The sequence below is a fragment of the Vicia villosa genome, unplaced genomic scaffold (genome assembly GCF_029867415.1).
Source record: "Vicia villosa cultivar HV-30 ecotype Madison, WI unplaced genomic scaffold, Vvil1.0 ctg.001862F_1_1, whole genome shotgun sequence".
Classification (NCBI taxonomy): Eukaryota; Viridiplantae; Streptophyta; class Magnoliopsida; order Fabales; family Fabaceae; genus Vicia; species Vicia villosa.
Genome location: NW_026705754.1, coordinates 213,430 through 285,518, shown reverse-complemented (window position 1 = coordinate 285,518; position 72,089 = coordinate 213,430). Strand labels below are relative to the sequence as shown.

General features: G+C 37.6%; 1 protein-coding gene across 1 annotated transcript; it reads left to right on the top strand.

Annotated features, from left to right (window-relative positions):
* Positions 1–51,677: 51,677 nt before the first annotated feature.
* On the top strand, positions 51,678–58,634 carry LOC131636925 (uncharacterized). Its single transcript, XM_058907506.1, has 15 exons — positions 51,678–52,079; positions 52,187–52,447; positions 52,784–52,908; positions 53,002–53,218; positions 53,500–53,625; positions 53,747–54,003; positions 54,293–54,400; positions 54,746–54,887; positions 54,980–55,145; positions 56,670–56,827; positions 57,099–57,422; positions 57,513–57,587; positions 57,674–57,743; positions 57,873–58,030; positions 58,225–58,634. The coding sequence occupies exons 1-15, from the start codon at positions 51,795–51,797 to the stop codon at positions 58,372–58,374; spliced, it is 2,622 nt and encodes an 873-aa protein (XP_058763489.1). The 5' UTR covers positions 51,678–51,794; the 3' UTR covers positions 58,375–58,634.
* The last annotated feature ends 13,455 nt before the right edge of the window (positions 58,635–72,089 follow it).

Sequence of the window (72,089 nt, the reverse complement as noted above, 5' to 3'; positions counted from 1 at the left end):
ATCCGACATAATACTCAATGGTATACCATGTAGTTTCACAATCACTTTGATATAAATCTCAGCTAACTTCGCAACTGGAAAAGTGATGTTAATAGGAATAAAGTGAGCAGACTTTGTCAACCTATCAACAATCACCCAAACTGCATCAAAACCTCTCACAGTATTCGGTAAACTCGTCACAAAGTCCAAGAAATACTATCCCATTTCCACTCTGGAATATCCAACGGTTGCAACAACCCTGCAGGACGCTGATGTTCCACCTTCGACTTCTGACATACCAAACACGCATACACAAACTGAGCCACATCTCTTTTCAAACCAGACCACCAAAAGATCTTCTTCAAATCCTGATACATCTTATTGGCTCCCGGATGAATACTCAAACTGCTTCTATGACCTTCCTCTAAAATCATCCTCTTCAGCTCGGAATCATCAGGTACACAAATCCGACCACGGAATCCCAAAACACCCTGACCATCCACTCTGAAGTCGCCATCATCACTTTGATTTGCCATCACAAACAAATCAACAAGTTTCACATCCATCTTCTGTCTCTTGATAACGGTCGACAGAAAATCATTCGTCACTTTCAACATACCCAACTTCACACTATCTGGTGTCAATTCACATACCAAACTAAGATCACGAAACTGCTCCAAAAGTTTCCACTCCTCCGCCATCATCGCGGACATATGCAAAGATTTCCGACTCAAAGCATCGGCAACCACATTAGCTTTACCAGGATGGTAATTCAAGCTAAAGTCATAGTCCTTTAGGAATTCCAACCACCTACGTTGTCTCATGTTCAATTCTTTCTGATCAAATAAGTATTTCAAACTCTTATGATCACTAAAGACCTCGAACCTTGCACCGTAGAGATAATGCCTCCAAATCTTTAATACAAAAACAACCGCAGCTAACTCTAAATCATGAGTGGGATAATTCTTCTCATGAATCCTTAACTGTCTCGAAGCGTAAGCCACCACCTTACCTTCCTGCATTAAAACACCACCTAACCCCATATGCGATGCATCACAATACACCACAAACGGTTCCTTAGGATCAGGTAAAACCAAAACCGGAGCTGAAGTCAACCTTCTCTTCAATTCTTCAAAATTCCTTTCACAAACTATGTCCCAAATAAACGCCTTACCCTTGCAAGTAAGCTGAGTTAACGGAAGTGCCAACTTCGAAAAGCCTTCTATGAATCTTCGATAACAACCCGCCAAACCTAAGAAGCTTCTGATCTCAGTAACTGATCTCGGAACCTCCCATTGTAGCACTGCATCTACCTTGGATGGATCCACTGCAATCCCGTTACCTGAAATCACATGACCAAGAAAACTCACCTCTGATAACCATAACTCGCACTTGGATAACTTAGCATACAACTGCTTCTCCTTCAAAACCCGTAGCACAACACGCAAATGCTCCTCATGCTCCTCCGGAGACTTGGAATAAATCAAGATGTCATCTATGAAGACCACAACAAACTTATCCAACTGATCATGGAATATGCGATTCATATACTCCATAAACACACCAGGTGCATTAGAAACCCCGAACGGCATCACCAAAAATTCATAATGCCCGTACCGAGTCCTAAACGCAGTCTTCTGAATATCCTCCTCCTTCACCCGAATCTGATGGTAACCAGATCTTAAATCAATCTTGCTAAACACACTGGCTCCCACCAACTGATCCATCAAGTCGTCAATCCTAGGAAGCGGCTACTTATTCTTAATTGTCACCTTGTTCAACTGGCGATAATCAATACACAACCTCATGCTTCCATCCTTCTTCTTTACCAACAAAACTGGAGCTCCCCATGGTGAAACACTAGGCCTCACAAAATGTTTTGCTAGCAACTCTTCCAATTGTTTCTTCAATTCCACTAACTCTGATGCCGAAATTCTATATGGAGCCATAGACACAGGCCTCGTACCAGGAACTAGATCTATGGAAAACTCCACTTCTCTCTTCGGCGGCACATCAGAAAAGTCTTCAGGAAACACTTCGGGAAATTCTCGCACTACTGGGAAATCCCCAACTGCAGCTCGACCCTCCACAGTCAACGATGCAAACACACCAAACAATTGTGCCCCATCTGCCAATAGTCGATTCAACTCCTTGGTAGATAAGACACCAAATTCTGCATCCTTCTCAAGAAATGGAAATGTCACCAACTTATGATAACAATCAATGTGGACACGATTATTCATCAACCAATCCATTCCCAGAACCACGTCTAACTCGTTCATCGGCAAACAAATCAAATCAACAGTAAAGTCCTTACCGAAGATTTATACCGGACAATTCTCACAAACTAAAGAAGTAGTCACCGACCCTATTGCTGGTAAATCGATAACCATCTCACCACCCAAGTCGGACAGAACAAGACCTAATCTTTTAACACAATCGGTGGCTATAAAACAATGCGAAGCACCTGTATCAATAATAGCAATTAAAGAAATGCCATTAATAAAACAAGTACCTCTGATCAGTCGATCACCCTTATCCGTCTGAGTTCCAGCCAACGCAAACACCTTCCCACCAGCTTGAACTTTCTTCTTCGGACATTGACCGCTCATGTGTCCCTCTTCACCACAATTAAAACACACTATTCCCTTGAACGCACAGTCGGATGACATATGTCTTGCCCTCCCACACTTGTAACATTTCCTCGCGTCACCATTGCAGACATTACTTTTGTGGCCAGGTTTACCACACTTAAAACATACAATCATAGCAGGAGCATCTCCCCCACTAAACCTTGGTCCATAATTCATCTTTTGCTTACCCTTCCCTCCATCATACGGCTTCCCACGATTCTGCGGACCTTTGTTCCTCTTTTCATTAATCACCTTATAATGAGCATTATTATCCTCATCATAAATCCTACAGCTGTCCACCAAATCTGGAAACACCCGAATCTTCTGATACCCTACCGCCTTCTTGATATTTGAACGCAACCCATTATGGAACTTAATGCACATAGAAAATTCTGCTCCCTCACCAACAAAGTGCGGGTAGAATTTCACAAGTTCATTAAACTTTGCCGCATATTCAGACACAGACATGCTGCCTTGAACCAACGTCAGAAACTCAGTCTCTTTCTTTCCACAGACATCCTCCGGGTAATACTTCCTCAAAAACTCCCTCTTGAACACCGTCCAGGAAATCTCTTCACCGGTTGCTTCTAACCTTGCCAAAGTCTCCAGCCACCAATCATCAGCCTCCACAGCTAACTGATGAGTGCCATACCTGACTTTCTGCTCTTGCGTGCAATCCATCACACGAAAGATCCTCTCCATCTCCTTCATCCAAGTCAAGGCTCCCTCGGGGTCATGTGTTCCCTTAAACACAGGAGGATTCTCCCTCTGGAAAGTCGCTAAACTCCGAGACCTTGCATTCTCATCCGTATGCATAGCTTCAGCCATAGCTTGCAATGCAGCAGCAATAGCAGCGTCATTACGTCCAGCCATCTCTAAATTTCACAATAACACCAACAGAAGTAAGCCCAAAGAATAACACAAGAATGGTTAGACCAAACGACACGACACTTGGTCGGACAAGACCGACCCGCTCTGATACCACTAATATAACACCCCAATTCTACCCAGGCATATAGGTACAAATATCAGAGTATAAAATTAAATTCATAAAAACAATTAGGGTATTACACTTAAGTAACCACATTACTAAACATAACATACTCGTAAAAGATGTGTAACACAAATAATCAAAGAGGAAGGATTCTCATAAACACTTGATTGTATCACACACACACATATATATATATATATATATATATATCGGTAAACAGAATATCCACAAATATTCCTCCAAAATACAATGTATGAGAAGGTATCCAAAATATATAATATGAATACATCCAAAGGATCAAATATACATCAAAAGGATCCTATAAGCATCATCTACAAAATAAGTGTTCGATCCCCCCTAGGTGTTACGTATCACGAGCGGACGACACCAAAACGGACGACTACTAAAAGAGCACCTACACTTGCGGATCACCTGCACATTACCCACGAGTAGGTAACATTAAGGCAGAAGGGTGAGAATATAATTCATAATGAAAGGCATGATAAATATAGTAATGCCAACAAATATCATCAAGAATCATACAACAAAGTGATCCACTAAGTCAATCACAATCAATATATAAGTAATGCGACACATGAATGATAAAATAAATTATAAAGACAGACGATGATGAATGAGACTCGACTATGCATATGCATGTGGTACCAAATCCGGAGTAAACTCCTCCTTGTCATTATGACAAATACACCTTGCCGAGCATTATGCTGGGACTTTATTCCACTCAGGAAGCCCGCAGGCTATTGTCATCGAGCATTTAGCTCCCACTGATGACCTCTTGCCACTCAGGCTAATATACTGTTACCGAGCATTAAGCTCCTACTGGTAACCAATGCCCGCAGGCCATCTGTTAACAGCATTCCGCCATTAACGTATTGAAATGTTATGTTATGCATACAAACGACTCGATTACATAACAACAACAACAATATAACTCGGTCACATATCCACATCACACCGGTTATATTAATCCACACGGATACATCGCCAAAATTGCCACTCAGGCGTTCAAATTCACACAGCACACATATACCGTCAAAACATACTCGATTAGCAAATATCATTTCACAAAATACATTTATGAAAAATCATTCAACCACCAACACACTCCTCTTTATCATAAAGCATGCTCAATAAGCTTCATAACGCTTCGAACAGCACGTAGAAACGACCTCTGGTTCAAAAGATAGAGCAAAACGAAGTTTGGAAAAACAAGTTTCAGCACTGGCCGCTTAGCGGGTCGCAACGGGTCGCTTAGCGAACATTCCAGTAGCAAAATGAAAAAAAAAATGCAAGAAGCTCCGCTTAGAGGCGCACTAGCGGTTTCTGCGAAATTTCCATAAATATCTTCTTCTGTTTAGCGGACCCAGGGCCGCTTAGCGAACCTGCGAAAACTCAGAAAAACCAGTTCTGCAACAGACCTGCTAAACCCAAATCAACCATCTCAAAACCTCATGTAAACTTCCCTAAACCTCCTACACAATCCATACATGCCATATATTCATGCTAACAACCAATGATTCATGGTTCATTCACTAAATGTAAATAACCTAATAATTCCTTCATCAATAATAAAACATGGAGAAATGTAAAGCAACCATGATCAATGAAGATATCTATCATCATACAACACATACACACCACAAAATCATATTCACAACTTCAAAACTCACAAAACTCATAACCTAACATTTTTGGCCAAAGCATAGAAAATGTACAAGAACAAGAACAAACTATAAGGATCATACAATCAAGATAAACTAGATTCACCCCCTTACCTTGGTAAATCTTGATTCTAGCTTGGTTGTTCTTCTCACAAAAATCTCTTCTTCTCTTTCTCTTCTCACTTTTCTCTCTATTTCTTTCTTTTTCTCCAAAATATCTCTTTTTCTCTTCTATTCTAAGACAACATAATCTTCTACCTCTCTATAACTCTTTCTATTTCTCTACTTCTCATTTTCACCCACATAACTCTCATTAATTCCAATTTGTGCCCAACTGTTATTAAACATTAATTCTAACCAATTAACACCCAAACCTAATAATTACACACATGGAAAGTAATAAATAAAATATTAACATAATTAATATTTACCGACTGACACGACTCAAAAACGGTAAAATTTAGGAAATGTAGCAAACATCACAATTAATCAGAAAAACACATTTACGGGCGTTACAAAAGAAACTATGGGAATTCGCGGGCAAATGAAAGCTTGAAAGATTATCTATGGAGGTGTCACGAGAAAACTGTTGGACGGATGCTAATGTGTCCAAGGTGCTCTATTATGTTGAATCGAAGGGTCCAAGCTAACTATGAAAGGGCCCAACGAAACAAGATGCAGGGACACTGGAGGCAAGGAAACCAGTTGCTGAAGGTATACCCAAGGCCAGAAGAGAGCTTGGTGAGTTTCTTGGTTCGATGTCACAAGGCCAGGATAGAGATTGTTATGTGTCCCAGATGTGGGGCAGTTTATGATAATCTGATGGCGGAGTAATTCGAAAGAATACTATTCTCTACTGGTTGGGAGATTCAGGGACTCAGCCCCAGCATGTATATGTTCGATAATCGAACACCATCAAGAAGGCCTGATATAGCCCTTATCCCAAAGCTCGCAGAGTAACATTCAAAATCCCTGTAGAAGTACCCATGGATAGATGGACACAAGCTGGCGCAGGGAATAACAAGTGCAGAAGTTGGGACCAAGGTGGACGAACGGCAATGGCTTATAGAAAGCAGTTACGGGCATCAAATCAAGAGACGTACAGGCTGGAGAATTACAAAGGAAGGAACCCAATGTCCAGATCTCAATGGAGAAGACACCAAAGAATGAAGAAAGCCCGGAAAGAATACAAGGCGAAGGAGGTTGGAGAATCCAGCAGCACCAAAGTCCCAATGCAGGGGGCAAGGTCAAGCAAACCTCCGGTAGAACGCAAGTTGTTCAGTTCTGAAAATGAGAAAGAAGAAGAAAAGATGCAGTCTAGTCCTTGGAAAGAAGATGATAGGATGACTAATGATTTCGATTCAGACGGAGTGTCATCCATAAACTTCAACTGCAATGTGGTGTCTGTTCTTCCTCACGAATTTTACCAAGAGACGGAGGTTGAAGACTGCGAGGAAGCTGACGCAGAAGAAATGGCGAAACACAGACTTGTGTGTTACTATGTGTTGAATAATGGGGCTGTTGAAGAGCAGGTATGAGGAATCATTTGAAACCCCTTTACATAAGAGCCAAAATTGAAAACATGGGCATTAACAAGGTCCTAGTTGATGGAGGGGCAGCAGTGAATCTAATGCCCTAATACATGCTGAAAAGGATTGGTATGTTCGACACTGATATAAGGCCTCATAATATGGTTTTGTCCAACTATGAAGGAAAAGTAGGACATACCTTGGGAGTGATCCAAGTGAACTTAACTGTGGGTTCAGTCACAAGGCCAACTATGTTCATGGTTATACCAACAAAGGCAAATTATAACCTTTTGTTGGGAAGAGAATGGATCCATGGGGTTGCTGCAGTACCTTCGACAATGCATCAAAGGTTAACTATCTGGAGAGAAGATGGTATAGTTGAAAATATAGAAGGAGATCAAAGTTACTATATGGCTGAAATCAATCAAGTCAACAAAACTAGTTTCGACAAAAACTTAGCCAATATAGGGCCATGTAATGCAGCAGAAGACATATACGCTCCAAATAAAAATGCAATATATTATCTATCCTTACACCCAAATGGATTCCAGTGGAACAGAGAGATAATGGATGGTCCAGAAGAGGCAGAACCTGTCGAAGCATTACCAAGAATACGGCCAACTGGCTGGGACGAAGACGTTGATTGTGCCTGAGTCATCTTTCTTCGAAAAGATTTCGACTTACATAGCCGAAAATAAAAGAAAAGCGGCTCTTGAAGCCGAACTATCAAACATGGTTGTCGAAGCCACACACAAAGAATCAAAAGTACCAGGCCCTGGGATACACTTTATCCCACAACCGCCTGACGATGAAATTCATGACGAACAGGTTTCAGGCAAAAAAGCAAGCCAAAGATTAGACGCAATCTATGATGAAAAACCTTTAGGGTTTGAAAAAGATCCAATGGCACCAAATATAAAGATGTTAGCTCAAGACCCACTCGAAGAAGTAAATCTTGGAGACGAGAGTCGAAAAAGGGAGACATACATTAGTGGAAAGTTAGAGCCAGCCCTAAAGTCAAAAGTCATTGCGTTACTAAAGGAAAATAAAGATTGTTTTTCCTGGGATTATGATTAGATGCCTGGTTTAGGGAGAGATTTGGTCGAACTGAATTTGCCCATAAAAGAAGGGAAGAATCCCATCAAGCAAACTCCTAGAAGGTTCGCACCAGAAATCCTCTCGAAGATTAAAGCAGAGGTCGAAAGACTTCTTCGTTGCAAATTCATTAGGACTACGAGGTATGTCGAATGGATTGCTAATATTGTACCTGTTATTAAAAAGAATGGTTCTTTAAGGGTATGTATAGATTTTCATGATCTAAATGCAGTGACCCCTAAAGATGAATATCCTATGCCTGTGGCAGAAATGTTAGTAGACTCGGCCGCAGGCTTCAAATATCTAAGTATGCTAGATGGATATTCAAGATACAATCAAATTTTCATTGCAGAAGAAGATGTGTCCAAAACAGCTTTTCGTTATCCTGGGGCAATAGGTACCTATGAATGGGTTGTTATGCCTTTTGGCTTGAAGAATGCTGGGGCAACTTATCAAAGAACAATGAATTCTATATTTCATGATTTTATAGAAACATTCATGCAGGTGTACATAGATGATATTGTTATAAAATCTATTTCAGATGACATGGCTTAAAGATGAATCCCCTTAAGTGTGCTTTCTTTGTGCAGACTGGAGATTTCCTGGGCTTCGTAGTCCACAAAAAGGGAATAGAAATTAATCAGAGTAAAACGAAGGCTATCATGGAAACAAAGCCTACATCCACGAAGAAAGAATTACAGTCACTATTAGGAAAGATAAACTTCTTAAGAAGATTTATCTCTAATTTGAGTAGGCGTACGCAAGCTTTCTCCCTCTTACTTCGCCTCAGGCAAGGAAGGTTTGAATGGCACGTTGAACATCAAGAAGCTTTTGAAAAGATCAAGCAATATTTTATGCACCCACCCATCTTGTGCCCCCCAAATGGAAAGAAGCACATGCGCCTGTATATCTCAGCTTCAGATAATACAATAGGTAGCATGTTAGCACAAGAAGATGAAAATGGCATCGAAAGAGCCATTTATTATTTAAGTAGAGTACTCAATGATGCAGAGACTAGGTATAGTGCCATAGAAAAACTCTGCCTTTGTCTATATTTCTCTTGTATAAAAATCAAGTATTATATAAAGCCAGTTGATGTTTACGTTTCATCTCATTTTGATGTTATTAAACACATGCTATCCAAACCAATATTGCATAGTCGAATTGGCAAATGGGCTTTGGCCCTTACTGAGTACTCTCTAATATTTCAACCTCTTAAGGCAATGAAGGGGCAAATTGTGTCAGATTTCATTGTGGATCATGCAGTGGTTGAAAATCCTCAACAATATGTAGATTTGAAGCCTTGGAAGTTGTACTTCGATGGTTCAACATATAAAGAGGGAAGTGGAGTTTGTATTCTTATAATTTCTCCTAATGGAATTCCAACAAAACTCAAGTATAAAATTGAAGGCCCTCTATGCTCCAATAACAAAGCTGTGTACGAAGCATTAATTGCTGGACTTGAGGCCTTGTTGGAATTGGGGGCAACCAGAGTCGAAATTAAAGGAGACTAAGAATTAGTGATAAAGCAACTGACAAAAGAATACAAATGTATCAAAGGGAATTTGATCATGTATTTTGTCATAGCAAATAGGTTGCTCAAAAAATTCGAATATGTGGATTTAAAACACGTCTCAAGGGTAAACAATCAAGAAGCAAATGATTTGGCACAGTTAGCCTAGGATACAAAGTATCAAAGGAAAAATTAGAAGAATTGATCGAGGTAAGAGGCAAAGCAATGGCCACAAAATTGTCTCCAAGTTATCTGGAGAATTCACAATTAGGCTTCGCCAACGAAGAGGAATTCGAAGTATTAAATATAGATTCCTTAGCAGATACGGATTGGAGGAGTCCAATTGTAAACTACTTGAGGGATCCTTCGACAGATACGGATAGAAAGGTAAAATATAGAGCCTTATCATACTTCTTGATGGGAAATGAATTGTTTAAGAAAACCCCTGAGGGAGTCTTACTAAAATGCCTGGGCGAAGCTGAAGCGTACTTGGCACTCTCGAATGTGCAAAATGGGGCATGTGGTGCTCATCAAGCGGGGCATAAAATGAAATGGCTTTTATTTCGTTATGGAATGTATTGGCCCATTATGTTAAAAGATTGCATAGAGTTCGCCAAGGGTTGTCAGGAATGTCAAGAACACGCAAGTATTTAACATGCACCTGCAAACGAATTGAGTTCAATCATAAAACCATGGCCTTTCAGAGGTTGGGCATTAGAATTAATTGGAGAAATCCATCCCACATCATCCAAAGGCCAGAGATATATATTAGTAGGAATAGACTATTTCATAAAGTGGGTTGAAGCAATACCACTAGCCAATGTAGACCAAGAGGCTGTGATTGAGTTTATTCAAAAACATATATTGTATAGATTTGGAATCCCAGAAAGCATAACCACAGACCAGGGATCCGTGTTTACTGGTCGAAAGATGCAAGAGTTTGTGAAAGAGATGGGATTTAAGTTGTTTACTTCTACACCTTATTATGCTCAAGCAAACAGACAAGTCGAAGCAGCCAATAAAGTAATAATTGGTATGATAAAGAAACATGTAGGGAAGAAACCTAAGAATTGGCTCAAGACTTTGGACCAGGCACTTTGGACTTGTCGAACATCACCAAAAGAAGCTACCAATACTACACCTTTCCAATTGACGTTCGGACACGATGCAGTACTTCCAGTCGAAATAAACTTGCAATCAGTCAGGATTCAGAGACAAGAAGAAATTCTTCCAAATATATATTGGGAAATGATGATGAATGAGTTAGTTGATCTGGACGAAGACAGACTTTGAGCATTGGAAATGATAAAAAGGCAAAAAGAAAGGGTGTCAAGAGCATATAACAAAAAGGTGAAAGGTAAAACATTTATTAACAATGATTTAGTTTGGAAAGTTATTTTGCCTATAGATCGAAAGAACCAAGCTTTAGGCAAATGGTCTCCACACTGGGAAGGCCCTTTTCGAATCTTAAAAGTATTCTCAAATAATGCCTATGAGATAGAAGAACTGGCAGAAGATCGTAGAATCTTAAGAGTAAATGGAAAGTATCTGAAAAGATACAAGCCAGTCATGCACGAAGTAAAGATTGCAAAAACGTAAACATTAAACGTAGATGTCGTGGGCCAAAATGGTAAAACATTCGCCAAAATGGCTTTATCCTTATGCAAGATAAGTAATATAAAGTAAGAATAAAAACGATGTCAAAATATATACCATTACTTCAAAGGATTAGGGATACATCCGGTCAAGATGGTTGCATTATATGCAAACCAAAATTACAAAAAATTACTACTAAATAAAAGAAGTATTAAATATTAAGGATAGCAAGATAAAAGTAAAGACCCATGATGCCTTCAACACCCTTCATTTGACCCTTTGCTGCAAACCCTCTAAGCTTAGCAAGGGTAAGCTTTTCGCCTCGAACGGGTCAAGGGATCCTTCCCTGCGCAGCTTTTTTACCATCCCTTGTTTGACAAACATATGAGATAGCAATCTTTCGTAAGGAAGACAAGAGGGTTTGCCTTGGCGAGATACAGCAACGGCAACGGCTTTGGTGAGATATTTGAAAATCATCAGTGGTATGTTGATCTTCTTTTTCTGGAGAGCACAAAGTCAGTGGTATGTTGATCTTCTTTTTCAAGCTCATACCAAAGTTCAAGGCTCAAAGACACATCCTCCTAAACAATGGCTCAATGAACTAGGGTTTTGATTTCTCTGAAGAAAATCAATGAATCAAAGTCTCCAATGGATTTCATATGGCCTATGATGCTTCAAACTATCTCTATGGCAAAGTACAAACTTCAATTCTGAGGATTTCAAAGTCAAATGATCAGAAAGTCAACATCGACTAGTTTGACTTAAAAGTCAACTATGGTCAAAGTACAGTCAAAACTACTGATTTTTTGTCTACATCCTTATTTTGAAGTATCATTCATCATTTAATCAAGGATTGATCATGATTCATCAAGGAAAGCCCAGAAATCAACAAAACCTAAAGTTTCTAAATTAGGGTTTTTTGACTAAAAGTCAACTGAACTTTGACCAGCCATAATTTTCACATGGAACATCAGAAATTTCCCATCCAAAGCTCATTTTGAATTAAATTGAATTATCTACAACTTTGTCTCTCACAAGCCAAGTCTAAAAATGCTTCATTTGAGAGATATGGATCAAAACATTATAGGTCCTTTTTGAAAGTCAACCAAAAGCAGTTTTTTGTCAAAGCCTATATCATCAAGATAAAATCCTCAAATGAAAAAAATCTTCCAAAGTGGCTTGTAGAGGACAACTTGAGGTTTCCAAAAAGTCCTAGAACTCCCCATATCTTAAAAATTGAGGGAGATATGCCTTGTCAAAGTTGGGTCATTCTAAAGGAAAAAATGTGAAATAAAAGGCTTCCTAATGATTTTTTTTTGCAAATAGGCCCATGACTTTAAGATCCAATCTTGCTATACAAGTCATCCAGAAGTCCCAATCTGAAATTTTATTTGAAATTTTATTCATTAAAATCATGGATTTAAGTCAAATATTTTGGAAAAAATTGAAAGGATTTGATTTGTTTCTAATACCAATCATAATCAATCATGTAAATATCCAATGTTCACTATCAAATTCGTGCAAGAGTTAATTGTTTAGAAAAGATTGGATTTGGCTCAAAAATAGAACCTTTAAAAATCATATTTCCAATCAACTTTCAATTCAAGATTCAAAGGGATTTGATTGAGTTTTGTTAACCCTAATCCATTCTATGATAAATAGGGAGCAATTGCAGACCCCTAAAAAGAGTTTTTTGGCAGTCTTGAAGAGCTAATTCGAGCTCACAATAAAAGTCAAAATTAAAATATTTAAAGTCAGTTCACCGTATTACAGAACCGGCGACATTTCTGGTTCTCTCAGATTCAGTGAGTCTCTCAACATGCTTGTAAGCTTGGTGCGAACTAATGTGGATGAAACTCTTCTCAATACTATGATTCAGTTCTATGATCCTCTGCTACATTTCTTCACTTATAGAGATTTTCAGTTGGTACCATCCTTGGAGGAGTTCTCATACTTGCTGGGACTTCCTGTACTTGATCGGATTCCTTATACTGGTAAAGAAGAAGACCCTAAATGGGAAGACATTGTTGCTGCCCTACACCTACCAAAAGCTGGGATTGAGAAGGTTTGGATTAGTAAGAAAGAATATTCTGGATTACCTCTTGACTTCCTCTACGAAAAGGCGGAGGTTTTTGCTAAGGCTTCAAGCATGGATGCTTTAGAGGGTGTTTTATCTTTGCTAATTTATGGGCAAGTATTATTCCACAATTATGATAAAATTGTTGATATGGCTGCTATCAAGATATTCCTCAGTGAGAATCCCGTTCCTACCCTACTTGGTGACTTATTACACTCTATTCATTTTCGAGCATCAAAAAGGAAAGGTTGTGTTCTTGGATGTGCTCCTCTATTGCATAAGTGGTTTATTTCGCACTTACCCCGCTCCGTAAGAAGGAATGAAGAAGGTTTAACTTGGGCTCAGAGAATTATGAAGCTTTATTTTGACGACGTCATCTGGTACCAAAAGGAGTTTGAGAGAACCTTGTTGTTTGATTGTTATGGAGAATTCCCCAACATACCTCTTCTTGGTGTTCGCGAAGGAATAACATATAATCCCATTTTAGCTCGACATCAGTTTGGTTTTGCTTTGAAAGACAAGCCATGTTCCTTATATATTAGTGCAGAATATTTCAGCTATGTTCCTCCAGCTGTTCTGGTTGCGTTTGTACCATATGTCCCTGCTCCAAACGAAGATCTTATTGCAACTGTTAACCAATTGAAGAGAGAAAGGGATGACTTTGAGAGACGTTTGCGAGAAGCTGAAGCTGAAAAAGAAGTATTGATAGCAAATGCTAAAGAGTGGGAGACTTTACTTGACTACTTTTCTCGCAAATGGAAGATTGAAGATTTTGTTTCTCCATATCAGATCAACTCATGGGAAGAGGAGAACTCCAGGCTTGTCCAAGAAAGGGAAGAAATGATCAAGGCACACAAGGAAGAAGTCAGGACTCTGAAAAGGAAGCGTCGTCAGGAAGAGAAAAGTCCCGGAACTTAGACTTTTATGTTTTTATTTATTTCTCTTTTTTCGCATCTTCACTTTGATGTAACCAATGGATTATGACCTTATGAATTCATAATTTAATTAATACTGACGTTTTTCTTTTGTTTCAATATGTGTTAAAATCCTTTTAGTTCCTTGAAAACATTGCATCAGCATCCGCATATCATTCATAAACATTACCTCACAGGTTTCTACAAACAAGTCTCTCATCTTTCCGCTGTTTATTTCAGTAGGGAAATGGATCTCGAACAATCAGTAAAAAATCTTCAGGCTCAGAACAACCAGTTCCAGGAGATGATCCTTAACTTGGCTAAGGGGCAAGAAGAATTGAAGGCACTTCTGATCGAGAAAGAGAAAGATCAACATAAGCATCAAGGTAGTAAAGATAATCGGAAATCCAAGCCTAAGCGGCCATTTACTCCGTTACACATACCGTTGTCTCAAGTTCTACAACAACTGCTCAATCAGAACTTGATAACTCTTTTGCCTCCATATTCATTTCCTAGCAATCCCACTCCTGGGTATAAGTACCATGCGAGATGTGCTTATCATTCGAATAGTCCTGGTCATGATACATAGGATTGTTGGCGATTGAAGCACAAGATTCAAGACCTCATTGATGACAAGATCATTGACTTCAACTCTCTTGAGAAGCCTTACATGGCTAATGTTGTGCACAACCAGAAAGGTCGAGATAAACGCAACCAACAGGTTGGGGGAGTTCTGATCTCCACACCAGCATCACAACAACAACGTAAACATAGCGCGCCTAAAAGACAATTCACAAAGATTAACGTAACTTTGGATGAAGCGTTACAACAGGTGCTGAAGAAAGGGCTAATTACCTTGAGGGATCCTCCTCGGAATCCGAACACTTTGTCTCATCAGTATAATCCTAATGCGAGATGTGCTTATCACTCCAACAACATTGGACATGACACTAATGATTGCTGGCTATTGAAGAATAAGATCCAAGACATGATCGATGCTGGTGAAATCGAATTCAACCATCCCAAGACTCCTGTAGTGATCACTACTTCCAAGCCTAATCACGACAAGACTGATTAATGTCTAGAAGGATGAACTTTGTAATCATTAGACTTATTCTCACGCGTAACTTCTATTATGTTTGTTTAGACATTCGACTTATGATAAACATTATCTGTTTTAATAATCATCATCAGTGCATTGCATATGTTTGTCTTGAATAAATCATTTCGCTATCACTCATTTTAAATAATGTCTTTACTTGGCATATGTTTTGTGATACTCAACTCCTACTAAGCTATAGGCCTTTTAAGGGAGGATGACGAAAACGATACCGCAGCCTCATACAGTATGCTTTTGAGCGGACTATGCTGACGTACAGACATTGTTTCAATTCCTAAACAGTGGAGATATAAGGATGTTAATACCTCGTAAACCCTTTTGAGCCTAAGGAGTAGAAGTTTTCTTTCATATGCAATTTAAAACCCTCAAACATTACCTGGGGCAGGGTAGTTACTCAGTTAACTGAATCATACTAGCCGTTGTTACGCAAATAATGGTGGGTTCCCGTGACCATTAAGTCAGACAGTCAATATCCATCAAAAAGAAGAAGAAGAAAAACTGTTAAGTCAAAACCTATGAAGGAGACTTATCAAAAATCAAAACATCCCACCGACTGTAATCTCAAAATAGACAGTTCAGGCAAAAGTTAGGGATAATAAAGTAAAAAAAAACCATAAGAGGTTGTTATAAATCCTCGACAAAAAATATTACAAAGGATGATTGTCTGTTCAAATAAACTTCTGGGGCTTCAACCATCAACAAATGTCAATGTTACGACTTCAAGCTACGCTAGGGCTTAAACGCAAAATTAACTGAGCATAGGATCGAAGAACATCGTGAAGATTGGGATGGGTACAAATAAATTTTGAGCCTTTATCCTTTGTTTCTTAAAACCGTGAACCAAGCCACGTTACAACCCTTGAAAGTCCTAACTGAAGCATGGTTAGTTCGAAAGCATACTGTCGCCAAAAAAAGGGTATCCTGACTCCTTAAGGTTTGCCATAAATGATGAGTTGATATCTCGATTTTACAAAACATCACGTCTTTATAAATATCACGCTTTTACATCTCATGTTTTAATGTTTTTCAAAAAAAAAAACTCAAGACAGACATATGCATTGCATCTCATGAATTCATTATTAAAACATATTCTGCTACAAAATTTCAAATGTTAGCAACAGAAGAATCTGCACAGGGTACGACTAATGGCTAACAGTTATCCCGACAGACAAGATCACTCCAGAAACAATGTCTCCTACGTATACAAGGGGCACGACATGTTCTGTCAAATCAATCTGGGGCAATCAGGTCAAGATTCCGAGAAGTTCTCAAGAATGCCAATAAATTTGGGGCAATCAGGTCAAGCTCTCAAGAATCTCTCAAGAATGCCAAACAATCAGGGGAATACACCCAAGTATGTCTGAAGCTACTTCCCGATCAGTCAGGGGCATCACCTTAAGTCTATAAGTACTAGGGACATATCACCCATAATACACATCTTATAAGATCCTCGCGAGGCGAATCTCTTCAAATTCCCTACTAGCTGGGGCAAAGCTGTGCAAAGCATGTTCGACACTTCGATCAATACTTATTGGTGTGTCCCAATCAATACAATTCCAGGAATGGCAGTTACTATAACCACTGGGGGCAATATCCAAGGCATCCATGCCTTCCCACGGAGTCGACTTCACAAGATCATATCCCCACAGAGTATCTTCAAATGTTCTCGTCCCAACAAAGACTTAGTTCCTCAATGGAGTTTACATCTCCGACACTGCCATTTCGCCGATACTTCTCTTTTCGTCAAACAAGGTTATCCATCTCTCTTATCTCCGGTCAGGGCTCATCAAGATAAATCATTCAAATCGCTTTCATCCCCAAGCAGAAATCATAAACCCCCAGCTACACATCTTCAATACAAGATCGGGCATCAGGATCCCATTACTACAGAGTTTCAAGCTCTCCTAAATATTCCATGTAGCATAAAGCATAATCATACATCATACATTGCATACAGTTATAATTCATACATAACATACAAATCTCCCCATTTATTTTGAGAACTTCATCTCACTCATTACATGCATCATAAACATTGCATAAAACTGACATTGCTACCAGGTGAATATTATCTTACAGGTACAGTACAAAGATAATCAAAGCAATAATTCAAATCTGAAATCCATTCAAAGGCAAAGCCTAACGCACGGCTCATTCTGACAATAAATTGGATCCGGTCTAACGCACGACCCATCCTTCAGCCTAACGCACGGCTTTCCAGACATTTATCAAATGCAAATTGGATCCGGTCTAACACCCGACCCATCCTTCAGCCTAACGCACGGCTTTCCAGACATTTATCAAATGCAAATTTGATCCGGTCTAACGCACGACCCATCCTTCAGCCTAACGCATGGCTTTACAGACATTTATCAAATGCAAATTGGATTCGGTCTAACGCACGACCCATCCTTCAGCCTAACGCACGACTTTCCAGACATTTATCAAATGCAAATTGGATCCGGTCTAACGCACGACCCATCCTTCAGCCTAACATACGACTTTTCCAAACATTTATCAAATGCAAATTGGATCTGGTCTAACGTACGACCCATCCTTCAGCCTAACATACGGCTTTTCCAGACATTTATCAAATGCAAATTGGATCTGGTCTAACATACGACCCATCCTTCAGCCTAACGTACGTCTTTTCCAGACATTTAACAATGCAAACTGGACCCAGTCTAGCGTATGACTCGTCCTAAAAAGTATAGCCTAACGTACGGCTTACTTTGACACTTATTAATACAGTGGATTCAATCTAACGTACGACTCATCCTAAGTATATCCTTCAGATACGATATAACGTACGACGTATTCTAACTCTCAAGTCTATCAAGCTGGATGGCATCTTTAAGCCCATCTCAATCAAGTCTCTCAACATCCGGATGGCATCTTTAAGCCCATCTCCGACAATACTCTGCCTGGATGGCATCTCGAAGCCTATCTCCAAAAAAGTCCCTACATCAGCAAGGGAAAATTTCTTGGTATTCTAGTGTTCAATCCTCTTCCACCTTCAGATACAAATGGGACATAAACAATTCTACATCCTCAAGTTTAAGAAGATTGAACAGGGGAAGTTGTCATACCCCAAAATTTGTCCATCTCATTTCACTTTTCAAGCTCATACCAAAGTTCAAGGCTCAAAGACACATCCTCCTAAACAATGGCTCAATGAACTAGGGTTTTGATTTCTCTAAAGAAAATCAATGAATCAAAGTCTCCAATGGATTTCATATGGCCTATGATGCTTCAAACTATCTCTATGGCAAATTACAAGCTTCAATTCTGAGGATTGCCCAGTCAAATGATCAGAAAGTCAACAGTCGACTAGTTTGACTTAAAAGTCAACTGTGGTCAAAGTAAAGTCAAAACTCCTGATTTTTTGTCTACATCCTTATTTTGAAGTATCATTCATCATTTGATCAAGGATTGATCATGATTCATCAAGGAAAGCCCAGAAATCAACAAAACCTAAAGTTTCTAAATTAGGATTTTTTTTACTAAAAGTCAACTAAACTTTGACCAGCCATAATTTTCACATGGAACATCAGAAATTTCCCATCCAAAGCTCATTTTGAAGTAAATTGAATTCTCCACAACTTTGTCTCTCACAAGCCAAGTCTAAAAATGCTTCATTTGAGAGATAAGGATCAAAACATTACAGGTCCTTTTTGAAAGTCAACCAAAAGCAGTTTTTTGTCAAAGCCTATATCATCAATAAAATCCTCAAATGAAAAAAATCTTCCAAAGTGGCTTGTAGAGGACAACTTGAGGTTTCCAAAAAGTCCTAGAACTCCCACATATCTTAAAAATTGAGGGAGATGTGCCTTGTCAAAGTTGGGTTATTTTAAAGGAAAAAATGTGAAATAAAAGGCTTCCAAATGATTTTTTTTGCAAATAGGCCCATGACTTTAAGATCCAATCTTGCTATACAAGTCATCTAGAAGTCCCAATCTGAAAGCCACGAAAATATGCTGGATATTTGATTTTATTTAAAATTTTATTCATTAAAATCATGGATTTAAGTCAAATATTTTGGAAAAAATTGAAAGGATTTGATTTGTTTCTAATACCAATCATAATCAATCATGTAAATATCCAATATTCACTATCAAATTCTTGCAAGAGTTAATTGTTTAGAAAAGATTGGATTTGGCTCAAAAATAGAAACTTTAAAAATCATATTTCCAATCAACTTTCAATTCAAGATTCAAAGGGATTTGATTGAGTTTTTTTTACCCTAATCCATCTCCTATAAGTACACAACCTACACATATCACTAGGGGACGAAAAATCTGCAGAAAAACGCAACCCTTAAGCTTCCAAAATTCAAAGTAAAACTCAATTCGGTTTCTAATTTGCAGAGTAATTCAAAGGAATCTAAGGATCCAAGCACCTGCCTCGAGCCTCCATGAAGCTATTGGGACCCTCGCATGACTTCAACACGCCCAGAAATCTCTCCTCTAAGTCACGGTATGTAGCTCTCAAACTTGAGTTCGATTATGATCATTCATACATTATTTGTGGAAATTGGTTATATATGTGTGTTCATGATGATGTGTTGATGTTATCTGGAGCTTTAATTGCATTACTGTGCTTGATTGATGATGTTAGCCATGAACGAATTTTAGGGTTTCCGATTAGGGCTTTGTGTTTTAGCAAGAATCAGGTCTTGATTCTGGTATGGATAGGTTCGGATGGCCAAGACGAAACCAACGGTGGCTTTAGTTTTTATTTTTGTGCACGTATGTGTGATTTGGCGTTTGGAAGGTGTTATAGGTTTAAGTTTTTATAGCACTCTGTAAAAGAGCGCTGTAAAAGGCCATTTGCAGGTTTCAATTGAAGAAGATGACTGCGTGTCACCCTGGGATTGGATCATTCAAATCACGCGCGCCTTTTTGGACCAACGTAACTTGATTTTTATATATTTTATTAATTGCATCCCATAAACAGCTAATATGAATAGGCTGAGTGGTAAAGGCGCATCACGTTCACCAAAGGGGCAGGGGTTCGATCCCTGGCCCCAACATATTATTTTTCAAAACATTTTCCTGCAGGTTCCTATGCGCCCCTTCCTATGGCTTACCATGCGCCTTTATCCTCCCACCCCTCAGATCGTTTCAATAATCCATCCAACGCATCAAGATACGCAGCTCCACCATGGTCCTTCACCAGCGCGCCACACAAGATCGAAGCTAAGTTTTTTTTTTTTAGTTATAATTACATAAATGCTTTTGTTTTATTATTTTCTTTTTCTATTATAATTATTATTATTTATATTTTTTATATATCTTAATAAATTAGTTTTTGTAGTAAAATTATTATTTACCTTTTATCGAAAGTTCGATTTTTTCTCTTACTATTTTATTGATATTTGTTTTATTTAAAATTCAATTCTATTTTCACAAATACTTTTGATCAATTAAATAATTAGGATTTAATCCAATAATTATTTAATTAATATACATTAAATCGAACTCTCGACTTTTCGTTAACCTTTAATGATTATTAAAAATATTAAAGTTATTTTATTTTTTACATATTTCGTTCAATTAGGGTTTGTATATTTTCAGTCAATTAGGGTTTGTTGAACCATAATGCACTAACATTTCTCTCCTTCGTTTTTTATTGTTTCAGGGTTAATCAGGAATTTGACGAAGGCTCGAGGCATTGGCATTTGGTTTGCCTCTCATGTTTTTTTGCCCTTATTTTTCTATTTTTGCTCCCCCCTTCCCCGCAGGTGTTTATTGTAATAGCGTAGGATTTTAAATTCTGCCTTTTATTTGTTTTGCCTTAATATTAACTGTGTGGTTAGTAATCTTAGGGAGTGCAAGCCTTGAATTAACATAACTCACTAATTACAAGATAAATATCTGAATTAAACCACCTGATTGTGCCACACACACACACTTTTGGGTAACCCCTCTTGTTGCCTTGTTGCCTTATTACTGTTGCTTGTTGCCTTAATTTGTGAAAATAGTCAAGTCCCTCGATTCCGAGGATACCTAAAGCAAATGTTGCCCTCAGTTCATTCATCATCAAGTTTGTCCCTTGACGTTGCCTCGGTAACTGATGATTCGTCCCCATTGCTAAGGTATCCTCGCATGATGCCTAAACAGATAAATGACTATTATACCCCTCCCTTAGACTACCTACCCTCTTTATGGCAGGGACAATCTTATGGCAAACGATAATCTCGATGACCCTTCAACATCCAATACAAGGACTTCCTACCCTCCTATGGTATGGATAGCCCTGAAAAGCTAAAAGAACTTTTTTTATAAATTTAGGTTAATTGCTTCTAATTGCTTGCTCTAGTTTAAATTCAGTTTTACCCTTTTTCAGAAACCTTCAAAAAGGCTACGCTTATTTTACAAGTTAAAGTCCTTCTTCAAATTCTTTTTCTACTTACTGCAAACATTTTTTAAAACAAATTGAGCTAAGCAATTAAGAGCCCATGGATAACCATGGATGCAAATGGTGCCTTAAACCTTCCCTTTGTATAATGTACCCCCCGAACTCAAAATCTTTTTAAAAGTTCTTTTTTTGTTCTTTTAGCCTTTCCTAAAAATTAGATAAAATAAAAGTCGGTGGCGACTCATGCTTACCGCAACATTGCTTGCTTAAATATTTAAAGTCAGTTCACCGTATTACACCCACCATGATGCTTTCATGATCTTCCTTTCGTGGGCGAAAGTTACCCACCAGGAATTGATGCCAAATCCTGCAAAGGAGCGTGTTGAAGGGATCATTAGCGAAAGTACTCGCTAAAACGTCATAGGTGCTCATGGCAAAAGAGTTGTCAAAAACAAGACCAGAGTTTTCACATCTCATCACTTCATAGATGAGTGTTGAAGAGATGACAATGCGAGACCCTTGGACTCGGGAAATGATGGTGGTTTTCCCCTCTGATTCCATATGGATGGATGCAAACATCCAGAAATCAGCCAGCATGTTTGGGTAAACAGACCCTTCTAAGATTCCAAGATAAAGCTTCAAGTTCTGGGTGGCAAATAGTTCAACATCAATGCCATTTTGGTGGAACTCTTCAGTAGATGGTTTGAACTCTTTCTTAATGGCAGAGATAATGTTGTTATAAGTTAGAGGTGTCATCGTAGCAAGAGAGAAGTATAAGAAAGAAGTATAAGAAAGAGAAAACCTTGATGGAAAATGTGGAAGAGGATGAAAAAATGATAGAAATAGTAAGGTTTATATAGAATATGTTTGTCTTGAAGAGTGATTACGCTTTGAGATCTGACTGGACCGCGTGTGGGATCCCCGAGGGAAGATATGGAGTTCGCCGTTTGTAGTCTTGGAAGTTGAAGTGTAATCATGTTAGAAACTGATACACGCACGTCTTAATTAGACGTTTTGGAAAAGTGATGTCATGATTAACTGACTGCTACGACTAGTGGAGTGGAAACGTCAAGTCAAAAACTAAGTGGCTGCGAAGAGTAATCATGTCGCGTGTATAAGTTATCGAGGTCATCATGATGGTTTAAAAATAGGTTTTGAAAATTTAAAAATTGTCAAAATATCATTTGTGACATTGCATGGTAGAATATATGTGTAGCAACCTGCCCTAAAAATTAAGACTTTTAGAGTCGCCACCTATTCTATCAGGGCGAATAGGAAACTTGTAATACGGTGAACTGACTTTTTTATCGATCGAAATGTCGCGGTTAAGCAAGAGTCGCCACCGACTTTTATTTTATCCAAACAAATTCAGAAAGGCTAAAAGAAACAGAAAAAAAACCTTTTAAGAAATCTAAGTTCAGGGGGTAATTTATGCAAAGGGAAGGTGTAAGGCACCCTTTTGCATCCATGGTTTCCCATGGGCTCTTAATTGCTTTGCTTGCTCGTTTGTCTTTAGAAAAAGTAGATGAAAGAAAAAAAAAAGCGGACTTTAGCTCGTAAATGAGCGTAGCCAGTTTTTGAAGAATTGTGAGAAAGAATATGAAAATTGAGCATTGCAAGGCAATTAGGGGCAATTACCTTAAACTCAGATGATAGGTCTCTTTTTAGCCTTTCAGAATGAAAGGGTCAATCCTTGCCATAAGAGGGCAGGAAGCCTTTCGTTTGGAGGTAGAAGGGTCATCGAAATATCCTTTGCCATAAGACTGTCCCATGCCATAGGAGGGCAGGTAGTCTAAGGTAAGGATCAGAATAAGCCTTATTCGTAGGCAGCCAGAAGATACCTCAGCCTTTTTCCATAGGCAACTTCCAAGGGTCGAGGTCATATTTGTGTATCGAAGGCAGCATCATTTTAGGGTCTCATGACCTTTTATCGAGGCAACATGGCTGAGGTATCCTCATATTCGAGGGACAGGCTATTCTGCAAAACACAAGGCAACAAGGCAACAGGCAACAGGCAACAAGGCAACAGAGAGGGTTACCCAAAAGCGTGCGTGTGTGCACCAATCACGTGATTATATTCGATTATATTATCTTGTAAATTAGTGAGGCTAATTTAATTTAAAGGTTGTCACTCCCTATTTTACTAACCACGCAGATAATATAAGGCAAGAAACAGTAATATGGGGGAGGGGACAATGAAACCAGTGGATCCCTTAATAGGGTTTGACATAAGTAATAATAAAAGCCATAAAATAAAATAAAGTTTAGGGTTACCAACGACGTAGCTTTGGCATTCGACAAACCCTGAAGATTGGAAAAGGAAGAGTAAACAAAAGAAGGGGTGAGTGCATTATCGGTTCGGAGGCAATCATAGTTAACCCTAATAAAAAAAAAGATAAAAGAAATTAAAATAAATAGATAAACACTTAGCTTTTGAATTTGATCTGGTATGGTTCGTAGTCGGGAGTTGACCCTGAAAAATGGCAAAAGAGGCAAACGTGATAAAATAGAACAAGAAACTTGGGGGTATAATTGAGTGTGGTGCGATCCTGGGAGGTCCATGGTGGAGCAGCGCGTTCTGGTCCTTTAGATTTGGAATTAGCGAGATCCAATGGAGGAGATTGAGGATGAATTTGCAAATATTCACGAGAATAGATGAACAGCTCGAGTGTACCTCGCAATAAACAAAGAAAATGGTAGTACAGATATAAGAAAATGAAGCATGAAGAATGATAAAAATATTGACAAATTTTAATTACAATTAACAAAGTGAAATATAAAAAATCAAGCATATTAAACTCTAAAAGATTAATTATAATATTTTTGTGTTGTTTTTTTATTTTTTATTTTTTATTTTTTATAATCTAATAAATAAATTAACGAGGAGACTAAAATTAACTTGATAAAACTAAAAACTAATTATAATGAAAAAAAGCTTAATAAACTAATTAATCTAGTGCTAATAAAATAAAACAAAAATGTTTTTGTATTTTATATGAAATGTAAAATCTATTTCTAAACCTATTTTTTAATTTTTGATTCTTTAGTTAGTGATTTATTTACAAATTAATAGTTTTATTTACAAAAACTATATTAACGTGATACAAATCTGATCATGGAATATAATAGACATTCTACACTATACCTAATATATAACACACAGCACAAAAGGATAGAAAATAAAAGTAAAAGCCAGAAAAGGGAGTTCTAGTTTCTATGGGTTCCACTGAGTAGTCCTTATTTGAATTAAAACTAAAGCCAATTAATTATATGAGAAACAATAATGGTTGATTTTGAATTTTCAACTCTTGAAAAATTAGACGCAAGGTAATTGGATAAATATATATATATATATATATATATATATATATATATATATATATATATATATATATATATATATATATATATATATATATATATATATATATATATATATAAAAACTTGTAGATATCACAGTTTGGATGCAAAACACGGTGTTATCAGAAGAAAACCAAAACAACAATATCAGTTCATCTCTTTTCCCATATTCAAACAATTAACAAAAGAAACAAAGCAAATATTTACCAAATCAATCACCCAGAAACTCATGAGATCAAATCAAAGGAAAGACAGGTGAAAACTCACATGGATCTAAGGGCGGTTCCGACGTAACGTTAGAGAGGAGGTTGTCGGGATACTTCCGATCATCCTTGCGGCTGTCTTGGGTTGTCGGCGCGGAGCGGCTGTTCGACGGATCTACTGAATAGGTTGGCTGAAGTTGAATCGCCGTCGTCGGTGCTCTGTGTTGCGTTGCGGTTGTTGGCGAGGTGTTCGTCGGAGATTTGTGAGCACGAAGTTCTCGCGCGGTGGTTCTGCGTGTGTGGCCGGTCCGATTTCCTCGTGGATCTCTGACGGCGATGTTGTTGTTGTAAGCCGTCTGCTGAGTGTAAGTTTGGTTGAGATTGGCGGCGATGGATCGGAGATCACCGGTCTATGGTTGGAGACTGATCACATTTCCGTCAGCGACACTTCTTTTTCTCCACGGTTTCTTCTCTGCTCGTCTGCAACACACAAAACAAACATGAAATAGTAATCAAAACAAGTCAAATCACAAGATATAAAAGGAATCTATGGCTGCGGAGAGGAGGGATGCGCGGCTCGCGATTTGCCGTCGGAGGAAGCATGGTTGGATGTTGTGGATCCATTTGTTTTATGATTCTGAGTATCTCCATTTTGAATTGAGGTTGGTTTGTGATGTTTACTGCCCTTTGCCATTCAATGAGGCTAATCGTGATGGAATTGTTTACATATGCAGCGAAGGCGATGGTGCTTTAATGGAGCGGGATTCTGCGGTGGTTGTAGTTTGCCGTCTCCGGTCTTCGGCGGATTCCACACATGGTTCATAGCAACTTGATTTGAATGTAAACCATTCACTGAATTTGAATGTGGTTCTTTTAGTGGTGGTGAAAATTGTGAATAGAAAGATAAGTGTGAATTTGGGAATGGTATGCAAAAGTGTTCGTAACTAGTGAGAGGGGTGAAAAAGTTTATAGACTAGTATAAGGGTTAGTTTTTGGACGTTTGAAGGAGATTTAGAAAAATAGGGTTGAAATTCTTAGTCAGAAAAATTCTCCCCAAATAAGATTTTCGTTGTTGTTATATATACAGAAAAATTAGGTTAAAAATGCATGGACCAAAACTAATTAAAATAATTCAAAAGCCCAAAATTATTTGATTAGAGGCTTATGACTATATTTAATCAATTAAAAAAAAGTGTAAAATCTTTTTCAAATCTTTTTTTATTTATTTATTTATTTTTTGTATATTTTTATGAATAAAAATAAAATACTTAAAAAAAATTAATATTTTAAAATGCTTAAATAGTAAAAACGAAAATTGAATATTAAAATAATAAAAATACATTTTTTTGTGATTTTTGAATAAATAAATAAAAAAAATAGAACTAAAATTAAAAGACGAAAACAGCAAAAAGTTAGAAATGGGGATCGAGCCCGGGACTTCTCACTCTTGTACCTTTTAACCTCAATTCCTTACCAACTATGTTATGCCACTTATTCGAAATAATATGACATCTATAAATATATGCGGGCAAATTTCGGGGTATGACAAAACTCTATGCAGTTTTAGAGAATTCTGAGTAAGTTATTATAATCAGGTCAAGGGAAGTTGTTAGGCACCCTTAACCCTTTCCTAAGGTTTTATGTTCAAAGTAAATGTTAATGGCTAAATATTGAGGTTTATAGCTAAGGAAGTGAATAGGGCGAAAAGTGAGATTTGAACTGAATTGAGGTTTTGGGGAAGGGGACTCGCCTTGGTTATCCAAGTGCCTACGTATCTCCTTAGGGAGAATCAGAGTCAACGTAGTTCGGGCACAGGGTTGTACGCCTTAGAATTTGATATGGAGTGGTTTGAAGGCTTTTTGAATGGCCTATCGTAGTTTTGAATTTGTGTTTTGCAAGGCATTTTGAATTGCCTGATCGAAGGGATGAAAATCCGTAGTTTAATTTAAAGTGTTTTAGATTTGGGCGTACAACCCTGATTTGATATGTCACCGTTAGATGCGATGATCAATAGGTTTGATCATTATAGCTAACAGATTAATGGGGTATTGCTGGTTACTCTGACCGATAGATTCGATCGTCGCGGGCAGCAAATAAAATGTATTTTAAATTTCATATTTTTATCTCTTGTTTAATGCGACTAATAGATTTAGCCGGGTCGAGAAGAGAATTAAACAAAGGATCAATTAAAATTATTTCTCGTCAATGCGACTAATAGGTTTAGTCGGATCGAGGAGAAAATTATATTAATCCCGAATTAATTGAATAAGAATTAAGGTTTTTGCCAAATGGCAGTGGGATTGAGCAAACCTTAATGTATTGATAGCTTTCTAGGATTTTTGTGATTTTTTAATAGTTAATGATTTAAAAGTGATTAAATTGATTAAATTGAGTAATCGAAATAATCGAATAATCGGGACATATTATAATCTTAGCATAATCCTAATCTTATTCTTTCTAATCCAAATTAAATAAGTCTACTAAATCAAACCTAATTAAATAGCAATTTAACCTAACTAATAATAATTAAGTAAATAAATAAATACATAGAAAGATATGAAAGAAACCTGGGGCGAGATCCCGTGTGGTGCGCCTGGGGAGCTCTATGGTATACCTTCAAGTTCATTGTCGTTAGATCTGGAATAGGAGAATCTATGAGGCTCAGATCTGAGGTCGCACCATGCACTTCCTTAGCCGTCACGCACTGAATCCGGGGAGTTGTTATTTCATAAAAATGTACGTTGGGAACCTGGGGATCGAACTCGCTCCCTTTGGCTTCACGCATACACCTTTGCCAACCAGTCCATGCTGCATTTGATGCTCATAGAATATCCTCTAAATGCAATAAGGGAAGCAACGCCGTTTAAAAAATAAAAAAAACGCCCAGGATAACCATCTTCTCCAATTTTCGTGACCTTCCCAAACACCCAGACTTTGGCCGCCGTTTCTTCCCTTTCTTTCTATCTCTCAAACTTTCTCGGCCCCTCAAAACTCCTCCTGGATCTGGCGGCGGCGCTGCTTGATTGCCGGTGGCTGAGGGATGGTGGTAGCCGAAGGTTTTGCGGCCGCTGTGTTCGGTTGAAGGTGGAGGTGTGTTGCTTCCGGGTCTAGGTGCCCCTGGAGGCACAAGAGCAGCCATAATTACTCAATCGAATCAAATCCAAATTCTCCTAACCTCTAATTAAATAACCTTGTTCTTCTTCAAGAGACTATCAAACTAATGCTTGTAAAAACACGATCCAAATCTGAATGAGATCGTTGCAAAATCAGCGAAACTGAGAGGGGGAAATGTTAGATCGAGAATTTGAGATTGAGGGGTTTTAGAGAGTGGTCGCGGCCGAGCATGGTTGCGGAGCTGTTTTATGCCCAGAGACTTTGCGCTTCTGATCCGTGTATATTCTTGAACACGTTGAAGTTGAATGTTACGCGTCATAACTTTGCAGGTGTGTTAGGATCCAGAATTGATGCATTGCCGTCTTGGATCATTACCGAGTTATTTGATTAAAGTTGCTTGATCGATTCAGCGTGCTTTCAGTTTTGCATGGTCAAAGGTTATCGCGCGGCAATTGTTGTTGGAGCTCCAATCCGTAATGCTGACGATGATGTCCTAAAGCATGGGTGAAAGTGTGATATGAGATGGATATTGATGATGGTTAGTTGTTAGTGGTGACAGGAGCAAGGTTTTGTATACAGGTTTTTTGAAGGTGTCTGTATGTGTGAGAAAGGTTTTCAGAGAGATAAGGTTTCTTTTTCTTTTTTGCGGTTTCAGCGAAAAAAAATAGGGGTTTCTGTTGATATGTCTGTCCCCCTTTTAATGTCCAAAGAATTCTCTATTTATAGTTAGGGTTTTTTTTATATCTAATGGGCCTATTGCCCAAGTAACTAATAAACTAAACCTAATAATCTTAAAAAATAATCCAAATAATAATATAAAAAAATCCTAATCCTAATAATTAATATGATAATATCAGTCCTAATTAATCACTTAATTATTACTAATATCACCAATAATAATAATTAATACTAATATAATAATAATACTCCTAGTAATAACCTATTAACCCTAATATTAAAACAATAATAAGAAAATCCTAATAATACTACGATTGAAATTAACTAATAATCCTAATAATAACTAATATTAATTAGTAATAATAGTTAATGATAATAAAATGATTAAATCAAATACTGAAATTAATAATTAAACAAAAAAAAATCATAAATCATATGACCAATTGTGAAACGGACTAAAAAACCTCAAAAATAGAATAGGTGGGTCAGATAACTGGGCTCAAGCACCTTCTAACCTTAACCCCCATCTTACCTCAGGGTATTTTATAAGAGGGTGGGTTTGACAGTTGTAACATCCGTATAATTTTAATATTAATTTAATTTGAAATATTGAATTAATAATTAGAATTATTAAGAATTTTATGGAAAATAATGGTTTATGGCAATCGGGCCACTGTAAGGAAGTAGTAAAGAAGGGGGTGTGATATAGTAAAGTTTTTACTAACCTTAATATTATTATTTTCATAAAATAATAAAGGATTGGGGAAAAGAAAGAACGTGAAAGAACAGAAGTTTTGGGAACGAGGAACGTAAAGGAGAACTGAAGAGGAGAGACCAAAGATCAAGAATTTGGCTAAGGTAAGGGGGGACTTGTCTGATTATCATCTATTATCGGGTTAGGGGTTGATAATACTGAATAGATGTAGAATTCGGGTCGATTGAGTCATATGATAGGTTTAGGAATTGAGTCAAATAGTATGATGTTTGATCCCTATGTTTGAATCCATGATGTCTGCGTTGTTATGGTCTCAATTGATGTGTAATTGGTGTATTATGAGATGTATTTTGTGTTGTTTGTGCATTCCATTTCCCTAGGTTCGTACTGGTATGAATTGGGTGTGTTTGGGATGTGTAGAATGTTGTTTTCTGCAGGTTGGGGTTTCTGAAATTCCCGGTTCGCGCCGCGTACATAGGGTGCGCCGCGAACAGGTGGGCAAAATGCCAGGGTGTGATGATACGCACAGGTCGCGCCGCGTACCTGTGTTGGCGCCGCGAAGGCGTAACTTTTTCTCGCTTCGCGTTGCGTGCAGATGTTTGCGCCGCGAATAGCTTGGAAGAGAGCCAAGGATTCTTGGAACGCTCAGTTCGCGCCGCGAACTAAGATGGCGCTACGTGCTGTTGATGTTTTGAGATATTTTTAAAAGTTCAAAGATGCATAACTTTTTAACTGTTGGTCCGTTTGATGCGCCGTTTCGAGCTAAACGAACCTTATAGAATAATCTATATGATGATGATTGATTGGTTTTAGAATGATGAAAATACATGTATGCTATTCTTATTGAGTATGATGATTGGTGCAAATACGTGTATGTTTCGTATATGATGATGATGGAATTGTGATTGAATGATGTTAATATATATGAACATACTTGAATGATGATGATGATGATGTTGATGATGATGATGATGATGGTATAAGTATGTTGTATATGTTGCATTCATTCATGTTCATTGATGATACTGTATCCATAAGGGTGTGTTGGATCAGTGAAGGGCATGATTCTCATTGTGTGGAATCTGTGCTGGCAGGGCCGTATCTTGGATGATGTTGGATCTGTCATGGGTTATTCCCATTTGATGATGTTGGTACCACATGCATAGTGTCAGTTCATACATATGCATACTTTATAACATGATTGGATATATTCCAGTGTTGTAAAGGTTGATGATGTGTTGATTGTTGTTTGACTTGTTTTGAATGTCTGTTTATGAAACGATTGGGTGAATGATGCAACTGTGATGTGTTATTGCTTTATAACCTTATAACATTTGTTAATTATGATGAGACTCACCCTTACATGTTGTCATTTCAGATTGAGGATAGCGGCTGTTCGACTCGGTGAGGATTAGCTCATGAGTCAGTGTTTTAGTAGCGTCAGGTGTCATGCTCTGATAGTTGTAACACTGAGGACGCGATTGTTTAGAGTTTATGACTATGACTCTAGTTATGTTTTAATGTTTTGAAGGATAAGTTTTAAAGATGTTAAACTTAGTCCGTTTTGATAAATTTCTGCTGTGTTAATATGAAACGTTTTAATTTATGATGATTACCTCAGTGAATGCATGACATGACTGAATGATGTTTATTTATTATGAATTGTGGCACCCTTATTTCATGTACTCTGAATAATTGTTTTAAATTGCCGCGGGGTTAGTAAGGGGTGTTACAACAATAGGAATGTCAAACCCCATGACTCTTAATTTCGGCCCTTGATGATTTAAAAAATGCGGATTTGATCGGGCAAATTTTGGGGTATGACAATATGTATAATTAAGAGACAAATAATATATGTATATTCATTATCCAGTTCGATTACAAAAAAGCAGGACAAGTACACAATGGAAAAAACATTACAAAGACTATTATGATTAAGCAAAGTCTGCAGGGAGATTGTTCTTCATTGTGGAGTATTGAGAGGCCCATAAAGACAAGCGGCGTTCAATTGTGGCCTGTTGCTTCTTCAACTCTTCGATCTCTGGCACTAATTTTTGCGCCGTTTCGATATGTTGAATCCCCGCTTGTACCACTTCATCTAATTCTTTTTGCTTTGACTGTTTGATTTCTTCCTGGCGAGACTTGGCAACTTGCACTTTCTCTTGGAGGCGATCAATTTCTTCTTCTCAAGATTTGATATTCGCTCCGCAAGTGTCGTACTCCTTTTTGAGCTTCGTACGCTCAAGCTCAAGGGCACCAGCCTTGGTAGTTTATTCGTTAGCGGCTTTCCACGAAGAGCTATGAGAAGTTAATGTCGTGTTGAGTTTTTGGTCAACCTCTCGCTTTCGAAGGTTATCAGCTTGAAGTTGATCAAGCAAGGAACTTAGCGAAACAATTACTTGTGAGGCTTCGTCGGAGACTTGGAGTAGATCCACCTTCTTTAAAAGATTATTCAAACCAAAGTAGCTGGTGGAGTCTTTGCTCAGAACTTCGATAAGGTCAGTCTCAAAGAACTTTTTCTTTATCTGGTGAAGGAGGCTTGGAGCATCATTTCCCGTACCACTTTCCACCAAGATGTTCGAAGAAGTCTCAACCATGATGGGCAAAACGCTTTTAGCATTCATCATAGCCTTGAGGAAGCTTACAGGATCAGTGTTCTTAAGTTGCTCTAATTCGGCTGGAGTGAGTTCAGAAGAAATTTTGGTCGAAGTGGTTTTAGGGGCAACAATAGTACCAAAGGTCGAAGTTTCAATATTGCTTGATTCATGTAAACTAGAGACTTCATCCATAGCTTCATTCTCAAGGTTAGTGTCCTCATTCCTGGTAGATTGCTCAGATACCTCACCAGTGTTAGAATGTTGAGGAGGATCCTCTATATCTTCGCCTTGATTGATAACGGGGGATGCATCATTCGAATGAGTATCTTCAGTATGCTCAAGAGAAGCAGCTTTGGTGCTGGGTTCATCTTCCTCGAGAACTAAAGAAAGGCTGGGAGATTTTTGTTGAGGAACACCTGTTACAAAAATACATTAAGATAAAAGCTACGAAAAAGTATTGATAGATTCAAGGCCTATAAAGGTATACCTTGGGGGTTATCAAAGTAAAGGTTGAGAGTTGAAGCTTTGAGATCAGAAGTAGTTGTGCCTGCATCGTCCTACAAATGCAAGGTAAAATGTAAACTTAGCATGAAAAGTTAAGCATAATGGATTGTTAAAGTCCAAGATTCGATACCTTGGGTGGGATATTATCCGGGCTCGAATTATGACTTTCGACAACTGGGGCATTACTAGTGGTCTTCAAAAGTTGTTCGTCAGACGGTACTTTATCACTTGATGATGTGGGTTTTGAAGTCCCAGATCCTTTGCCTTTAACTGAAGAAATGGTGGCCTTCTGTCTTTTCTTAGCGGCTTGTCTAGTATGAGGAGGAGATCTATCTTCATCATATGAAGCACTAGTATTCGAAGGTTTCCTTTTCGGAGTTGGTGGGGGTTTCGAACTCTGAAAATATTCACAATAAGGAAATTGAGTAATACTCAGAACACAAGCACAAATTAGAGTGTGAAACTATATACCGTTGGTTTTTTGCCAGTATTAACAGAGTCATCCCCACTTGCTTTGTTGCTTCTCGAAGCTTCAGCGTCCTTTTGTGCAGCTGCCTCCTTGATGACTCGCTTTCGACCTAGAGCTGTGAATAAAGCAAAATTAGTAAAGTGAAAAAGAAAGGGTTGTAATCGAAAGATTATCCAAGCCCCAACCTTCAGGTATTAGAGTCAGAACACGAACGTGCTCGAGGCTTATATGAAGATGTCCTTTGAAATTATCCAAGGTATGCTTAGTCGGAACGACTCGTTCAGCGCGTTTTTTGGATTGTTCGCAAAGTATTTTAGGTACATTCCCACACACAAACCAGTATGGAAAAGGAGGGCTTAGAGCCACACCAAAATCAGCACTAGGTAGTGGAGGGAATTTTGGAGGATAGAGCTTGAAAGCCACTTCATAACGTTGTTCAGGTCGAACATACGTGGGCAATTTCAGCTTATCCAGTTTAGTGGAAAAATTTTCACGCAAAGTGACCGCAGCTTCACGAACGGTCCGACTAAGATCATCAGGCCTGTAGATAGTTTCAAAGAATTTTTGAAAGGCTTGAATTTCTTTAATATGAGTTGAAGTACCTTTTTTAAAGTTCGCCTGCACATAAGCAAAAGCTTCAGTTAGTTCTTGCAAAAGACTATCCACATCGAAGATTTGCTTGTTATAATATTCTGTCCACCACTGATGAAAATCTATGGTAGAATAGAAAGCAAGTTCGAAGGAAATGGGAGAGAGGGTCGTGATGCCAACATATTTAGAGATCTTAGACTCATAATCTTCTTCAGCTGAATGCATAGTGTGCAGACACATATGACTTCTCTTTTTGTACATACATTTTGGTTTGAGTTGAACCAACCCAAATTGTCTTGATACGAGGTTAGGTTTGTAACAAAGAAGACAACAGTGGCTCTTCGGAGATCGTAGTCGATGATACAACAGTTTAGGCGTCAAAAAAGCCTCCCAGGTAACCGTGGATTCAGCTTGTTGATCTGGAGAAGTTGCAGGGAATTCTAGTGCGAACCATTCAGGACCCACCTCTCTTTTCACAAATGGAGCCATAGAAGTACTGGAGTGATAACGTTTAGCAAACATCATCATATATGCTCGAAAAGTCTCACGCAGTTTTCCTGGTTCTTCTATGGGAGTTAGATGGGCTAGCCTAGTCCCTTCGACTGTTCGATTTCGTATGGCCATATCTTCTTTATCCATGATTCCTTTGCGTGGGAGGTAAGCTTCGAAGGTGGCGTTGAGCCACAGCTGTAGTAACCAGAAGGGTCCAGCAAAGAGAAGAGATCCAGTTGTGTAATCTTTGATGAGATTTGTTGCTTCGCCAAGATTTTCATAAAGGTACCCTAAAATTAGCTGGCTTAAATTTAATTTCTTTCCAGCATTTATCTGGTTAGCCATACAAAGGTACCTCTTTGCCACTTAGAGAGATCTAGAACAAAAAACGCATCTTGAGAGCCAAAGTGCTAGGAATGCAATATGCTCTTCATCTGTCACTTCAGCAGTCGAGGTGTCATGATGTCTTAGGATGAATGGAGTATAAGTGGCTTTGATTTCATTAAATTGAATGGTGTCGGTGTCCATGTAATTGGGATAAAAAACTTCCCCTGTTGGTCGAAGCCTTGTGATAGCGGCTATGTCGAAAAGAGTCGGGGTAATCATCCCACAAGGAAGGTGGAAGGTATTGTGAGAAGCATCCCAAAAATATGTAGATGCTACTAACATGGCTTGGTTGTATTCTAAGCCTGTCTTAGACAATTGGATCAAATCATAAATCCCTAAGTCTTTCCAGAACGAAGCTTTTTTGGTTTCTACTTTAGCCAACCAAGCATAATAAAGTTCAGGATCTTTTGCTAGAGGGATTGATCTAAACACTTTGAGAAAGTTTGTCATATAATTCAATATAATTTTCTCTGGAGCCGCGGCGGCTTCAGTCGAAGCATCATCCGCATTGGTAGTTTCAGCTAAGATTAGGTTAACCTCTTTGTCTATTTGGTTCTTGCTAACTAAGGGCCTAGTCTTATAATAAGCAGGCAAGAATTTATCCAGAGAAGAACTACTATATCCAGGTAAAGGACCCATAAAAGCATGAGTTTTTCCAGAAAGAACAAAAGGGATGATTACCTGAGAAGCATAAATAGCACGAGTTTATGCTAAATTTGGGTCTGGAATGCATTGCTGGTTACCCACCTGTGTAGGGCGTTGAAACTGTTGAACAGGTTGGAGAGCATTTGAAGTCTCCGATGTGGGGATTTGGATGGTGGAAGATGCCATGGATGAGATTGCTTCAAGAATTCGGTTTGAAACCTAAAAAGGGTTTTGTGTGTTTAGTTTCAGAAGGATAGAGAACAAAGTTGTGTAGTAAGGAGAAAACCCTGAAGTCTAAAGCTTAAGTATTTAAAGGTTTAATAAGAGCTTTTCAAATCTTTTTGAATAAAGGTCAAAAAGTACACGCGGCAAGAGCTGATTTAATCTAACGGCGGTCGAACAGTTGTTAGCCTTACTCCTAGTATCTAGGAGCAATGATCACAAGTAATGAAAAAACGTGGGAACGCACGTTTTGAAGAGACGTTTTTGAAAATGACAAGACGTTTTGAAAGATAAGTCATAAATGATTATGATGTTAGTCAGATGTCTTGGAACTCTAAAAAATATGAGTAAAACGAAATCTCATCATGACAAGAAACGCCTATTTCTCTTGTTTTTCGAAACAGGCATTTATTGGGGGCAATTTGTTAGCTGGAGATTTCGATTGAAGAATATGTTTCTTGAAGAATTAGAGTTCGAAGAAAAAAATGGCTATCGATGGCCATTCCTGAGAATAAATGGCTTTCTAAAGGCCATTTCCGAGGATGTTATTTATGATGAAGATGATTGAAATCGAAGCTGAATCGAGATAGATTATCTTCGAGACTTAAGCATCTTTCGAAATACAAGAGTACTGGAGCTTGTAGTATTTCGTTGCATTCTCATTAAAGATCACGTTGCCACGTATCGAAAGAGAATTCAGGCGGGAGGATTTGAATTTCGAAATATTCTGTATAACCGAACAAGGATAGATGGCGCCCCAGGGATTCGAAACGCATGCATGTGAGCAACGTGGCATTTCGTTAGCGTAGGACCGTTAGGGTCGAATTAGTATAAATAAGGGTCTTAGTATCAGGATCCATGGTGTTCATTTTGTACAAATCATTCACAAATCACTCAAGTATCAAGTGTTAAGAGAAAGAGTTCGCTGAAAAATGTATGTATGACACCACACTTTTAATATGTTTGTATTTCTATTTACAGAATCAAAGTGTCTTTAAATTTCCTTTACTTTTCGCCTAGTCTTTCCTTCAATTCCAGTTTTCTTTTCGATAAGTCCTTAAATTATTGCACTTTACATTTCTGTACTTTATGTTTCTGAAAGTTACATTCCTTTATCTTCTCGTCAAAGTTTCACTTACATTTATAACCAGTTTATGTTTCAGTTGTATACATTCTTTGTTAGTTTATTTCGCAAGTTATTTACATGTTCATACTATAACCAAATTTTGAAGCAAAAGACCAACAAATATGAACCAAATTATCTCGAAAGACAACTATTTGACTATGTCCTAGGATCAATCTAGTTGATCCTGCGAGTAACCAAAGTATATTTATAGTTTGGAGAACTAGCGGTTGTTTACCGGAAATCACCGTAAACAACCAGTTGAAGTAATTGCACCACCTAAAGTGACTGCACCACTTGATGTTACTACAAACAATGAGGCAATTGCACCACCTGAAATGACCACTGCAAATACTGAAGCGACCACCTCTGTGCAAGTTGAGGCGATGAGAATGTATTGTGGTCTAGATCCTGGTGAATTGGAAGCATTGTTGAATGATGATGACATACTAGATATTGAACCACTGAGTGTTGATACAAGTCTAGTGATGCCAAATTGGGGTGGTCCCAAAACTTTTGTAAGTCGATGTCCTAAGATACCAAAACCTTCTATTAAAACCTTCAATGGTCCAAGACCTAAGGCACCAAAACCTACTGCCAAACTTGTGCCAGCTAAAGCCAACAACCCAACTGTAATTGATGTAACATCCCGTTTTTAGTATTTATTATTTTATTAATTATTTTGTTATTTGTTTATTTTATTAATTATTATTTGGTATGATAATTGATTAAATATATGTTTTGTGGCATATTTGTGATAATTGTGTTTTGGGTTAGGAAGAGAGAAAATGAGAAAATAATGATTTGGGCCTAATGTTGGGTTAATAATAGAAATAAAGGGGGTGTTATTGTTAAGCCCATTTAGAATATAAAAGATAGTAAGAGTTTTCACAAAATAAGAAAAAGGAGAAAAGATAGTGAGAGAAGTGAAGGAAGAACGAAGAGAAGGGAGAAGAGAAAGGGAGAAAGAAGAGAAAGCTAACCTAGGGAAGAAATCAACAAGGTAAAGGTGAAATTTCTTGATTATGGATTTGTATAATGATGTTGCAATGATTAGAAACATGTAGGATTTGGGGTTTTATGAAATCTAGTTTAACATGTTATGGTTTGCTTGAAATTTCATAGTATTGATGATTGAAACATGTTTGAGTGTTGATGTTTGTTGTTATATGTTATATGTATGATATAATATTGTTATTTCATGGGATTTTGAATTGTTCACCATTTTCATGAATTTTGATTCTTGAGGTTTGAAAATTATGTGATGAAATCAATGTCATAGAATTGTGTTTTTATGATACTAAATGGTTCTATATGATATGTATATGATATAATAGCTTGTTTCTGTAATTAAATCGATGTTTTGTAGGGTTTTTAATCGAGAAAACACGATGGGCAGAATGCTGTCAACACATGAATTTTTTTGGTTTTCCGTATGCTCGCTTAGCGCGGTAAGGGCCTTGCTTAGCGCGGTCTGGAAGAAAAAGTTTTATATTTTCTAAAATTGAATGGGATCATGTATGCTTATGATTTATCATGGATTTTAGTGAATTTTCTATAATTTTCTGGAATCGTTTGGTTGGCGTTTGAATTGAATTTGTGAGTTAACTTGATACTTGAATTTATATATGTATATGTTGTGAAATGTGAATTCTTGAAAAATAACATTGTTGAGTTATTTCTTGCTACTTATTATTAATAATGTGTTGATCTGGTGATGTATTGAAGCAATGTTTTCTTGTATATTCGATAACATGGAATCATGTATGTTTGTGCAAATGGTGGGATAATTCATATGAGATAGATCATTGTGATATGCTCGTATGATTAAGATTGAGTGGATAATCTTAATTGCATATGTTATTGGTATTTACACATGCATTCATGGGGGGTTGAAGCCTCGATGGTGGTTTTGATTCCAAGAGGGACTCTAGAACAGTGAACTATATGTTCTAAATTGGGTTTTCTGATTCCATGGGAAAATCTCGAACGGGTGAACCTCGTGTTCACGATTGGTACCACATGCATTTGCATTGAGTCTCATGGTGTCACATGTGTCGATGTGAATTGCATTGAATGTATATGTGTGTGCTAATTGTGTGATTGGTACTTGTGAATAATTGTGCTTGAATTACTTGGTAATCTTGAACGTGTTTTGAGTTATGTCATATGTGTGAATCATGTGAGATGTATTTATATGATATGGAATACATGATTAATTGAAGTGTGTATAATTTGTATATTATATATGTTATACATTACTCATTATTATATATTTCCATAATGATGTGAATTCTCACCCTTCTGTTGAAATGATGTTTTGTACGACATCGCTCAGGTACCGAGGAGTAAGGGTGTCGTTGCTTTCGAGGATCTAGCCGAGGAGCTTTATTTCGCTTTACCGCTTACTTAGGGAGAAATTGTAGTCCATGCTCGGGTTATGTAACACATTTTGGGGTTGTACGCTCAACATCTTGTTTATTGTTCATGTTTTGAGAGATTTTGTCATTACTCTCTTTTTATTTTGGATTATGTCGAATTATGCGATTTGGCCGTAGTGCCTAACTTTTATGCATGATGATTATATGCTATGAGAGTTTTTAACCGGTGTTGTTTTAAATTCAGTTGTGATATGCATATGAAACATGACTAGTAAACCCGTGTTATGAACATGACTAGGGATTCTTATGATGATTTGTTTGTTGAATTTTGAAATACATGTGATACCCTATTTGTTATGCATGTTTTACTCTGATTTATGCCATATAATTGTCGTGGGTTTAGAAGGTGTTACAATTGATCATGTAAGTGTGTAAATAATGATATCATAGCCACAACAAGCCAAGTGTATTTACATTGATAATTCTCTTTTGTCATAACAGGTGAAAATAATGATATACCCAAGGAAGAAGTCTAAGGTTCTTGCATCTCCAACAAGAAAAAGTGGCAGACTTTGTATTTTGAAGACAAAGACAACAGATGGACATGGGAGGGATCCAAAGGATCCGCTAGTAATTCCTGAAGAAGATGAAAATGTTGGCAATGTTAGGGGGAATAACAAGAGGGATGATATCCAAAAGAACATGACTCAATGAAGACATAGAAGTGCTTTGTTTTGGAACTTGTGTACATTATGTGTTTTAGTTGAACCTTATGTATTATGAACCAAGTGTCTTGTTGTGTACTATGAACCTTATGTATTAGAGCTCCACATTTTGTACTTTGAAATTTATGTAATAGAGCTCAACATTAAGTATGTTGTATTTTGAATCTTATCAAACTTATGTATTTTGAACCTTATCATATTGCTAATTATAGTCATGTTACAAGTTCTTTATACCAAATTTTGCAAATTTAGTCACCTTAATCATAACAAACTAAATTGCAAAAAGTACATCACATTAATCAAGTAAATTAGCCAAATACATTACACATAGTTCAACAACTTCACTTCATTAAAAATCAAGTTAAACAACTACATTGCAACATTAATCTAATTAAAAAACTACATTACAAAATCCAATACATCACACCTAGTTCAACAACTACATTTCATAACAAAATACACATTGATCATAAAGAACACAACAAGACAAAACTTCTTCAATCTTCCATGAAATTTCTTTGTTTTCAACTTGGTCTTCAAGTTCTTGCTCTTCTTCCTTGAATCTTCATACAAGGACTTCATATATACCACATATGCCATAGCTTCCTAATCCGTGTTCGTCATAGGTGCATCTTCAATTCTAGATTTTGCTACAAAATCTTTATCCCAGATGAACAGATTACACGTATCTGCACTCCTCCAATAAGGACATCTCCAAAACAACCTACCTTTGTTTGGTCCATTCTTGCAGTGATATGACACTATACGAACCTGACACCCACAAAACTTCCCAACTCGAGATTTTAGCGAAGCGATGACATGATGTTGGAGAGCAGAAGGAGGAGGAAGACGAGTAAATGGGAAAAGAAATGGGAAGTTTGATTTTCATGATTTTCAGAAAGAGAAGAGGAAGAAGATGAACAAATGGAATGAAATTAGGGTAAATGAAAAAGGGTTCCTCTTTAAATTGGACTATTGTACACGCTGTAATTCATGGAATTTTGATGAAGAAATTCTTTAATCCACGTGTGTTGCCACATAAGTAGCCGTTAGTGGCATTTGACGTTAGGGATCAATTATTCAGATGAAAAATTTTGAAGGGACGATTTCTTGAAGGAAAATTTTGGAGGAACTTAAAATGAAATCTGAAATATTTAGAGGGACAAAAAACTTATTTAACCCTTTATTTTATAATAATAAGTGTTTGGTTTTTAGGGTGTTACAATTTGTATATTGATGTAGGCGAAATGACAATTCATAACATACATAAAATACTTAAGTGAAATTATGTTCCTCGGGGGACAGATGTCAAACACAATGCTCCGATAACATATTCGATAAGTTATACCAGAACCAACATAAATATAACAATATGAGTTATGGAAGTTGATGGAGTTGCACAACAATAAATAACACAGAGAATCGGTAACCCAGTTCGGTGAAACCACACTTACGTATGGTGTAATAGCCCGAATTTTATTAATTGGCTAATTAAATTAGATAAGGATTTATTTACTTAATTTGGACGAAGTTTGATAATTAATTGGATCGTCGGTGTTATTGAGAAATGTGTTCGGATTATTAAGTGAAGTTGGAATTTATTCGGTTAATCGAATAATTAATAAAGTGGAATATGTAGAGAAATAATATTAGAATTAATATTATTATTGGATTTTATTTATTTGAGATAAAGTCGGATTTAATTGGATTATTCAGAAAGTATTATTAAGGGTAATAATATTATTTGTTGAAGCATAATTATTTATTTGACTACTCTATTTTATCAATTGGGCCTAATTAGTTAGGAAGTGGAATTATATGGGTAAGCCCAATATGAATAATATAGTAAGGGTTGGAAGAGTAGAGGTATCATAACTTTGTTCATTTGCAAAAGAAGAGGAGAAAGCAGACTAAGAGAAGAAGAAAGGGGAAGAACAACAAGGGGCAAAAGCTAGGGTTTGAAGTACATTGGAGGTTTTAGAGAATTGAAAAAAAAAGGTTCAGCTTCTAAGCCACTAATGAATTGGATTGTACTACACTATTTAGAATTTCAAACATATTTACTACTGTATTGACGAATACATGATGTTCTTGTTTTAATTACAATTTTAACCAATGTCAAATTACAGCGTTTTTTTTAATTATGAAATGCAACATCTAATGTTTTGGTTACCTTTCAAATACATAATGTTTTGGTTTTTTTTCTTCCAAATTTTGATTTACATTCCAGTAGTACCACCTATTGTTTTGTTTACTAGAACTTATTGCAAAATCACCTTTTCATTCGTACTGTAGCAGTATTTGGAACTAATAAATTACGTTTCCAATTTATAATATATATATTTTATAGGGATAAATAACCTTCACCCCCTGCCATATAGGCGAGTTTTAAGTTTGCCCCCTATTAAATTTTTTTTAAAGGATGCCCCCTTATAAAACCCAGATTACAAACTCACTAACCCCTACACTCATGTGACGCTGAGTTGGCTAGGTATTATCCCTGTTGGCATTTAATTATTTGCTGACATGGAAATGATTTGTTTATCTTTGTTGCCAGGTCATACACATTTCAAACTTTTCAATAAACTTTTCAGATTCCCCCCCGTGAATGTTAGGGTTACTATTTCTTGCAAGAACACAATTTGGGGACGACGGCGCTTAGGGTTCCGGTTTGTTGAAGACGACGACCAAGACAATGCAGAAGAAGACGAAGGCAATGCAGAAGAAGACGAAGGCAATGCAAAAGAAGAAGAAGACTTCGCAGAAGAAGACGAAGACTTCGCAGAAGAAGACGAAGACTTCGCAGGAGACGAAAGTGAATACGGCGGCTGAGAACGGCGGCGACGATGCGGTACACAGTCAGGTTAGTTTCAAAATATCGTTAATCTGAATATTGATTAGAGTCACTGAAATAATATTTAATAGTATCGCATTTTATTTCAGAATTTGTCACTTTTTAACGTTGTATTCCACCATGGGGGAGAGTTTGTAAGAATGGGTGATGGTGAAGTCGTATACAGGGGTGGTTCTTCGACAACAGTTTATAAGCAAGAAATGGAAACGTGGAATCTGAGTAAAATTGGTAATCTGGTTAATGGGTGGGGATACTTAGATGGGTCGTACATGTTGTGGACTAGAATATATGCTATTGATAAAGATTTTTTTCAAATCAAGAGTGACGATGATGCATATGATTTGGCTGCTTATGCTGTTGGTGAGCAAGTGGATGGGGTTATGTTTGTTCAACATGATGTAAGTGAGGTAACATCTAATGGGAGACCTATATGTGTGAATGAGGTTACTGAATTGAATGAAGATGTCAGTGATGAAGAAGCTGTTGAAGGATTGAATGATAGTGAGGATGAAAGGACTACTGCTCTTGTAGATGGTTTTGGCTTGGATGGACCTGATGTTACTATACCAATTAGGGAGGGCCCAACAATGGATGGGTTGTCACCTTGTCCCAAAAAGAAGAAATTGGAAGATGAGGATTATGTTAGTGAGGAGTTAGATAGCTCAGATCCAGATAATTCTGAGGATGAAAAAGGGCCTAAGTTTGAAAAGTTTAGAAAAGAGCAATTTAATAAGGACTTTAAATTCAAGTGGGGTATGCAATTTAATACCCTTGATGACTTTAGGGAGGCAATTCGTGAGTGGACTGTTTTAAATGGGAGGGAAATAAAATTTGTGAAGAATGAGGGGTACAGGGTTAGGGTAGTGTGTAAGGCTAATTGTGGGTTTTCCATGCTTTGCTCTAGAGTGGGCCAGAAAGAAACTTTTGCCATAAAGACTATAAATGACACACATACATGTGCTAGGGTTTTAGAAAATAGATCTGCAAATTCTAGGTGGGTGGCCAAGTATGTAGTGAGGAAAATGCAAACAACAAACACAGTTAGGATCTCTGATATAATCCAAGATATGAGGCAAAATCACTCAGTGGGTATAACTATTGGAAGGGCCTGGAAAGCAAAGTTGATTGCTAAGAAGATAATTGAGGGAGATTCAGACAACCAATATGCTAACTTATGGAGGTATGCTGCTGAGCTTCAAAGAGTAAATGCTGGGAACACAGTGAAGATTAACATTGATAGACCAATCCCAACCATTCAGCCAAGGTTTGGTTCATTTTATTTTTGTTTTGATGGGTGTAAAAGAGGATTCATAAATGGTTGCAGACCATTTGTTGGGGTGGATGGGTGTCATTTGAAGACCAAATATGGAGGGCAATTGCTGATAGCTGTAGGCAGAGACCCCAATGACCAGTATTTTCCACTGGCTTTTGGTGTTGTGGAAACAGAAACAAAGGAAAGCTGGAAATGGTTCCTTCAGTTGCTAATGGAAGATGTTGGTGTGGATAAAAGATATGTGTTCATTTCAGATCAGCAAAAGGTTAGTATGAACTTTATAAATCTTTAACTTTGTAATATTTTGTAGTTTTGTAAAGTAACTGAGCATACACTTTGGTTGACAGGGTTTGGTAGCTGTTTTCGAGGAGATGTCAGAAAGAATTGAGCATAGACTTTGTTTAAGGCATCTTTATGCAAACTTCAAGAAGAAGTTTGGAGGAGGTGCATTGATTAGAGACATCATGATGGGAGCAGCCAAGGCTACTTACCAACAAGGATGGCAGCAAAAGATGAATGAACTTAAGGGAGTAGATCCAAAGGCTTGGGCATGGTTAATGGGAGTGCCTACAAATAGTTGGTGTAAGCATGCTTTTAGTTTTTACTCTAAGTGTGATGTACTAATGAATAACATTGCTGAGTCTTTCAATGCAACCATCTTAGTAGCTAGAGACAAACCCATTCTAACCATGTGTGAATGGATTAGAAAATACTTGATGAATAGGTGTAGTAACTCTGCATTGAAACTTGAGAAATGGCCACACACTATCATGCCAATACCTAGGAAAAGATTGGACACTGAAGTGGCTATGAGTGGGCATTGGTTACCTACTTGGGCCATGGATGAAAAATTTCAAGTCACACACTCCTACAACAAACAACAGTTTATTGTAGATATTACTAGAAAGTCCTGTACTTGTAACTTCTGGGAGTTAGTGGGCATACCATGTAGGCATGCAGTTGCAGCACTAAGCTTTAGACAACAAAATCCAGAACTGTTTGTAGATGAATGCTACTCTAGGGATAAATATGCCTTATGTTATGGTTTTGCTGTGAGCCCTATCAATGGTCAGGAAATGTGGCCTGAGGTTGAGACTGAGGATCTTTTACCCCCCAACTACAAGAAAGGTCCAGGCAGACCTAGGAAACTGAGGATTAGAGAAACAGGTGAGGAAGGGGCTAGAAGAAGATTGCCTGGTGTAGCATATAGATGCACTAAATGTGATAAGGTTGGGCACAATGTGAAATCATGCAAGAGCAAGGAACAACATCCTAATGCTCTGAAGAGAAAGGTAATGGTCATCCTAATGTTTACTGTGATTTGTATGCTTATAATTCTGATGCTTATTGTAGCTTATTGTTTGTATTGTAGCAGAAGAAGCTTAGGTCTGGTGTAAGTGCAGGTGAAACAAGTGCCCCTGTTGATGGACCAAGTCAAACTGAGGCAAAATCTGGTATAAGTGCAGCTGAAACAGGTACCCTTGATGATGTCCCAAGTCAAACTGAATTTGCAACACAGACTGCCCCAAGTCATTCTGAACCTGGTGTAAGTGCAGCTGAAACAGGTGCCCTTGATGATGTCCTAAGTGAATCTGAACTTGCAACACAGACTGCCTCTACTGCTGATGTATTTGGAGACATCACTGATGAGATGCTTGCAAGTATACCAGACATCAGTCAAGATGTCCAAACAAGCTCTGCCAAAAGTGTACCAAGCAAAATCAGCAAGGGCAAACAGAAAGTCAAGCAGGAATCCATCCCAAAGAGAAAGAGGCAAAGTGAGAGGATCAAACTTTTCTGGTTTAAAAAACCAATCATTGGTCGAGGTGCAGAGGATCAACCAATAACTTTAAGTGAAGAAGAAGATTGCAATGAAGCTCAAGGTGCAAGAAAGGTTGCTAAGAAGGCTAAGAAGAAGTCTGTCAATGATCTCTAGTCTATTTATGCTCTTTAGGCTAAGAAGAAGAATGTTATTTGTAACTTGTTATTTTGGTTCACTATTTTGGTACTCTTGTTTTGAATTGCACACTTTTGGTGCTTTGTTTTGAATTGCACACTTTTGGTGCTTTGGTTTGTAATGACAGGATCTACCTTTTGGTACAATATTATGTAATGACAATTGCACACTTTTGGTGCACTAAATCAAACAGCTTAACAGCTTAACAAGAGTCATCAAATTATTCAACCAATTTGGAATGAACATAAATCAACAATTTCATTCATAACATTGTAGCTAATCTCATACATCAATTGTTTGACAGTTACATAAAACTTCAACCTAAGATAAATTTGACCATTACATTAAGTTGTACATAAATGCAAACAACACCCAAGATAAAACAAGAGCAATCTTCAGCTTAACAGAAGTCTTCCTCTCTTCTTCAACCTTCAACTTGGCCTTCGATAATTTCTTCAAAACTGTTTGTAACTCCTTTTCCGTTTTGGCACAGATTTTACAGTCCCATTGAATATTACCATTCCGTTTTTGTGAGTCTCCATATTCATCATCCCATATAAACAATTCGCAGCTATTCTCATTCTGCATAAAGACAAAGGAAACAGGTATAAACAACCCAAAACCTACTGATTATAAACATTGGAGAGAAGAAAGAAACATGTTCAACAATGCTAGAAATTCAAACTCAAACTTACCCTAGCATTGCGACACTTCCAGAACTTGCGATTTAGGTTTCTAGTTGTCGACGAAACCCACATCTTCATAGCTAGGTCACAGCCGCATCTGGGGGGACCCGAAAATGTATTGCTTGTGCTGCTTCCAATCGATTTCCTAGACGACATACTCCTAGCAGCTGGGACGATGACTGGTTGAGGAAGAACAGGACAGATGAAGTAGATGAAGTAGAACAACGATGAACAATGGAGAGCACAATTTTGGGAATGAATCTGAAACCTAATTTTCCAATTACCAACAAGATAAACAAATCATTTCCATGTCAGCAAATAATTAAATGCCAACAGGGATAATACCTAGCCAACTCAGCGTCACATGAGTGTAGGGGTTAGTGAGTTTGTAATCTGGGTTTTATAAGGGGGCATCCTTTAAAAAAAAATTAATAGGGGGCAAACTCAAAACTCGCCTATATGGCAGGGGGGTGAAGGTTATTTATCCCTATTTTATAATAATAATAATAATAATAATAATAATAATTTAATATCATTAGAATAATATTTTTAAGAGTTTTGAGTTAGAGATAAATATCGATTTATTTGGTTAATTATTTAGTTTCTATTCCAATAGAGTTGTCAATAGAGTTATTAGAGTTATCGATAGAGTTGTCAATAGAGTTGTTAGAGTTGTTAATAGAGTTTTGAGAGTTGTTTTGAGTTATTAAGAATCATACTTTTAATTATTTTGTGTAACTCTAACATGTTTAGAGTTGTCAGTTTATGATGTCGATGTTTATATTCTGGTTAAAACTTTACAAATTCATAACTTTCAAACCGTGAATCCGTTTTGAGTACCGTTGGAAGCGTTAGAAAGCTAGCGTGACATTCTTTTCAATAAAAATAGTTTTGTTGTCAGTAGGTGCTATTAATGGATGATTAATAGTTGTATTAATTGAATTGAGCCGATTTGATTTGAATATACTTGGACTTGAATTAATTATTCGGTTTATCGGTAAATTACGGTATTTTGAGAATTTGACCGAATTTGTATTTTGGCTTGAATATTTATGTTGAGAATAATATATTGCTATGCCAATGATTTGTTTTGATAATGTGTATATTCATATAGATGTGGTAAATGTGAATTGACATGAGATAGTATGGATACTAGTGTTAATTGGATTTTGTGAATCGTAATTGATTAATCGGCCTTTTATATGTGAATGATATGTATGTGTTGTGAATGTTGTGTACAATTGGTGGATAATTCATCGAGTTGAATTATTGTGAGATGCGGAATGTTAAGATGGTAGAGATAATCTTAATTGCATATATTTGTGATATTGTACATACATTCATATCATAGTGTGCCTTGAAACGCAGGTGAATTTGCTTTGAAACACAAGCGGGATTGGATTCTAGAGTGAATCGGAAGCCGTAAACTATATGTTTACAATTGGTGGACTTTGGGATTGTCCGGATCGGAAGTGTGGCTTAGATTCTAGAGATATGAATCGGAGGCCGGTGAAACTTAGAATTTCACATTGGTACCACATGCATAGTGTCACTTGTTTCATTGAGTCACATTAGAGTTATATGATAGTTGATTATGTGCATTATGTTGTCGTGATATGTGCATGATTGTGATAATTGATTATGTGCATTATGTTTTGTGATAAGTGTACGAGTGAACAATTGATTATGTTCATTGATGTCATAATGTTGTGTATGGATTTGGTAATTGATTATGTACACTTGGTGTTGTGGTGATATTTGTATTAATTGACAATGGAGAATGGGTGACGTTTGAATACGTAATTGGTTAAATGCGGGAATATGTGATAATTATGGCTATGTGCATAATTGAGAATATAGTATTGAGATATTCTACGCTTATACTTGTTGTACGTTTAAAGTATGTGATTATATTGATTAGTATTAATTTACATGGTTAGGCAAGGTGTAATGTCTTCCTATAATTGTTGATTTAACCATTGTATCTTATTATACTTTCTTCATAATGGTTCGTATTCTCACCCTTCTGTTTTAATGTTGCCCTCGTTTGGCGACATGCAGGCTTGACGATTAGTAGCTGGCATGTGATCTAGTCGGAGTTTCTTCTTATTTTCTTGGTAATTAAGTAGCGAGTCAATGCTCGGGTCATGTAACACTGGGTAGTTTAGATGTTGAACTCATGTTCTATTTGTTTATGTATTTTGTTATAACTTGTGAACTTGTTTAATTGGTTACTTGTTGTTGAGAGGCTTTAAGCCAAATATTATGATCATGGTATGGGACATGTATCATTTATATGAAACACATGAGTATTACTTTCCGCTGTTAATGCATATTCTGGATGAATTATGATTGTATGTCAGGTGTTATTTGAAATGACCAGGTGTATTGTATTTTATGGATAAATGCTGTCGGTTTTAAAAGTTTTTTTTTTAGTTTTTTGAAAACGTCGATGTGACGCCCTTTTGAGTTATATGCATGTTTATTCTCTGATTATATGCTTATTATTTTATGGGGTAAAAAGGGGTGTTACATCTGGAGTGTTGAGTCCACAACCCAAAGAAAGGAAATTCATTATTAGTAGTTTAGTACATTTAGACTTACAATCAATAATAAGCCCATGTTGTTCAATGTCTCTTTCTAACAATATCAAATGACTTTCTATTTAGAGCCTCCTCCTAAATATGAGAAACTACTCACTTTCTTTCCCTATCACACAACCCTTGATAGGAGATTATAACCACTAAACCCTAGTGATCAACTTCAATCAACAATATGAATGATGTTGAATTTTACAACTCAACTAGACAAACCTTTTATGCCAAGTTACTAAAACATAGAGGTGCACATATAGACTCTACACTAATCCTATTAAGGCATTAGCCTAGAATACAAGACACAAAACCTAGCACTTTAAAAATCTTCAATGTGACTGCTTGAATAATTGAGTTTCTAAGCAGGTTATGTGATCCTTATATAGCAATTTTTTTAGGATTTTCTTCATGGATATTTGATTTGATTTCGTCCATAAATAATGTAGACTCAGTTGGACATTGGTTTGTTCCTTGAATATCTCCAACAAAAAGATATGATTTGGTTTGTTACAAATTCAAATGTAAATCTATTTAAATTTGAATTGATATTCACAGTTGTTCAACAAATCATATAATCATATTGTTAACTTAATAATAATAAAATTTAATCCAATCTTTGATCAAAGAATCTTCCAAAACGCAACACCCAAGTTCTGATGCGCAAAACTCAGATGTCGTAGCAGCATGCTAGGACATCGTGTCCAACATGTGTCTTTTCTACACCTTCATACAATTTTAGCAAGCTAGACCAACTTGAACACTTTGAACACTTCTCCATATTATTGTTTTGCAAAATGCAGTCATTTCAAAGGACCATTTCACAAAGAACTTCACTAAGAATATAGAGTTTCTCACCTCACGCGAGTTATATCTCTTCATAGCTTAAAACACCACCGAACAGGGTTTCTCACCACGTCGAGCAATCCATGAACCACCAGAACTTACTAAGTCCTCTAGCCACCCCTCTCACCATAGGAGTGACACACATTCTGTACTATTTGATAAGTACAATGGCGTCTACCGTGGGGCCCCAATAAAACTAATATGTGCCACACCTTTCATTGCCATAACCACTTCAAGACTCACCAAAGTTGATCCCTAGAAGTACAAGTTGTTGTCTAGCACTTCTAGGGATGCAACTTTGTGATTGTAAATGGACCTACTCCGAGCTTCCATCACCAACTACCAAGAGCTGGTGAAGAAACTCGTGCACCAGTTTGCAGCCAGTGGACACGAGAATATGTCCATCACCAACCTATTTAACATTCAACAAAGCTACTTAGAGTCGTTGAGGGACTACCTTGCCCGTTTTAATGAAGTCTCCATAAGAGTCATCCACCTGAACCAATAAATGTGTGTGGCGGCGATTCATAATGGTCTTATAACATGGCACTTCAACGAGTCTTTCTCTCCAAGGCCAACATCTTCTTTAGCAAAGGTGGTCACAAGAACAAAATGCTACATAAAGGGCAAATAGGCAACAGTGAGAAGAAGGTTTGAGATGTAAAAAAGTGGATAACTAGCGTCGAAGGATCACAACACTCACAAGAGAGTAACTACGCCCGCCCATCAGGGACAAGGCTATGTTAGAGCGAGGGGGAATCGGTGTAGAGAGCTTCACTGCATTGAACACTCGTCGTGAACAAATCTGGTAGCAGACTCTCCACTTGCATGATATCCATGCTCCTCTTGCCCTGAAAGTAGATATTACGGGACCTAATCTTAACAAATGGTACAAGTTTAAAAAATTTAAAGAACACCACACATAAGACTGCTACTAACTCAAAAAGGAGATCAAGCGAAATATCCAGGAAGGACACCTTAAGAAGTGTGTAAAAGGCAACTCCTCATAAGGGTCAAACTGGTCTAACTCCCATGGACGGGAGGATACAAGAAGCCCTAGACCCAAAATAGAAAGGAGTCATCTAAGGAAGAGGGCAACAAGATCATGCTCCATACGCTTAATACAATTGCATGAGGATTTATCGGGGGCGAGGAGACCAGTTCCGCCGAAAAAAGGTATGTCTGTTGGATATTGAATATAAAGGGTTTCCTCGAGGATTTAAAGGAAGGCCAAACTAAGACGCTAGAGATCAAGATCACTTTTTAAGAGAGGTATACAACAAGTATCCACCCCCATAACGAGGATCTCATGATCATCATCGTGAGGTGCGATGATTGGGAAATCAGAAGAGTTATATTAGATCAAGGGATCTATGTAGATATCCTTTACTGGAGTGCATTTCAGAGTCTCCTCCTTGACACAAATCACCTAAAAGATTTTAATGGATCACTATTTGGGTTCTTTAGGGATCAAATACAAGTGAAAGGTTACATAATACTGAAACCACCTTTAGAGTGGGAGAACAAACCAAAGAGATCAATGTCAGTTATCTGGTTATAAACACCTCTTTTTTTATAATATTATTATAGAGCAACTAACTTTTAATCAGATGGGTACCACCTTATTACTTTATATTTATGTATGAAATACTTGCTCTCTAACGGGCGCGTTGAGGTCATCCAAGGAGAAATTGCCAAAATTGTGGGGTGCCAAGTCAAGGTAGGAGTGTCAGGATTAAATCTCCCCAATCAAAAAAGGCCCGGCCCAACTAGTTTACGCCACTCCACCGAGCTTCACTTCATTTCACAACCAGCACAGCGTCACACTACATTGCATTGCAGACACTGAAAACAAAAACAAAGCAAAGCTCGCAAAACTTGCAGTAAAATGGTAGCCATAGCAACCCCTCAGAGAATCAAAACCTTCGAAGACTTCGCTAAAGTTCATGCAATTTTACTCGCCGCCTCAGGCTTGCCGGAGCCACTTCACCGCCGCCTCTTCCAGAAACTCTCCACTGAGACATTTGACGGCGGCGAACACTTCCAGATCGAGCCATGCGAAGAAAACCGCCAGAGACGCCTCGTTTTAACTTCGGATTCCATGGCCAAAGACTCCAATGTCTTCCTCATTGATCACGCTTGGACTTTCAGACTCCCCGACGCTTACAAACAGGTCCTCACCTTCTTCACATTCTTCTTCCAACTCTAAATTCATCTTTCTAGGGTTTCATTTTGGTATTTACTTTGTTAATTTGTTTGTTGTTCATTTGTTCATTTTAGCTGCGTGAAGTTCCGGGATTAGCAGAGAGGATGAGTTCTTTGATGTGTGTAGATATTGACAGAAATTTAGATGGTGAAACTGAGGTGGATGACGTTGGTGATGAAGCTTCGAGAGACAAGGTTGATGTTGTGGAAGTAGTTGAGAGTGAGGTTCGAGAGGCGAAAGAGAAAGGTGATGGTACATTGAGATGGTTGGAGCTTGACGGTCTCGATATTGATGATGATACACTTCTCTCACTGGACTTGCCTGCTAGATTTCCGGTTTGTAACCGTAACTGAACCATATATCCAAACTGAATTGTGCTGAAAGAAACAAAATTTGAACTATTTAAATGGTTAATGAACTGAACCATATATTATAAAGTTTATATAGGTTCTATTATCTTGATATTGTGACATGAGCAAATAGAAATCATGTTTTGTATTGTACCCGAAAAAAAGAAAAGAAATTGTGCTTACTAAACTTAGAAATGTTCGAGTAGCAAGATGGCTGGCAGGCATTATTATATTTGATCATACTGAAGATTTGGTTTGTGTTATTTGTTGTTTGTAATAAATTGAATAATTATGCACTATCCTCGATTTTCTTTGTTGTAGGATTTAGTTGCGCTTAGCCTATATGGAAACAAGCTTACAAGAGCTGACCTGATTGTTAAGGAAGTTATCAAATTTAAACATCTCAAAGGACTCTGGCTGAACAATAATCCGGTTCTTAAAAATCGGTACGTTTTCTCATATTTTGAAAATGTCTTAAACAATGTATCCCTTTTTTGCAAGTCCTTTTGTTAAAGAGAACTAAATTACTTTACCTTTAGTGATGGTGAGCTTGCAGATATTATTCTTAAGGAATTACCAGAACTGGAGATTTATAATTCAACTTTCACAAGCAATTTTGGGGAGTGGGCGTTGGGCTTTTGTGCAGAGATATATGGAAAGGATAGCCCAGCAAATGCTGATCAAGCTGACAGTCCACTGCTGAGTGTATCTAATCTTGACCTTTCAGATAGAAACATTCACAATTTGATCGACAAGGTTGAACCTTTTGTTATGCTTATTTTCTATCTATTTAACTCATGTTTTAAAAGTATTGATATACTCAAACATATTATTTTACTGGAATACATTTTGATTGCTGGAGTTCAAAATTCTGGTAATTATGACTTTCTCCTTGTGTCTATGCTCAAGAGATGCATAATGGTAAACAGATCACAGTCAATGAATTTTTGTTAACATACAACATTAACAAATTATTATTTCCAATACCATATCTGCATGTTTTATCTAAATATTTGATGATTCCCCCATTTTGTCAGGAATTTTCACCCATTTGTTTGCCATCCCTTTCGTATTTGAACATTCGTGGAAATCCATTGGAGCAAAACTCAGTTGCCAACTTGTTAGGTCTGCTGAGGGGATTCCCTTGCTTACGTTCATTGGAGGTACTTTGATTTATATTATCACAATTTTTCTAGCCTCAAATTGTCTGTTATTTATTTAATTTTTATGTCCATTCTCTGGTAACCAGTGTTTTGGCCTTTGGGAATTTGAGCAAATTTTTAGGTTGATATTCCTGGTCCTCTTGGAGGAAGTGCTGTTGAAATTCTAGAATCTCTTCCAAACATTTCTGAACTAAATGGTATTAGTACATCCAAAATATTGGAATCTGGAAAGCATGTTATTGATTCAGTGCTTCTTCCTCGCCTCCCTGAATGGACCCCTGACGAGCCTATTCATGACCGTATTATAAGTGCAATGTGGCAATATTTAATGACATACAGACTTGCTGATGAAGAAAAGTTAGACGAAACATCTGTATGGTATGAAATACATTTACTTGTTTTTACTTTCTTGGTTCTAAGGCAGCACTAGGTTTCTTTTGATCAGTGTATGCTTTTAAGTTATGAGTTTTTGCATGTGTTGTTTAATTACACAAAATTTCATCAAGGTTGTCTGATTTGTAATTTATTGTTGTGATGCCACTTGAATCAATTGGTCAATGTTGGGCCATTCAAATTTTTGGGTTCGATACATTATATGAAACACATGATCAACTTGTAATTTCCCAACAATATACAAACTAACATCATATTGTTTTGAATATTTTAGGTATGTGATGGATGAATTCGGTTCTGCTTTGCGGCACAGTGATGAGCCAAATTTTAGAGTGGCACCCTTTCTTTTTATGCCGGAGGGTAATCTAGCATCGGCCGTGAGGTTTTCTTCTATATTTTTATTTTGAAATTTGTGCTATGATGTTGAAGTCACATTTTCGTGATCTAAGATACTTTCTGCTTTACTATATGATTGAGCTTGCATAATTTGTAATATTTTTCTTGATCATTTTTTAATTATAAGTTTTGCTCCTCAGTTCATGCATGCTCAGCTCTTTCATAAATAACTTATATATTTGTGTAGCTCATGTTAGTATGTTAGTGACATGTAAGTGTGAAACTTTTTCCTGCTTCCTTTTAATGAATCATGTATGTTGTTGCATTACCTCCGGATTTGTGATAATTCAAAATTAGTCACTTTACAAGTAATAACTCCCACTTTTCCCAGCTATTCTATTCTATGGCCGACACAGAATGTTTGGAAAGGTGATGAATGCACTCGTGACTTTCTTCTTGGTATTGGAGAAGATAAACAACGCTCTGCCAGACTTACTGCCTGGTTCCATACGCCAGAGAACTATTTTATCCAAGTATTTCTTCTATTACAATGATAGATTATGATAAAAATACATCATACAAAAGTATTAGGAAAGTTTGAAACTAATTAATTTACTACTTTCAGGAGTATGAGAAGCACAATCAGACATTGCGATCCACAAGTTTATTACCAACCACCGTGCAGTCTTCTGAGAGTAAAAGTATCCGTCCGCATGATGGACGTCTATTACGGGTTTACACAGATATACCTCAGGTGGAGGAGTACTTGACGCATCCTGATTTTTCAATCAGTAAGTGGACTGCATGCATCTGATGAGTAATGACTTAAATTATATTGCATATCCTCCTTAAACTATTTCAACATTTGTTTCTAACACGGTTTTCATGTGTACTTCTGTTGTTTTACTTAACCACAATGGCATTGGTTCTTGATCTTCAACCTTTAAACTTTAGTTTCGTCATCCAAATGTTTCAGTCCCATATGATGGAAACACAAATTGAAGGGTCCTTATTATAATTGGGTTGGAACTGCTGGTGTACCACCTTTCTAAGAAGCTTTCCCAGGTCTCCTTAGGATTGCTAACCCTCAATCACTTGTACCATTGTAGGAAGTAGAAATGTTCTTCCAGTACTTCAATAACCATCATTTTCTGTGCGTTGAACTCCTGTTCAGAATGGATCATCCACCCAAACTCCTTAAAAATCTGCAATCCTTATCTGTTCCTCCTTGAATGCTTCCATAAGCTTGCAAATGTCCTCTGCAAAACTTTTTTAATTTACTTTTTGATCAGTCCACGCACTGTTCCCCGTTTCTTGGGAGCTTCAATGCTCAGTACTGATTCAAAATATGGAAGCAAACTAAAGAGTATTAGGAAATTTTATTATATATCCTCCACTAACTCCACTCTGTATCAAGTGTTATCCAAGTCAAGAAGAGCAGGAGGACACATAATGATGTCTTCCCTATGTATTTGAGCTGGTATCTCCCAGTCCCAAGTCCAAGACAAAACTAATTAGTCAACTAATCAACTAATCAATTTTCTTTTGGTATATGGAATGGAAAGAAATTACCCAAAACTGGACACAATTGAAGAAACAAGATCATGGTTTTAACTAGAATAAAGATTGATCAACAAAATTGAGATAAAAAGAACTCTTTGAATATTTTGTTGCTATCAATTGAATGAGATACTAGGATTGACAGAGCAGATACATAAGGTATACAATGAAGATGATAACCCTGCACTGCACTAAGGTTCCCCCAAAGGAGCACTCTCCTTTCACTAGGGCTTTCTCTAGTCACAATTTAATTACTCAAAGCTATATTTCCCCTCTCCCATTGAAGGCTATTCAAAGACTTTCTAAGAATAATCAAAATAATTACTCTGAACAACCACCTTACAAACTTATCAATTTTACTTGCTAACTCAACTACTCTAATTATCTAACAGTCTATATCCTAACAGACGGTGCTTGGCTAACAGGGTTCCTTGATTTAACTGATGTAAGCTCTCCTACTTGTGTCTGCTCCTAACAGCATGATAGAACTCTTTTATGTTTGTTCTTTCATCAATTCATAGTTAACAGTTAAACTATCTTGTAGCTTGGAACACTTTGAATATATGTCAATCTTCAAGTGAAGAGATTAAATTGATTTTTCCTTCTTTGGTTCAAACCTTTTCTCTTTCTGAGTAGAATTGCCATCATATGTTGGTCATAAAATTCCCTTGGTTTTGATTTTATAGTTGTCTCCACTTTTAAACTTGGACATATTCTGACATTTTCCCTCTCGTTTTGAATGTGTTTGGCTACAGTAAAGGACCCAAAAGATGCAGATATAATATGGACATGTGTGCAAGTAGATGAGGAATTGAAGAAGGCCACAGGAATAACAGATCAACAGTACATTAATCAATTTCCTTTTGAGGCTTGTCTTGTCATGAAACATCATTTAGCAGAAACAATTCAGAAGGTGATGTTATAGTTAAGTTACCATTGTATACTGATGTAGATGAGATTATCCTAAATGTCTGTCATGTTTCTATTATCCATTTCTATTGAAATGCCCTCACACCCTCACAGAAATATGCATTATATTATACTTGTTCATCCTAGCACGCGGCTATTTGATTCTGTTTTTCAAGTCACTTAAAAATAAATTGAAGTGTTAGTCTCTCTTTTCCCCTTCGAGGCTTTTTAAATAATGAATCATTTCGGGGTTGGGGTGGTTTTCCTTGCTACAGGCACACGGATCTCCTCAATGGTTGCAGCCTACTTATAATCTTGAAACTCATTTGGGTCAACTTATTGGTGACTATAATGTACGCAAAAGAGAAGGACTAGACAACCTTTGGATCTTAAAACCTTGGAACATGGCCCGAACAATTGATACTACTGTAACTGATAATTTATCGGCCATAATCCGACTCATGGAAACTGGTCCAAAAATATGCCAGAAGTATATTGAACACCCTGCTTTGTTCCAAGGGAAAAAGTTTGATCTCCGTTACGTAGTACTGGTTCGGAGCATGCACCCTTTGGAGATATTCCTGTCAGATTGTTTCTGGGTATACTGATTCTTCTTTCTTTATTTATTCCTATGCCCTTAAAAGATAAATTCTAATGGCAGTAAGTTTTATGTTTATTTTTTTTTTCAGGTAAGGATAGCCAACAACCAATATTCTTTGGACAAAAGTAGTCTTTTTGAGTACGAAACTCATTTCACTGTTATGGTATGTTTGATTGAAATATTCAATATTTGAGTGCTTTCCTTTTTCTTATCAAGTTTTAATGTATTCAATCAATGCATGGATCTCAGAATTATAGAGGAAGAATAAATCAAAAGAATATTAAGGATTTTGTGAGGGAATTTGAGGAAGAACATCAAGGTAATTGGGACTACCACCTATTTTATGCCAATTCTAAAGATGAACTTTTGGAGGCTTCCAGAGCATATTATACATTTTAAATGAATTTTTGTTACAAATTCATGTCCTTGTATCTCTTGGCTCTTGCAGTTAAGTGGTTGAATATACATACCAGAGTAAGGAGCATGATTCGTTCAGTGTTTGAGGCAGCTGCGGTTGCACATCCTGAGATGCATAGTCCAACATCAAGGGCAATTTACGGTGTAGATGTCATGTTAGACAGCTCTTTCCAACCTAAGTTATTAGAGGTTGGTAACTGAAACAGTGGTTCTCATTTGATGCTCCTTTCAGTATCAACAAGTTTTATATTTTACCTGAACTCCTTGATTTTAGGATGCCAGTCTATTAATTGCTATTTGTCTAATGCAGCATTATTTGTTTAGGATGTATTTCCCTATACGAATTATTGAATTACATGTATAACTTGTATTTTCTTTTGCAGGTAACTTACTGCCCTGATTGTACGCGTGCTTGCAAATATGACATGGATATCGTAGTTGGAGAAGGAGGTGTTGCCAAAGGTTCTGATTTCTTCAACAATGTGTTCAAGTGTCTCTTTTTGAATGAAATTTCTCAAGTTAGTCCATTGTAATCTAGTCACCATACAGATTTGACACTTTTACCTAAAGCCTTCTTCCTCCGACAACGGCTACAGGTTCTTTTAGCAATTACATGTATAACTTTGATTTCTTTGTAATTTGTATTCTAGTCATCTTGCGTGATGTATTTTTCCTTCTGTGCTGGACTGATGTTGAGAGTGAGAATAGACAATTTTGAGCAACGTTTGATTTATTGGCTGGAAACGATAAATATGGATATACTATCACTTTTTAAATCGCTTCTCTTTAAAATTAACCGAAGTTTGGTCATAATTTTAAATTTTGATGCATAAGTTCCTCGTTGCCTTGCCCCAAGTTTTATGTGCTTGCTAAATCAGTTGTTGAGAAAACAAATATTAGTAAATATTTTCCGATGTATATAATTTACGATGCTGAGATGTCCTGTTAAAATGACTTTTTGGTGAAGTTGTTAGGTTAGGTTGTCATACAGCAACAAAAAAAAGTTAGGTTGTCATACGAGAGGTTTGATTTAAGTTCCAAATGAAGAAAAATAATTTATGAAGTTGAGTTGTGAAAGAACTTGCGAGTATAACAAAAATAGAAAGTAGAAATACGGTGACACACTAGAATGAGAAAATGCAGATGTCTGTCTATTCAGGTTACTTGGGTATCACATGTCTTCAAATGTTTGAAGTCTTTCTATTGTGTGTGCAATACACAATCATGGCTTGAATCAAAAGTTAGAAGGCCGTCATGTTGCCGGGCATTTAAATATTGAAGAGATTCTTTTCAACTTTCTGATAGACACATATTTTAATTCATGTGAAACTAAACGTAGTATTGAATAATTATTGCTATTCATAAGAAACTCACTTCTTTTATCATGTTTATGAGTCTAATCGTGCAATAATTGAGAAAGTCTATGTTAACATAGTCAGAAAAACCCGCTCTGGAAATGACATATACTCTCTTCGTTCCATATTATTTGCCGCAGTTGAACATTTCACAAAGATTAAGAAACAGTAATAAATGAAAGAGAGAGAATATTGACTTTACCAAATTAACCTGATTAACTGTTGATGTATTCAAATTAGCATTAATGTTAAGTGAGAAAATAATAAAGAGTATTTATTAAATGGTACAATTGAAAGATTAAATATAAAATTGCATTAGTAATTTAGAATGACAAGTATTTTGAGATAATTTTTTATATGCAGAAACATTGTCATAAGTTTGTAGTTTTTTAAATCCGAAGTAATCTTAATTCGATTAACATTGCTATTATTCGATTCAAAAATCAATAAACACGAATAGCATATAACAAAGTATTTTAAAAAAGACAATCATAGTAAAAAAAAGTTCTCAAAGTATGGTAAAAAAAACCAAAACATCCCAAAATACAATCAAATGCATAATCCACTAAGTATGCATAATCCTAATTCCTTGACTCCTCTTTTGCCGACAATAACCCAAAGCATTTCGTGCTCAGTAAGAATGGAACATGCTACGACAACCGCATCATTGCTACCTCTTTCGAATAATTCATACTCTCTGCCTTCACGTATAATCTGCATAATATTCTAATAGGTAGACAACACATTAACGACATGATCATCTCTGACCTACTCATTCTCCAGGATCTCCTCACGAGCAGGCCTAAGTGGACGCCCAGGAGCGTCTCATGTCATGATAGTGTGACACCGAATAGAACCAAGTCATGTAACCGTCCATATAAGACCACTGTCTTGTGGCTGACATCCTTCGATACTCCTCCGATACCATATGACTCTTAAAATTTGTCAGAATGTTATTCAGATGTTTGTAGACAATGCTCTCAGGAGCAACCTCGAAGGGGAACATGAGAATGTTTTTTACGTACCCAAATTGTTGCATGCACCGCTCTAGCAGATACATGCAAATGATACTACTCCCATATGTCAGCCATCAGAAGTATTTAATATGGTTGAACGAAATTTTGTCCCGGTGAGAAGTGTATGACATCCGATAGATGTCATCTTGCTGAGTCTGACCAATAAACACACGAAACGGTACCACAACATCATTCCCTATGTACGGGCGATACTGGCCAGCACGTGGGTAATCCTCAATATACGTCAGCACACGCTGAAACCCGTGTATATGGTGAAAGTGGGCAAGGATCCATCCTTGAAAATGAATATGAAAAAAAAAACAGTGATAGAGAGAATTAATGTATGCGGTGAAAGTTATTTTTAAATTAATAGTGGCTATGCAAATTATCGTCAATAGTTTGCAGGAGCTAGGCATGGCAACGGGGCGAGAAGCGGGCGAGTTTAAGCACACCAAGACCCGCCTCTTCCTTCTAGACCCAGACCCTCCCCGCCCCGAACCCGGTCGTGGTTAATAATTATTCCCCACCAACAAGAATCGAGTTTCCCCTCACCCGCCCCGCCCTAACCCTAATAAATTATACATATTTAAATATTTTTTTCAATAACAATAAAAATCAATAATTAAACTAAACAATTGATTATTTTAAATAGAATAATAATTGTAACACCCCATATTTTCTAATTTTAATTTAATCGGAAATTACATTACTATTTAGAATTATTTTGTATTTTCGTTGAATTAATTTGGTGGAATAAAGTTGAAGTGTTATTTTATTAATGAGTTTAAGAATAACTTTGGGTTTAATTTGAGTTGTTGTGAAGCAAGGGGTATGTCACTTAGGCCCAATTAAGTTATTTAAGTGGTTAAATAAAATAACCTTACTATGTTGGATTTAGAATTGAAAGAAGGAAGAGCTATCATAACACAAAGAGGAATAGGGTATGGAGGAGAGGTGAAGAAGAGAGCCATGGCGGAAGAGAAAAGCTAGAGGAAGTCCAATTTTCGCAGCAAGTTTCTGCAATGAAACACCTTAGCAAAACAGACGTTTCTCCCAATCCAACCATTGGATCGTCGCAGTTCTTGGGCACAATGTTCCAGACTCGTAGAGGTAACTTCTGACCGGAGAGATTTTTGTTTTGACGATTTTAAGTCCGTCTGACAAAGCGATTTCCGAACAGGTTTTTGGTGCGTCTCTGCACGTCGTTAAAAAAGATTTTCGGAGAAAGTTGAAAGCGGCGGCATAAGCTATGACAACCGGGAGAGTAGAGCAATCTCATATCCAGGTAAGGGGGAACTTATCTGATTAACATCTATTATCGGGTTAGGGGTTGATAGCATAGAATAGATGTGGAATTCATATCGATTGAGTCATATGATAGATTTAGGGATTTGAGTCAAATTGTATGATGTTTGATCACTTTGTTTGAACCCATGATGTTTGTGTTGTTATGGTCTCAATTGATGCTTAATTGGTGTATTATGATGTGTATTTCGTATTGTATGTGTGTTCCATTTCCTAAAATTCGTGTTGGTATGATTTGAGGGTAATTGGAATGTGTAGAATGCTGTTTTCTGCAGATTTGGGGTTGCAGGTACGCAGTAACCGGTTACTGAGGACAGGGTAACCGATTACTGCAGTATAAAGGGGAAAGATTGCTGGCTGGGAGTCGGTAATCGGTTACTGAAAAGGGGGTAACCGATTACCCATACAAAAACCAGGGGAATGTGTTTCGTGAAACAGGGTAACCGGTTACTGGCATTTGGGTAACCGATTACCACTGATGATTTTTGAAAAATGATGTATTTTGGAAAGTTCATAACTTTTGAACCGTTGGTCCGTTTCGTGTGCCGTTTCGAGCTAAACGAACCTTGTGAAATAATTTATTTGATGATTAATGATGTGATTGTGTTACCTTTCATCAATTACAAATAAAAACTCTTGTCTATGGGAGTTAACAGAGGGACGGGCAGCAATGGGCTCATCCGACCACCTAGAAAAGATATTTGTCGGCATAAGGAAGAGGGAAAATGTGGACCCTAGTCTAGATTTGGAAAGAGTGTGAAAACACATAGTTCAAATAAGTTAGGATCAATAACCTTATTCTAGTTAGAGAATCTTATCCGATAAACAAGTTCAAGTATTACCATTTCAACAAAAGTCACAACCATAACACAATCGATTGGAGTAACTCAAGGTCCCATCTTCAATGGTGTTGATCTGTTCGGACTGGAAGTCATTAAGAATGTACCTGTTATGTGCACGAGCTTTCCTGACATTCTGTCTAGAAGAATTGCTGTTAAAGGGTTCATCTCTCTGTTTCATAAAGAACTTGATCAAGTTGTCAAGTTTTACTTGGAAGATTGCGTGAGGAAGCAATCGGATGTTGATCCTGCTTGGATCCGTGGCAGAGTACTTCCGTCTAAAGAGGATATTCTGAAGAAGGATAAGAAGGAACGACAGGCAAGGTTAAAAAGAAAGGCTGAAGAAGATGAGGCTGAAAGAGCCAAGAAGTTGAGGGTCACCTATGATCCTGACAAGGTGGACTCTAAAGAACGAAAGGATAAAAGGATCAGAGATTCCTTTCGCAGAACCAGATCTTCTTCTTCTTCTTCTGTACAAATCTCCAGAAATGTCCTTACTCCACCTCCTTCTGTCCCTAAACCATCTTTCCAATCACCTCCATCTGAACCAAAAGTAAACTTCACTTTACAAAATCCTTCTCCATCATCCTTCTCCTCTCCCATTCTAAACCCCACACCGTTGAGCATTCTTCCTCCATCACCGCATTTTCCCTCACCAATTCCCTTTACAAATACTCCACCCTCTCCTCAATCCATCCCATCTGATACTCCAACCTCATCAATCATTTTCTCAGATATCCCCTCTTCCTCAACCACCGCACCTTCACCTTCTATATCCCATCCATTACCTACCAGAAAATCCCAACCCTACTGTCTTCTCTATCCTGACTTCAAATTCACCTTCAATCCGCCTGAACCTGAACCTTCTACATACCTGGAACTCTTCAGACATGAGGTGATTAGCAGTCTAGACCTTCTGAAGGATGCATTCCTAAATGGTCTGGATGATGTGTCTACAAGAAATCTCTGGAGAAGATTTCGCAAGGATTTTCAAGTAGAAGCAATGGGAGTTCAGAAAAGACTAGTGGCTGCTGCCCCTGGTTACCCTGGTTACCTTCTGGAGGAAGATAATGGTATATACTACCATCCTCTCAGAATTTGTGTTGCTGCTGAGGAGAAGCCCTTTGTGGATGAATTGGAAGTATTGAGACTGGCTGCTGCAATGGAAGCAAACCCATGCAGGGACATGGTTATCTGGATTCCTAAGTATCCTGTTCTGCTTGGAGACTTCAAGACTCTCTTTGACTATCTGAGGGAAAACCCGTCTGAGAAAGATCCAAACTTGGTCATTCCAGAGGTTGTTGACCCACCAGTAGTTGAAGGTCCTTCTGCTCCCAAGAACCTAGCTGCCATTCTTCAGGCACTTGAGAATGGAGACTTGGAAATTCCTGCTGCAGAATATGGAGATGCTTCTATGCAAGAAGCAGATGCTGAAGATCATGTTGCTGAATCAGACCCTGTTAAGGATATCCCAGCAAATGATACTTCTATGGAAGCTGCAGATCAACATGCCATTCCTGTGGTTGAAAGCGGTGAAGCTTCTTCTGATGAACCTTCTCGTCTCGCAAGGACTCTAGAAGAAATTCAGAGGAGACAGGATGAGCAAAGCTCACTCAATGAGAAGTATGATGCTTTCATTGAGAGGCAAGAAGGACACAACAACGATGTTAAACAGATGCTGGCCAAGATCTTGTCAAGACTAGGGCCATCTTAGATTGAGTCTATGTTGTTTCTTTCTTTTCTTTGCATCTGCTTTGTTTCTGTGCATCTGATCTTTTCATCCTGTACTTTTGTACCCATTGGTTGAACCTTAATGAAATCATCTTCTTCCTCCATGTGTTCTGTTTTATTCATCTGAACCTTTTCTATTTTTTGATGATATGACAAAAAGGGGGAGAAATACTGTGATAAATGATTTGATTTAATCAGTTGCATTCACTAACAAGAACTGCAAGTTCTATATGGTTTAAGTGTTTTGCAGGTACAGAGAAGTGAAGTGAATCTTCAGAAGCAAACACTAGAAGCAAAACCATAAGAAGCGTTATTCTGTAAAAGGAATAAGCTCTTGGAAACTGAAGCAAGCTGAGTGCTGTCAAGCTTCAGAGATCAGAAGCAAGAAAGAAGAATGAATCAGAAGCACTGATAATAGAATTTGAATATCATTGTCTATCCTGTTCTGACAAAATTCTATTTGCTCTGATACATATAATGTTATGGCTCTGATACATTATTTGCTCTGATACACGTTTTTAGCCTAAATGCTCTGATACATTTGGCTCTGATACATATCATGTATTTGAATATACATTTTATGTTCTAACTCGTTCATGCTGACTTTTGTCGTTTAGTTTTTGTTCTGTAACATTTCAGGATGTAGAGATGCTCAGATGATGCTCTGGTACATTCAACAATGTTCTGATACAAATCTAGCATGAAGTGATGTTGGTAGACATTCAAAGTTCTGAAGCTATCCGAGGGAAGCAGAAATCAGAAGATGTGAATGTTCTAAAAGATCCAGTAATTCAAGTTCTGAAGCTGTCCAATGGAAGCAGAAGTCAGAAGCTATGAATTCTCTGAAGGCAGAAGCTTATATGATCGTCTCTACCGAAATAATCAGGGAAGTCTTTTATCAAAGTTCTTCGAGTATTTATTTCAGGGGGAGATTATTTATCTCAGGGGGAGATTGTTAATCTCAGGGGGAGACATATTCATATGCTTATGCTATAGCTGTGTAATTTGTCTTTTGCCGTCTACTCTTTCTGATCGCAAATTCATATCATTTATATATGTTTTTGTCATCATCAAAAAGGGGGAGATTGTTAGAACAAGATTTGTTCTTATCAATTATCTTAGTTTTGATGATAACAATAATATGAATTTTGCTTAAGATAATATGGTACTCTAATCCAATGCAATTTCCCTTTCAGGAAATATATAAAGAGTACGCATAATTCAGCGCTCAGAAGTTGTATCTCAAAATGGTTCAGTATGCAACATCAGAACATGGTCTGGCAAGACATCAGAAGATGGTCGAAGCAGAATCAGAACATGGGTCTATGGAAGCATCAGAAGAACATGAGATCAGAAGCACTGAAGATCAGAAGATGGTATCACGCTCAGAAGCACTTCAAGGTCAGAAGATCAGAAGATGCTATGCACCAAGCTGTTTGACTCTGATGATATTCAAACGTCGTATTCACAAACATCAGATCAGAAGGAAGTACACGTGGCAGACTACGCTGACTGACAAAAGGAACGTTAAAGCTACTAAAGGCTACGTCAGTAGACACAGCGTGAACAAGGCTCGAGGTAGTTGACAAAAGCGTATAACATTAAATGCGATGCTGTACGGAACACGCAAAGCATTAAATGCATTCAACGGTCATCTTCTCAACGCCTATAAATATGAAGTTCTGATGAGAAGCAAGGTTAACGATTCTGCACCAAAACAACTTATATCAAACTTGCTGAAACGCTGTTCAAATCTAAACTCAGAATCTTCATCTTCATCAAAGCTCACTACATTGCTGTTGTAATATCTTAGTGAGATTAAGCTTAAACTGTAAGAGAAATATCACAGTTGTGATTATCGCTTTTAAGAAGCATTTGTAAACTCTTGAATTGATTACATTAAGTTGTAAGGAACTAGAGTGATCGTGTTGATCAGTATACTCTAGGAAGTCTTAGCAGTTGGCTGAGCAGATTGGAAGTCTTAGGAGTGAACTAAGCCTAGAGTGATCGTGTTGATCAGTAGACTCTAGAAAAGTCTTAGGAGTGAACTAAGCAGTTGTTCCCGGAGTGATCAGTGTGTGATCAGAAGACTCTGGAAGACTTAGTTGCGGACTAAGTGGAAAACCATTGTAATCCGTGCGATTAGTGGATTAAATCCTCAGTTGAGGTAAATCATCTCTGCGGGGGTGGACTGGAGTAGCTTCGTTAACAGCGAACCAGGATAAAAATAACTGTGCAATTTATTTTTATCGTCCAAGATTTTAAGTCACACTTATTCAATCCCCCCCTTTCTAAGTGTTTTTCTATCCTTCAATTGGCATCAGAGCGCCGGTTCTAAGGTGCAAGCACTTAACCGTGTTTAGAAAAGATTCAGGAAGAGAAAAACGCTTCATTTAAAAGATGGTTGATGAAAGTGAAAGGACTACACCTACACCTGCATCTACATCTGGCTCTGCTGAGCAATACAACGGTAACAATGGTTATACTAGACCGCCGGTATTTGATGGTGAAAACTTTGAATACTGGAAAGATAAACTGGAAAGTTACTTTCTGGGTCTAGATGGTGATCTATGGGATCTTCTGATGGATGGTTACAAACATCCTGTGAATGCCAGAGGCGTAAAGCTGTCAAGGCAAGAAATGAATGATGATCAAAAGAAGCTTTTCAGGAATCATCATAAATGTAGAACTGTTTTGCTGAATGCTATCTCTCATGCTGAGTATGAGAAGATATCTAACAGGGAAACGGCCTATGACATATATGAGTCCTTGAAAATGACTCATGAAGGAAACGCTCAAGTCAAGGAGACCAAAGCTCTAGCGTTAATCCAGAAGTATGAAGCCTTCAAGATGGAGGATGATGAAGACATTGAAAAGATGTTTTCAAGATTTCAAACTCTTACTGCTGGATTGAGAGTTCTTGACAAAGGATACACCAAGGCTGATCATGTGAAGAAGATCATCAGAAGCTTACCCAGAAGATGGGGTCCTATGGTGACTGCATTCAAGATTGCAAAGAATCTGAATGAAGTTTCTCTGGAAGAGCTTATCAGCGCCTTGAGAAGTCATGAAATAGAGCTGGACGCAAATGAGCCTCAAAAGAAAGGTAAGTCTATTGCATTAAAATCAAATATCAAGAAATGCACTAACGCTTTTCAGGCCAGAGAAGAAGATCCTGAAGAATCAGAATCTGAAGAAGAAGATGAACTGTCCCTGATCTCCAGAAGGCTAAATCAAATCTGGAAGACCAAGCAAAGGAAGTTCAGAGGCTTCAGAAGTTCAAGGAAATTTGAACGTGGAGAATCTTCTGATGAAAGAAGATTTGACAAGAAGAAGGTCATGTGCTATGAATGCAACGAGCCTGGACACTTCAAGAATGAATGTCCAAATCTTCAGAAGGAAAGTCCCAAGAAGAAGTTTCATAAGAAGAAAGGTCTTATGGCAACCTGGGATGAGTCCGAAGATGATTCAGAAGATGAGCAGGCCAACTGTGCGCTGATGGCGACAGAAGATGACGGATCAGAATCTACATCAGAATCAGATTCTGAAGAGGTATTTTCTGAACTTACTAGAGATGAGTTAGTTTCCGGTCTAACTGAACTTCTGGAACTCAAGTCTCAGATTAGTCTCAAATACAAAAAGCTGAAAAAGCAATTTGAATTTGAAACAAAGAAGCTTGAGTTGGAGAATTCTGAATTAAAAGAAAAACTTTTAAAATTATCCAATAATGTTGGATCTCCTTCTGATTCAGAAAAATCCACTCCTAGTCTAAACCATATTCTGAAAGAATATGATTTAAGTTTCAGGAAGTTCTTATCTAGAAGTATTGGCAGAAGTCAGCTAGCTTCTATGATATATGCCGTATCTGGAAACAAAAGAGTTGGCATTGGTTATGAGGGTGAAACCCCATACAAACTTGAACCTGTTGATGAAATGAAAATCACATACAAGCCATTGTATGATCAGTTCAAGTATGGCCACTCACATGATATTAGGCACACCTCACATGCACAAAGTTTTCACATAACACACACCAAGAAGCATGTGACACAACCTAGGAAATATCATGAAACTCATATTAAAAATTATCATGCTGTTTCTCTTATTGCTTACAATGTTAAATCCAAGTTCAATCAGAACTTGAGAAAATCTAACAAGAAAGGACCCAAAAAGATGTGGGTACCAAAGAAAAAGATTATTTCTTTTGCAGATTCTCTTGATAACAAAGAAGACTACATTCAACATGACATGACACCTGGATTCAAGTTGGTCTCAACACTTGAAGGGAAGAAAGATTGTCTTTCAAGTTCTGGTTCTTAAATCTGTTGAAGAAACTTTGTTTGTAGGATTTCAGAAAAGAAAGTTTATTTGTCTTGGAACCATCTGTTTTGTTTGTCTCTAAAGCATTGATGTTTCATTCTTGATTATTCTGAATGCTCTAAATGCTACAGAATATACAACATTGAAACATTGATTGTGGACAAATCAATAAACATCTGTTTTGATGATAAACTTGTTTCTGATGAAACAATGAGCTTAAGAATTTCTGCAGATACAGTTTTGTCTTATCAGAAGCTGCAGAACAAAGAAGTGAACCTCCAGAAGCTGTGTACATCAGAAGTAATGGATCAGAAGATCATTCAGACTTATATCAGCACACTACAGAAGGAGTATTTCCAGAAGAGAAATTAGATCAATTCAGAAGCAGTAATCAGAATTTGAAGGCGTAAAATCTCTCTGATATTCACAGCTGTCATCTATTATCTGATGATGAACACGTGTCTGTACGGGTTGTACAAAGCGTGCAGTTGAAAAGACGCTGACCTAGGTAACTGTATTAAATCATTTCATTTACTGTGTTCTCTCTCTCCTAATGTCATTTCTCATTAAATGCACATTGATTTCTTTTTAAATCTTTTAAATTACCCGCTTCATCTTCATTCCCATTTTTTCTCTCTTTCTCTCTCTGTTGTGCATTCACCTTGTTGCATCTCTCTTCAAACCCTAGTTCTTGATTTGATCACAAAGCATTATCATAATGAATCCATCCTCTCGTTCATCAATCTCTAAAGATAGTATCACTTCCACACAGAACCGTTTAAGCAAAAATGATGCTCCGTTGAAAACATGCTTAATACCCACGAAAGAACTGGAAGTTCTATGTGAATCGGCTGTGGACATCAACAACCTTAAAGCAAATGGCTTTCAGTGTGATGCAAGAATCTTTGAGCAAGGATGGTCTAAATATCTTGATAGATTGGTTGGTCCAATTTATCCTGAACTTGTAAAGGAGTTTTGGGTTCATGCAACAGTTACCCCAACTGCCGTCATTTCATTCGTGCTAGGGCATGAAGTGACTATCACTGAGAAACTCATCAGAAAGCTGTACAATCTTGATGATGAAGAAGGTTGGTCTGAGTTTCAACCCCATACAGTTGACTGGACTTTAGTTGAAAAACAAATCTCTACGGTTGTTGGAACTGATTCTCATTTTACGGGCAACTTAAAGCCTTTTTATAAAGTATGGGCTGAGATTATTCTGGGTTCTCTTCACCATAGAAAAAAGATGCGCTGCTCCTCCTACATCAGTCCGACTCACAAGTATACTCTTTTCTGCATTGGCAAAAAGATAGAGATCAACATCTCCCATATTCTATTTGAGAATCTGAAAACCTCTATCTTTGAGTCAAGAGAAGATGAAAGGGCGAAGTATCCTCATATTCCAAGAACAACCATTCCTTTCGGAAGGATGATTTCAGACATTCTGATTGAAAGCAAAGTGGTGGACTCCATCAGAAATCGTAATGCCTCGCATTTTCTTGGAGTAACTCAAGGTCCCATCTTCAATGGTGTTGATCTGTTCGGACTGGAAGTCATTAAGAATGTACCTGTTATGTGCACGAGCTTTCCTGACATTCTGTCTAGAAGAATTGCTGTTAAAGGGTTCATCTCTCTGTTTCATAAAGAACTTGATCAAGTTGTCAAGTTTTACTTGGAAGATTGCGTGAGGAAGCAATCGGATGTTGATCCTGCTTGGATCCGTGGCAGAGTACTTCCGTCTAAAGAGGATATTCTGAAGAAGGATAAGAAGGAACGACAGGCAAGGTTAAAAAGAAAGGCTGAAGAAGATGAGGCTGAAAGAGCCAAGAAGTTGAGGGTCACCTATGATCCTGACAAGGTGGACTCTAAAGAACGAAAGGATAAAAGGATCAGAGATTCCTTTCGCAGAACCAGATCTTCTTCTTCTTCTTCTGTACAAATCTCCAGAAATGTCCTTACTCCACCTCCTTCTGTCCCTAAACCATCTTTCCAATCACCTCCATCTGAACCAAAAGTAAACTTCACTTTACAAAATCCTTCTCCATCATCCTTCTCCTCTCCCATTCTAAACCCCACACCGTTGAGCATTCTTCCTCCATCACCGCATTTTCCCTCACCAATTCCCTTTACAAATACTCCACCCTCTCCTCAATCCATCCCATCTGATACTCCAACCTCATCAATCATTTTCTCAGATATCCCCTCTTCCTCAACCACCGCACCTTCACCTTCTATATCCCATCCATTACCTACCAGAAAATCCCAACCCTACTGTCTTCTCTATCCTGACTTCAAATTCACCTTCAATCCGCCTGAACCTGAACCTTCTACATACCTGGAACTCTTCAGACATGAGGTGATTAGCAGTCTAGACCTTCTGAAGGATGCATTCCTAAATGGTCTGGATGATGTGTCTACAAGAAATCTCTGGAGAAGATTTCGCAAGGATATTCAAGTAGAAGCAATGGGAGTTCAGAAAAGACTAGTGGCTGCTGCCCCTGGTTACCCTGGTTACCTTCTGGAGGAAGATAATGGTATATACTACCATCCTCTCAGAATTTGTGTTGCTGCTGAGGAGAAGCCCTTTGTGGATGAATTGGAAGTATTGAGACTGGCTGCTGCAATGGAAGCAAACCCATGCAGGGACATGGTTATCTGGATTCCTAAGTATCCTGTTCTGCTTGGAGACTTCAAGACTCTCTTTGACTATCTGAGGGAAAACCCGTCTGAGAAAGATCCAAACTTGGTCATTCCAGAGGTTGTTGACCCACCAGTAGTTGAAGGTCCTTCTGCTCCCAGGAATCTAGCTGCCATTCTTCAGGCACTTGAGAATGGAGACTTGGAAATTCCTGCTGCAGAATATGGAGATGCTTCTATGCAAGAAGCAGATGCTGAAGATCATGTTGCTGAATCAGACCCTGTTAAGGATATCCCAGCAAATGATACTTCTATGGAAGCTGCAGATCAACATGCCATTCCTGTGGTTGAAAGCGGTGAAGCTTCTTCTGATGAACCTTCTCGTCTCGCAAGGACTCTAGAAGAAATTCAGAGGAGACAGGATGAGCAAAGCTCACTCAATGAGAAGTATGATGCTTTCATTGAGAGGCAAGAAGGACACAACAACGATGTTAAACAGATGCTGGCCAAGATCTTGTCAAGACTAGGGCCATCTTAGATTGAGTCTATGTTGTTTCTTTCTTTTCTTTGCATCTGCTTTGTTTCTGTGCATCTGATCTTTTCATCCTGTACTTTTGTACCCATTGGTTGAACCTTAATGAAATCATCTTCTTCCTCCATGTGTTCTGTTTTATTCATCTGAACCTTTTCTATTTTTTGATGATATGACAAAAAGGGGGAGAAATACTGTGATAAATGATTTGATTTAATCAGTTGCATTCACTAACAAGAACTGCAAGTTCTATATGGTTTAAGTGTTTTGCAGGTACAGAGAAGTGAAGTGAATCTTCAGAAGCAAACACTAGAAGCAAAACCATAAGAAGCGTTATTCTGTAAAAGGAATAAGCTCTTGGAAACTGAAGCAAGCTGAGTGCTGTCAAGCTTCAGAGATCAGAAGCAAGAAAGAAGAATGAATCAGAAGCACTGATAATAGAATTTGAATATCATTGTCTATCCTGTTCTGACAAAATTCTATTTGCTCTGATACATATAATGTTATGGCTCT

Excerpts from the sequence above, each read along its gene's own strand:
- LOC131636925 (XM_058907506.1), top strand. The coding sequence starts at position 51,795 with ATGGTAGCCATAGCAACCCCTCAGAGAATCAAAACCTTCGAAGACTTC. Across the intron at positions 52,080-52,186 it reads TCCCCGACGCTTACAAACAG|CTGCGTGAAGTTCCGGGATT; the intron begins GTCCTCACCTTC and ends TGTTCATTTTAG. Across the intron at positions 56,828-57,098 it reads TAGCAGAAACAATTCAGAAG|GCACACGGATCTCCTCAATG; the intron begins GTGATGTTATAG and ends TCCTTGCTACAG.